This window comes from Spinacia oleracea, chromosome 3 (assembly GCF_020520425.1).
Source record: "Spinacia oleracea cultivar Varoflay chromosome 3, BTI_SOV_V1, whole genome shotgun sequence".
Classification (NCBI taxonomy): Eukaryota; Viridiplantae; Streptophyta; class Magnoliopsida; order Caryophyllales; family Amaranthaceae; genus Spinacia; species Spinacia oleracea.
Window position 1 is genome coordinate 89,752,688 of NC_079489.1, and position 72,089 is coordinate 89,824,776.

General features: G+C 38.5%; 4 protein-coding genes across 5 annotated transcripts; 3 read left to right on the top strand and 1 right to left on the bottom strand.

Annotated features, from left to right (window-relative positions):
- Nucleotides 1-17,868: 17,868 nt before the first annotated feature.
- LOC110789834 (uncharacterized) lies at nt 17,869-33,463 on the top strand. The gene is made up of 9 exons (XM_021994533.2): nt 17,869-18,332; nt 18,428-18,505; nt 21,068-21,745; nt 21,998-22,100; nt 25,880-25,980; nt 26,084-26,258; nt 26,975-27,145; nt 32,786-32,886; nt 32,984-33,463. Exons 1-9 carry the CDS (start codon nt 18,042-18,044, stop codon nt 33,035-33,037), a joined length of 1,752 nt encoding a protein of 583 aa, XP_021850225.1. The 5' UTR covers nt 17,869-18,041; the 3' UTR covers nt 33,038-33,463.
- An 806-nt stretch (nt 33,464-34,269) lies between these two features.
- Nucleotides 34,270-39,388, top strand: LOC110789822 (auxin-responsive protein IAA32-like). 2 transcript variants are annotated; one of them, XM_056840563.1, is made up of 5 exons: nt 34,270-35,211; nt 35,299-35,488; nt 35,858-36,124; nt 36,202-36,310; nt 36,447-39,388. In XM_056840563.1, the coding sequence occupies exons 2-5, from the start codon at nt 35,386-35,388 to the stop codon at nt 36,508-36,510; spliced, it is 543 nt and encodes a 180-aa protein (XP_056696541.1). In that variant the 5' UTR covers nt 34,270-35,211; nt 35,299-35,385; the 3' UTR covers nt 36,511-39,388. The 2 variants fall into 2 exon arrangements, with proteins under 2 accessions (XP_056696541.1, XP_021850215.1); XM_021994523.2 differs by having other exon boundaries at nt 34,276-35,211; nt 35,849-36,124.
- A 4,969-nt stretch (nt 39,389-44,357) lies between these two features.
- Nucleotides 44,358-45,326, bottom strand: LOC130469181 (uncharacterized). Its single transcript, XM_056838136.1, has 2 exons — nt 44,822-45,326; nt 44,358-44,732 (listed from the first exon to the last, which is right to left on the bottom strand). Exons 1-2 carry the CDS (start codon nt 45,234-45,236, stop codon nt 44,716-44,718), a joined length of 432 nt encoding a protein of 143 aa, XP_056694114.1. The 5' UTR covers nt 45,237-45,326; the 3' UTR covers nt 44,358-44,715.
- A 4,033-nt stretch (nt 45,327-49,359) lies between these two features.
- On the top strand, nt 49,360-49,983 carry LOC130469854 (uncharacterized). The gene has a single exon (XM_056839361.1). The coding sequence runs from the start codon at nt 49,360-49,362 to the stop codon at nt 49,981-49,983; it is 624 nt and encodes a 207-aa protein (XP_056695339.1).
- The last annotated feature ends 22,106 nt before the right edge of the window (nt 49,984-72,089 follow it).

The window sequence follows — 72,089 nt, forward strand, 5'->3', positions numbered from 1 at the left end:
TGAATTTTCGTACAACAACAGTTATCAGGCCACCATTGGTATGGCACCGTACGAAGCTCTTTATGGAAGGAAATTTCGAACACCGTTGTGTTGGAGTGATATTGATGAAGAACGTGTTATAGGACCTGAATTGATTCAAGAAACTACTGACAAGATTCGTTTAATCCAATCAAGAATGAAGGCAACACAAAGTAGGCAAAAGAGTTATGCAGACCAACGAAGAAGACCATTAGAATTTGAAGTTGGAGATCACGTGTTCTTGAAAATTTCACCAACAAAAGGAATAATGAGATTTGGTCAATCTAGGAAATTGAGCCCAAGATACATCGGGCCGTACGAGATATTGGAAAGAATAGGTGAAGTAGCGTATCGGCTTGCTTTACCGACCGACTTGGAAAAGGTGCATAGTGTGTTCCACGTGTCGATGTTAAGGAAATATGTTCCTGATCCTAGTCATGTGATTACGCACGAACCCTTGTTATTGCGTAACGATCTTACATATGAGGAAAAACCAATTGAAATTCTTGAACGAAGAGAAAAGAGACTTAGAAGCAAATTAATTCCAATGGTTAAAGTCTTGTGGGCCAATCACTTGACATCTGAAGCTACATGGGAAGTCGAAGCGCAAATGAGATCGAAATATCCCCAGTTATTCGTTTAGAAACGATAAGACGTATGAATCTTTATTATGTTATATGAATGATTATGTTATTCCGCCATGTTTGCATAACGAATAGGACGATTAAATATGACATGTATGATTTCTAAGAATGGCAAGTTCAACTGAGCTCCAGTTTCGAGGACGAAACGTTTTCTAAGGGGGTGAGGATGTAATACCCTGGAATTTAAAAAACTCAATTTATTAAGTTTAATTATTTTTATTACCTTAAAATTCGTTTTAAATCATAATTTCATATTTTATTAACGAAATTTCTATTTATATTTTTCAGATTATTAATTTCATATTTACGAGAATATTTACATTTTTAAATATTTTGGAATTTATAAAAGATTTTAAAATAAAATTTTTGTTAACAACGAATTTTGTTTGAAAACTAAATTTATTTAGTAACACTTTATAAATATATATATATATATATATATATATATATATATAATTGACTTATTCAAGATTAATATTTTATTATCGATTAATAGTAATTAAATTCTGAAAATTAACCTAATATTTACTAATCTTCCCTTATTTTCACTAAAGAAACCAAAATCAGTTTATTTTCTTCCTTCTTCTTCTTCACGTCACTTTGGCCATGGAAGTCAAAACCTTCACTTTCTACTTGTCACCACCACAAGGCAACTCAATCTACTTGTCACCACCATAATGCAACTCAAGCCTTACTCATCAAACCTATTTGAATATATCTGGAAATCTAAACTAGAATAGCTCATCTTAATCATCACTTTCATTGATTCAATTTCTTCCACTTGTCAATGCAATCGAGCTGAGTTGTTGCATTCATGAAGCCCCATGACAACTATAAATAGCTGCTCAATCATCCCAAATGAAACACAAATCAGATTAACCACTAATTCCTAATCCACCATTAAAATTCCTAAAATTTAATTAAAAAAAAAATTACCACCACCACCACCACTTATTGATGCCTCCACCCTCACCACTTCCTGCCACCATCACCCTGACCGCCCAACACCACCACGACCACCGCACACCCTTTCGCCGCTCTCCGTCCTCCACGCCCAGCCTCCCCTGCCTCCATCTCCTCTGCGCCCATCCCCCTCCGCCTCCCTCTCTTCCACGAAGCCACGCAGCTGCCACCACCCAGCACCGCATCTCCTAACAACCACCATCACCAGTGCACTATGCCGCTCAGACCCAACCACACCACCCTCCACCTTGCCCCGAGCAGCGACGCTTGCAACCCCTCCTCTCCCATTTTCGGCTTTGTTCTTGCTCTCCTCTCTGTTTCTTTCTTGCGTGGGGTTTAGGAACTTTGTTCCTATTTGGTTTTATTCTACAATTCAAGTAAGCCCAAACTCCTATTTTGGCCCAATTTTCTTTACTAAATTATTTTACTTATTCTTAATATGTTTTACTTATGTATTCTAAATTTGTTAATATGTTTTACTTAATATGTATTATTCAAGTAAAATTAATATGTTTTACTTATACAAATAAAATTTGTTTCTTTTATTTAAAATTATAAATATACGCACTCACGTAAAACTTAAATTTAATTATAAGTTTTATTTAATTATTTCATATTTACTTGATTTATGAATTTATCAACTAAATATATTATTTGGAAAATATTAATCGTTTCGATATTAATTTTACAATATTTATCATTTTATATATTAATTCAATAGTGTAATCTTTTCAAAGAATTCGGACTCGGAGCTCATAAAGAACGAACCAAGGACAAAGCTTAACGTAACGCGGAATTAAGGTAACTGCTATTGCTAGTACCCGCAATTCCCTTCTAAATGTGTTTATGAAATCAGGACAATATGATTAAATTTATGATCTGAATGCTTTGATATGTTTTGTTGAATTGCGGGAAATGAATTATGTTTTGATTGAATAATTTATGGTAATATGATTTGATGGAATTATTCCTTATTTTATGATTGATTGAATTTCTTATAAAATGATATTATGATTGATTGAATTTCTTATAAAATGCTGTTTATAAGAAACCATGAAAGAAAGGATGTTTGATCGTATGATCCAAAGGAAACATGTTACTTCAACTGAAGTAAAAAGGCTAAAATGTAAAATTAAACGAAACATGATAAATGAAAGTGAAAGACCTAGTCCGTTTGGTAGTATATGTTTACAGGATACGATTCTCGGTCATGCATGTACCCATGGGGCATCCGCCCATTGAGCCAAGGCTCTCATGTTTCCGGGCCAAGGCCCCATGTTTATGGACAGCGGTCCATCGTGGAAGACGTTCCACCATGTCATACTTGCCACGGCTAGCATGTGCACCCTAAAGTTATGAATGAATTAAATAAAGGACTTTATAAAATGTTTTACATTATTCTATTCTCCCTGTGTTATTAAATAAAATGAATTGAATTTACGTTGCTAGAATAGTTCGTTACTCAGTCTTCAGCTCACCGTTTTTGTTTTCTGTTTTAGGTACTGCGGGGAACGATGGAAACGAGTAGTGGCGAGGAATTTCACTTGAATAATATTCACTTAGTCTATGCTTAAAGTTTTAATAGTTTAATTAAAGACTCTTAGTCAGTTATGTACTTTTATTTTCGTAATATAAAATATTATTATATTAACCTTTGGGATTTAATAGCTTATGATTGATGGTTGCCTTGTAATTCCCAAGAGGGAGTTACGATAGGTAATGTCCCGACCAAATTAGGTTAATTCCGCTGATAATTATGCCTTAATAATTGGATTAGAGGTCGAGGCGTTACAGCTTTGAAGGCCTTATAGCCAAATAAAGAGTCATTGTGTTAAATTCTGCGTGAACATGCTTTGCTTTGAATTGGCACATTTGGAATAAAGACAACAACACTTGAGTTTTGAAATTTGATTTGATTTTTAGGATGCCCTTAATTGAGGAAATTTTTGAATTTTTTTGTATTAAAGTGGTCGGGCCTCGAAATGAGGTTGCCTACGTGTCCCGTTAGGGAATCAGGCCGGACGTAGTTCTGACTACCTTACAGGACTTTGAATTGGATTCTTGAATTTGAACATGGAACTTAGACATAGAACTTCTTGAGTTGATCGAGGTTGGTCAGAGATCTGAATTCTGTTCCATCGACATCTGTTAGTTCGACTGCTCCCCCGGAGAGGATCTTCTTGACAATGTATGGGTCTTCCCAGTTTGGTTTAAATTTTCCCCTTGGGTCCATGGTTCTTTTGCGAGGGGCTTTCAGGACAAGCTCACCTTCTTTGATGTTTCGGGTTCTGACCCTTTTGTTGAAATGTCTGGCCACTCGGCGCTGATAGACTTGTACATGGTGAGCGGCTTGAAGCCGACGCTCATCGAGCATGACTAGCTCATCATATCTTGCTTGTACCCATGCAGCTTCTGGGATTTTTCTTTCGAGGACTATCCTTAGAGAAGGTATCTCCAGCTCGATAGGTTGTACTACTTCCATTCCATAGACCAATGAAAATGGAGTTGCACCAGTTGAAGTGCGAATTGAAGTTCGATACCCCCACAATGCGAAATGCAGCTTCTGGGGCCAGTCCTTGTAATTGGTAGTCATTTTTATGATGATGGTCTTGACATTCTTGTTGGCTGCTTCGATTGCCCCATTGGTTTGTGGGCGATAAGGCGAGGAGCGATGATGTTGAATCTTGTACTCGGTGAATAGATCTTCACACTCTCCTTGAAAATGGGTTCCCTGGTCACTGATGAACTCGTGAGGAACGTCGTATCTGCATATGATGTTTTCTTGTATGAACTGGGCCACTTGCTTGGAACCCAACACTTTGAATGATCTGGCCTCGACCCATTTGGCGAAGTAGTCGATAGCAACCAGTATGAACTCATGACCCCCGGTGCCCGTTGGAGTGACTTTGCCGATGACGTCGATACCCCAGGTTGAGAATGGCCACGGTGATGATTGAGAGTATAGCAATGATGAAAGAATGTGCTTTAGATTCGCACACTTTTGGCAGGTAGGACATTTCTTGACAAAGAAGTAGCAATCCCGTTCGAGGGTAGTCCAGTAGTATCGATCCCTGATGATCTTGAGGGCTAGCATCTTCCCGTTCATGTGGGTGCCACAAACTCCAGCATGTATGTTGTCCATGACTCTTTGAGCTTCGTGCTTGTCAACACATCGGAGGTTAGGACCCCCAAGGGACCTTTTGTATAGAATGTCGCCTTCTATGACGAAATTGGCTGATTGTAGTCGTAGAGCCCTTTGATTCTTGCTTGAAAAGTGCGGGGGATACTCTGAATTTTGTAGATACCTTTGAATGTTTGTAAACCAAGGTTCATCTCCGTCTTGCTCGACGTCGTCAATAGCATGGACATATGCTGCTTCTTGACGTGTTTCAATTGTAAGTGGCATTTCGGCCATGCCATTTGGGATTTTGATCATTGAGGCCAGCTTTGCCAGTGCATCGGCGAATTGGTTTTCCTCTCTCGGGAGGTATGTATAGCGAAGCTCTTCTATTTGCTCAGACAGCTGCTCAAGGTAGGACTGGTATAGAGCCAAGCTCTCGCTCCTCACTTTCCATTTTCCGGAAATTTGATTGATGATTAGGGAAGAATCCCCGTACACTCAAAGTTTCTGGACACCCAATGCTAAGGCGGCTTCCAGGCCCATAATGCATGCTTCATATTCCGCCGCATTGTTTGTGACGTTGAATTGCAATTTTGCTTCTATAGGAATGTGAGTGCCGCCTGGGGCTACTAAAATTACTCCAACACCACACCCGTTCTGATTCGAAGCACCGTCGAAATGCATTGACCAACTGTCATCACTGGTCATTAAGATTTGCTCGTCGGGTAAGTTGTAATCCTCCTCTTCTGCCTCGACGGGACAATCGGCTAGGAAGTCTGAGACTGCTGAACCCTTGATAGACTTCATCGGGATGTATTTGAGATCGAATTCTGCTAACATGACCAACCACCTGGACAACCGTCCGTTGAGAGCTGGTTTTTCGAATAGATACTTGAGAGGATCCGCTTTGCTGATCACATGTACTGTATGGGAGAGCATGTAGTGCCGTAGTTTCTTTGTGGCCCAAACCAAGGCAATGCTGAGTTTCTCGAGCTGAGTGTACTTGGTCTCGTACTCGATTAGTTTTTTGCTTATGTAGTATACGGCGTTCTCCTTGCCTTCAACTTCCTGGGCGAGCATAGCCCCTACTGCTGAATCTGTTGTTGTGAGGTAGAGCCTGAGGGGAATCCCTGGCATGGCTGGCTTTAGTACTGGTGGGTTGGAAAGGTAATCCTTGATAGTGTCAAATGCATGCTGACAGTCGTCATCCCACACTTTGGGCTCACTTTTTTGGAGCTTTCGAAATACCGGTTCACATATCATCATGAGTCTTGAAATGAACCTACTGATATATTGTAGTCTTCCGAGAAAACCCCGAATTTCCTTTTCGTTCGTTGGTGGTTGCATCTCGAGAATTGCCTTGATTTTTGAAGGATCGGCCTCTATGCCCCGAGAGCTGATAACATATCCGAGTAACTTGCCTGACGTTACCCCGAATGCACACTTTTGCGGATTGAGCCTCATGTTGTATTGCCTGAGCCTGTTGAAAGACTTTCGAAGTACTGAGGTATGCTCGTGTCGCTCTTTGGATTTGACAATCATGTCGTCGACAATGTGGACCCCACCTTCAATTTCACCCCTTTTACGGACGAAGCGGCTCGTTCTCATCGTCTTAAAATGGATGAATATTGGAGGATTTATGATGCGAAGGGTAAAGGGCATGCCCCGAGCACTTCTTAGGGTTCACTCCATTTCTCCCCCATCTTCTTTTGTGATGGTATGCTTGTGATTAGCTTGGGGGAGAGGTGAGGAGTTGGGGTTTGCTTTGAGGACCTTTTGATGCTTGTTGGTGTTGTTGTTCTTCTTGCCACTTTGTGTGGTTGTATATATGATGAGCTTATGTTGGTTGTTAGTTTGTTTTGGCCATTTGGCCCTTGTCTACTAACATTTTTTCTTGGTTGTTTTTGAGTTGTTTTTGGTATGTTTCATTGCGGTGGGTTCACACTTTCCACCATTGCCTTGTCCGTCGATTTTTCGGTGAGTTTGGTTCGGTTTTTATCGGTTCTTTGCGGGACTTGCTCCCACGGCATATCCGGTAATATCCTTCTATCTCACATACATTCTTTGGGACGGGCATATTTCTTGTGGGGTATTTGGTTGGATGGGTAGTTGTGCCCCTCCATAGTTTTGTTTTAGGCCTTGGGGACATGGTCTAATTCAAGCTTGGGGGGAGTTTTGTTGTGTGGTTGCCTATTTGTGATGCTCATTTCTTTGAAATTATACCTTGTGTGCACTTGTATATATTAGTTTCTCTGTTTTTAGTTTGATTTTAGTTTGATTTTTATTTTCTTTTGTTTCCTTTTGTTTTCTTTTGTTTCTTTTGATTCTTTTTGTTTTCCTTTTGGTGTGATTTCTTCTTTTCTTCCTTTTTCATTCCTTTCCTTTTGTCAAGGCAAGTTTTTCTAGGTTTCTTAGGCAATATTCTTGATTTGGGCAAATAAAATTGGAACTTGTAGGTTATAATTCTTTTATTCCTAATTGGTAGATGTTTGCACGGTTTTCAATGTCTTGGGTCGAATCTAGGATTTAGGTGTTAAGAAAGTTGGTTGAACTTTGGGTAGCATGCGTCTTGAACCCTTGGCTTGTGGTAAGATGGTGTCGATCTCTCTAGTGACTTGAAACCGGAGAGAGTAGTATTTGCTCCCATGTGAGGATCATGTTCACATTAGCCCAAACACATTGTATACATATATTGAGTGGCATGGATCCTTGGCATTGGCTTTCTTATCTCCCGAATTTGACTTTTTCCTTCCCGAGACCGCGACCGAACTACTTTAGGGGACGATAGAGGCATTTCTTTCGGTGACTATTTTTTTTTAGATTAGGGCATCTTTATTTTTATTTTTCTCATATATTTTTGTTTGCATTTGCCCCCTTGCTAGCTATTTGAGCCTTTCCCCTTCATTTCTTATGAGCACATTACAAGCCTATTAGCCTTTGTTTTATTTTCACCCTTAGAAGTGATAGTGAAGCTTTGAGTTATAATGCTTGGTGGTTTTGAATGATTATGCAAAGTTGAGGAATGATTGATATTGGTATGAATGGAAAAGTTTAGGAATTATGTTGTATATAGTGATTAAATAAGCAAAAGAAAAAGAGAAAGGAAAGTTTTGAAAAAAGCCAAAAATAGAGAAAAACAAGGCAATGAGAAAAATTTCATTTGAAACACAAAAAAAGAGAAAATCAAATCAAGAAAAGTTCAAAAAAGAGTGTTAGTTTAGAATTGTTGTTGAATAAGCTTGGGGGTACCCCAAATAAGTGGTATGAGTTTGCTTTGGTTCGATTTGCTTGAGTTGAGTTCATTCATTGCGCTTCACTTTAGGTATGAGCACCAATTACCAAATTTGTTCCACACCTTACCCCTAGCCTACGTTACACCCTAAAAATTCCTCTTGACCCTTTTGAGTTGAGTCTTTGTCGATGGAGGGAGGATTTGGTCAAATTTATGGAATGAGATTGTCATGCTAAGATGTCGAGAAACCTTCTCTTATCCCTTGCAAATCTTGTTTTCCGGCGCCTTCGCGGCGTCATGAGACACTATTCTTAAGGGTGGATGAGAACTAGAGATTTGACGTGGTATGCTCGGTTGAAGGGGAATTGATAAGTGCTTACCCTTAGTTCTCTTTGCTTGGCATTTGAATCTTTCACTCGATTTAGGACATTGGTTAGCGTGCATATGTTTATTTGGTTAGTAATGTTAGCATTCTCTCATACTTGTTCCATAATAAAGGCCCTTATCTTGAATTTTGTAGTTTCATTTTTCTTTCTTTTCTATTTTCTTTTCCTTTCTTTATTTTTCTTTTCTTTCTTTTTCTTTTCTTCCTTTTTCTTGGTTTGTTTTTCATTTTAGGTCTTGCCTTGATTGTGTTTTTGGAAGAGTTATGGGTGTTTCTCTTTGGAAACCCTTGCGAGATCCCACTCGCCCTAATGAGCGATTGTGGGGTTTAAAGAGCTTGTTGCATGCGCTTAAATGCAACCGTGATTCCTACGAAAGTGAGTTAGGTTGTAAACTCTTTTAGCTCTTGTTTTTGCAGTTTTTAGATTCTCAATAATATGCTCATCCTTCCCTAGTTCGTGCCTAGTTTGCTAGAGACTAGCAAACGCCTAGCTTGGGGGAGTTTCATGAGCGGCATTTATGTCGCTCTAAGCTTAGGATTTTATAGAATTTTATTATTCTTTTTGATAGTTTTGTATAGTTTTGTTACATTTTTTATCCCCTTATTCCATCTTGCACTTTTTCAGGTAAAATGTTGGAGAATGATGGAAAATAGTGGAAATATGCTCGAATCAGGCCCGTGCGATCGCACGGGAATTCTGTGTGTTCGCACGGGTCAACAGAATTGGCCTTAAAGTCAACCAGGCTCGTGCGATCGTGTTCCAAGAGTGTGTGTTCGCACGAAATCGCAAAAACGATGCAGGAACTATTTGGAATACCGTGCGCTCGCACCAGAAATTAGCCCGCTCGCACGGACTTTTCGTGTGCTCGCACATAATTTTCGAGCAAGCACATGAAGAATTTGGAATATTTTGGCTAAGTTAAGACCGTGCGATCGCACGGATTATGAGCCCGTTCGCACAGTTCGAAGAAGAGAATCGTCGCTGAGAACGATCGCACGGATCAGGGCACGTTCGCACCGATGCGATCGCATCTGGGTCTCCGCGATCGCACGGCTGCGCGGGCTGACCTTTTCGAGTTTAAATTTCTATTCTTTTAGGGGTTTGTATAGATAGAATTTTCATTTTTTATTTTCAACAATTAATTTCAGAAATAGAATTTTAAGAAGTTTTAGAAAGTTTGCTCTTCAAGCTTAGTTTTCTAGAGAGAGAAACTCCATTGCTTTGGAGCTTCAAGTTGTAATTTCTTCAACTCTTCTCAATTCCTTGCAATTTTAATTCAAGTTCTTAGTTCTTTGTTCATGCTATTTTGTTATTGTTCTTTGATTGTTCTTCAACTTCTTGAATTCCTCTTTGCTTTGATTTTAGTTTCATTGATTCTCAATTCTTTAATTGATTTTGCAATTGAATGTTCAACTTCTTGATTCTTTCCTTCTACTCCTTCAGTTACATAATTGCTTGCCTAGAACTCATGAATTTCCTAGTTTCAAGTATGTGTAGTGAGTAGATTTAGGTTAGGGAAAGGGGAGAATCTAGGGGATTAATTAGGGGAAATTGATGGTTGAATGTTGATTGATTGATGTAATTAAATGTGATTTAGTGATAGGATATCCATGCCTAATTGAGTGGTAGTTGCAAATACCATTTGATTGGAATTGATTGGATTGCATAGCTTAGGTTTGGCAAGACATTGTGAGCCTATTTTATGCAAGTGAATGGTGGTTCCTATTATATGCAAGTTTATCTAGTCTAGGATTAGGCGAAAGCTCTTCCATAGATTAGATGCTTCGCGTGCTCCATCCGAGAGGTGGTTAGCACGTCATTCGATTTCATTCCCCTATGCACTAAGTCGTTGCATCATCATGATTGCTTGATTGTTTAGATCGTTTCCCCCAATTCCCTAGGCTATCCCCGACTCCCTAGCATTTCCCTATATTGATAATTTGTTTAATTGTTAGCTTTAGTTTTCTTAGAACATAATTCAAACCAACTTTTGTCCAAACTAGCTTAACGCCTTGACTCAATGCACACCGTTTCTATGGGACGATCCCTATACTTGCCGCTATAGCAATATAGCCGGTAGTTTAGTGGTTTATAAATTTTGTTTGGTCGGGTGGTTTTCTTTTCAACGACGGAAAAACACCCTATCAGGAGTCCTCGAACCAGTTCCTTTGATCTTAGTTTGTCGAGCAATGAGAAACTAGCATGTCTAAACCTCCTGTGCCATAGTAGGGGATCTTCTCCAATGGCACTAAGGCAGGTTAAGTTGTTCCTTGGAAACGTATTGAGATCCAAAGAATATGTGTTCCCTTTACGAGTTCCTTCCAAAATAACCTTCCCAGTGTTATTGTTAATAATTTGACAATTTTCAGAAGTGAAACTTACAGAGTTCCCTTTGTCACAAAATTGAGAAATGCTTAGTAGACTATGCATTAAGCCCTCGACTAAAAATACATTTTCAATGGCATGGGAACTTGACCTTCCAACTTTTCCAATTCCAACAATTTCTCCTTTCATGTTGTCTCCAAAGGTCACAGTTTCTCCATTGTAGGCTTCTAGTGAGAGGAATTTAGATTTGAATCATGTCATGTGTTTGGAACACCCGTTGTCGAGATACCACGAGCTGTTCCCCTTCACTAGAACTTGTAAAGAAATCAAAGGTTAGTTACAGGAACTCGGGATTCCTCGAGTTCCTTTTCCACTACAACATCTGACTTCTTAACCCATTTTTTCTTTACATAGTTTATGTTTCTTTGATCATGTTCCTTCATCTTGGAACATTCAGAACTTACATGACTTCCACTTCCACATGAGAAACAGACTTTCACACTTGGGAGTTCCACATACTGTTTCTTATGACTAGTTTTGTGGTTAAAACCTAAACCTTCTGTTCTCTTGGATTGAGCATTCTCAATCCATTTGGGAGGAACCTTTGGTGGTTGTTTCTGGGCTCTGGCCATGGCTAGTTCCCTTTCTAGTTTCACTTTTTGTTCCTTTGTGGTGATCAGGTCTTTGTTTAATCTTTCTAGGTCGACATTGAAAATACCCATGTTAATTTCCAAGGATTTTGTAGGATCTAGACTTAAATTAAACATCTTGTATTGACTGAGTTCCACTTGTAGAAGGATGTTTTCATTCCTAACTTTCTCGAATGATTCATTAATGGAGGTATTCCTATCTAGCAATTCAAAGAACCTACCTTGAACATCAGATCTAACATTGTTTAGATAATTCATATGGTCTTTACTAAGTTCCAGGGCTGTATCACTTTGAGCTTTTAGTATACTTAGCTTTTTATAATCATCTAGAGTTTCTAGCAACAGTTCAATTAGCTTTGACTTTGAAAGACACTGAAGAGTGGAGGAACTTACTTCTTCTGGTGGAACTCGTTCAGTTCCATCTGTTCTTGCCATGAGGCAAAGATTTGCAGTTTCTTCATTTGGTTGTCCCTCATCATCTTCTGAGTTTGTTGCTTCGCCCCATGCAACTATCATAGCCTTTTTGAAGTTTGGCTTGTTAAAGGTGGACTTATTGTAGCGCTCCTTGACCTGTTCCTTTCCCTTTCCTTTGACTTTGTCGTTTTCCCACAGAGGGAATTCACGAATTTGATGATCAGTTTCTCCACATTTGAATCAACCTTGCTCAGTTTTGGAACTGGCAGTTTTCCTTGCAAAGTTCCTTCCTTTCTGGTTGCCTGGTTTGAAGTTCCTGTAGAGCTTTCTCATCCTTCTGACCAGCATGGCAGCCTCTTCCTCATCTGGTTCAGATTCATCGAGTTCCTCAGCTTTCAGAGCAAGTCCTCGGTTTCTGGAGCTCTCAGGAACAACAGCTCCAAGATGTAGTTCATGTGTCATCAAGGAACCAGCAAGTTGTTAAATGTTGAACTTTGTAAAGTCCTTGGTCTCAAACAGTGTAGTGACCTTTGTTCTCCAACGATCATCTTGTGGCATGCTCCTTAGTATCTTTCTTACCTGTTCATCAGTGGGAATGATTGTACCAAGAGAAACTAATTCATTTGTTATGTTAGTAAATCGAGTGAACATCTCTTGAATAGTTTCTTTTGGAAGAATTTCAAATCTTTCATATTTAGACATCAAAAGATCAATTTTGGAACGCTTGACTTCATTAGTTCCTTCGTGGGTTACTTGTAGTAGTTTCCAAATCTGTTTTGCGTTCTTGCACCCCATGACCCTATTGTGTTCAGGGGGTCCAAGCCCACAGTGTAAGATTTTAACAGCCATAGCATTTATCTCATATTTTTCAAAGTCTTGAGACATTGGTTTAGGAACTACCTCGTTTTCTGCATTGGTTTTTGTTACCTCAAAATCTCCAACTTCTATCACACGCCACACTTGGTAGTTTTCATCTTTGGTGAATATCTCCATCATGTTCTTCCAGTATGAGTAAAACTTACCATTGAACATAGGTGGCCTTTGCGTGGAGTAGTCTTCTTCCGGTTTCTCTTGTGAGTTCATACTATCAGGAACTTGACTCAAACAGGGTTTCCTGTGGTTTTAGTGAGTACTAGCTCTGATACCAATTGATATTCCAGTAGGAACACACACAAGAGGGGGGGTGAATTGTAATTCGAACTTTGTGAGAGTTTCTTGCGGAACTTAGAAATAACAAAGGAACTGAGACTTAGAAAAGCAAAAGCAACAATTTAGAAAACTTCTTGACACTAATCAAGAAAAGAATACCTTTATAATATAGTAATACCTCGATTACAATAACTCTCTAACTCGAGTTCCTCTCAAACTCGAGTTCCTCACAGTAACCTACTTAGATTACAACTCACCTTTCTTCTCTTTCTCTCAGACTTAAACTCTAAGTCTTTACAGGATAACTCTATCATTTCTAATCTGAAATACAATTTTAGTTTTGAGAACACTAGATATTAATAAGCTTAAGTATATATAAAGACTTTTAGAAACTTGGATTAAACTAGGACACAAACTCGTTTTTAGAAAACTCTTTAAAACGTTATTTAGGAAATGCAAAGCTCTAGGAATGTTTGTGTATTTTTCCAGAAAACTTCGTGGCTTTATATAGACTTTTTTCCTTAGGGTTTGTTCCCTTCAAAAACTCAACTGCCAACTAACTGACACTTTGTTTGTCACGTCCCTAGACTTGAGGAACAAGGGAAGACCACTTCCCACTCAACTTCCTCAACTGCTGGACGTGTTTAAGATTAAGTCAATCACCTTTGTTTTCTTAAAAAATATTTATTTTATCAAAATATTTAGGAGAAGTTTTAGGGAGGTTAAAACTGTTTTTATTTTATTAAAAAGATAAAATAAGAACCTGATTTTTATTAAACGTAAAGAGATATTTTATTTAAAACTATTTCCTTAAAACTGTATTGCCAGATATTTCGATAAAAACAACCAAGTAATCCAAGTTCCTCCAGTTCCTTATATAACACCTAGCATATTAATAGTTTACATATAATCTAAGTAAAGTAGACTACCTAGACATATATGTCTTCCCTTTTGTGAGACATTCAACTCTGATGCTTCACTTGTTCCTGCTAAGAAACATTGATGAGTTCCTCGTATGTTCATGAAGGAACTCAGAACTATGTGTCTGTAGCTTTTCCTGTGTATGTGAAAAACACTCGATTTGTAATAGGTGTTGCTCTTGACTTTGGTGACTTCGAAACTTCAGCTTGTACTGCTTCCAACTCAGGAACTCCAGTAGCTGCTCCAAGTGCATATCAGGAACTTCAGTAGCTGATCCATGTTCCCATCCCAATAGGAACCCAGGCACTTACCTGTTTAAATTCATTAGCAACCACAATCAGGAAGTTTGCAATGCGTGTGTCATCAACCAAAACCTAGGAACAACAACATATATACCTTGAGTATGAATAATGGGGGGAGTCTTGCCGGAAAACTTGTAATCCTTGAATGATACAAGGCGTTGTTTCATTCTTTATTTTAATGCTTTTATGCACTGAAATTGCGTCGGTATGACCCGACTGTCGGTAGGAGTCCGACTCTTTATTATTTTGGTGTGTGGTTGGCTCCCATCACCCTTTTCTTTTCTTTTGAGGATACTTTCTTTTACCCGTTCGAAGCTACTTCTTAAACTAAACCGTGAGTCAAGAGTCCTGTCAAGTGTCGAGTCTTGTCTCCATGTTTACTTGTTACTAAATTGATTCTGCATGTGGATTACTATCTCGTTGAGTGAAGCATGTTAGGATAGAATGTTATTCTAGCTTGTCTGTACTCAGCTTTTGTTGACTTCCTGCTTTATGTCTTTTGGTCATGACCTTTGCCTTAATGACCCTGTGATGATCCACCATTGCATTTGCGTTGTTGGGGAGTAGATTTTTAATAAATAGGTTTGTAGAGATAACTTGCGGGAGAAGTTATCATGAGAACTATGTTGAGAGATTATGTTTTCTCTTCCGTATTTTATAAACTCTACATTTATTTTCTAGTCATGACTACAATATTTATTTACAGTTTAGTTAATGGGTTTCAAAACTGTTTAATGTTTGTTTTGGGCCTTAATGGTTTCAAGTTGTTTAATGACCATTAACTATTTATTGTATTTGAAAGTTAGTTAAATTCCACTGCGTAATTCTGGTAAATAACCTTCGTAGTTATCACGGTGGCGGTAATATCTTTGTAATTCCTTCGTTTTAAGTTGGAAAATGTTTTATAAAAGCAAGAAATTATTAGGGTGTTACAAAAATATCCACATTAGCAGTGTCTTTTGTATACGAACTTATGTAATTGTTGATGTATTCGTTAACAATATTTTGGTCATGAAAATCAGACATAGCTACCTATAGGCACGTGTAAGGGGGTGATAATTATTTAGTTAGAGTTGAAATTGAGAGAGTGTAGAATTTTAGGAAATTGAGGAATTATGAGTTGTAGTGATAAGAATGCAATTCTCCCGTTTAATTTAAACATTACCGTAACAACTTTGTAAATGCTCAAAAATTTCTAACGGCTACATTTTCAAATGACTAGATTACAAAGCTAACAAACTTGCATATACCCTATCTTTACGTTCCCCGTCAAAAATCCTATCTTACGTATATGCAAATTTGTTAGCTAAGATTTTGTATATATCCTATTTTTAAACTTGCATTTTGTGTATATCCTATTTTAAACTACTAGGTTAGCTAACAAACTAAGAGTATAAATAGGAAGATTAAAAAAAATAAAGATTAAGTAAAAGATATAACAATAAGCTACTTAAGAAAAAAAACTTATAACTAAAGACTTATAAGTAAAAGATACTACTAACAAGATGCTACGTAGAATAACTAAATACAAGGGAAATATTTCTCTAAACAATAAGATTGGTTTGACTTAGTGTACTTAGATATTTCTATCATGACCCCTAATTAAGACGGGCAACCAAACATAAAGTCTAATATTCGCTAGTAGCGTCTTTATACGACGAGGTACACAGTGGCTTGTTTAAGGTGTCAACCAATTGATCATCATTTGCCACGGTTTTACAAAGTGATAGAGTTATACTTTGTCAACTTTAAGAATCACGCGTGTCATGATGTATCGAAACTACATTGTTAGCTTGTTAGCTAAGAACTAGTCTACGCCTGTCATCTACGACATTATCTTCTATATGCAATACGAAAAGCATAAAATTAGATGAAACAGGAAATCAAAAAATGTAATTTAGCAACACTTGAAATAAAACAAACATAAAAAGAAAGAGAAAAAGAAAGAAAGAAAACATACTACGTGCATGCATTTGGACTAATTAAACTAAATCATCAATATCCCACCCATATTTTTCTGCTATTGATTGCAATTTCTTTTCATGCATCTTCCGTTGTAGCGGGTTTAGCTTGCTAACATCGACACAAATTAATTGTTGTTCAATCCCTTTTTCTTTAAGGGACATCTCTTTCTCTTTCATCTCTGCTATTCGTTGTAAATTATTTTACGTACACGTACCTCTTCAATGCTACTAATCTCAGAAATCGTGGAACTATAATCAGTTGTTGCTTGTATCATTTTTCCTTTTCTTTTGGCAGCCTCTTTAGCAACTTTTTGTCCAATGGGTCGACCCTCTTCTACTTCTTACGAACCACCAATATCCCCACCAGATAATGTATAATCTCCTGTCTCTGAGACCTTGCTCCTTTTGGAAGAGTCACTCATGATATCTTTTTGTCGTTTAGTATTTGCTCGTTTCCATTTATCTTGGTTGCGGACTATCATCCATACATGTTGGTATGAAAAAGTGCTTTCATACTTTTGCTCATATAAAGCATGTGCTTCTGATATTTTCATGGATTCATCAAACCCACTCCTATTTTCATATTGGCTATAGCACCCAACAAATTTCATAGTGTTACCATTTACTGTACACCAATATTGCTTGCATGGGTTCCATTCCCTTTCCGCTTGATCTTCCTTCGATCTTGTTCTCATTGAAAAATGTTGTGACATCTTTCCAATAACTATCTAATTTTTGTGCATTGCCTATGATTTTATGTTTAGTGAAATTGCCATGCTGTAGTAAGGAGACAATCATCTTTCATGGTCCAAACAACTGCTTTTCTTTTAGCATCACCGCGACCCTTTCGAGTTCGAGTAGTAGTCGGAGTTTCAACCACAATATTTTCCACCCCTTGTTGGGTAGAAAACTCTGGCACTTGTGGAAAAGAAATTGACCCTGTGATAAGTGGTGTTACTGAAAGGTTATTAATGGTAGAAGAAGTTTGATGTTGGAAAGATGGAGTTTGAATAAAGGTAGCAAAATTACAAGGTTATTACTTGTAATTTGAGAATTTTGAGGGTACTATGAGTTTTGGTTTTGTTGAGAAATTGAATGTTGAAATTGAGAATTATTTTGAAGCAAATGCAAAAGAGAATTTAAATCAATATTTTCAGCCATGATATTACTCAGCTTGGATGAACGTTGTTATGGATTTTGAGCTTTTGACATGAGAGAGATAAACTTGTGAAAATAATAAAATAAAAAATAAAAATTATAATTGAGATAAATTTACTATTTAAACGTATTAAGTGATGGGAGGTTTTAAGTTTGGATTATTCTTGCGTGGACCTGGTCCACAATAATATTAGTGTGAACCCAAAATTAATAGTTTTCCAGCACCCTTTTGACACCCATAGTGACCTTTATTGTTCATATAGTAACTATAATAAACTAAACACTAAAATTCTTAGACATAGTAACCATTTTTTGAAGCATAGTAACTCTATATTTTTAAAAGCGAGTTGTGACTTAAAATCACATTTTTCAAGCATAACATGTATCAACTATACTAATTTGACATTTTTATCATAAATAATCTTAATAAAATGGCAAAATAAATTGGGAATAAGTTCTTGACTTTATTTAAGACACGATTCACAATAAATTTAGTATAGACCAAGTCCATTTAAGAATTGGTGAATTTAATACTCAGTCAGACTATTGCTCAGACTAGCGCTAATCTTGCATTTCAAAAGTAAAAAGAAAAAAAAATTAAAACAGCTAGACAAGTGATTGGACAAGTCGAATTCAACACAGTAATCATTCATGCAATTGAAATGGAACCTCATCTGATAATCAAAATTCTTGCAATTAGCGCCACCGCAATTAAGCGGTAGCCGTAGCACCGCTTCATACGATGCAGATTAGTTTGAACAAATATAGCTAAGTAACATAAAACACAATTGACAATGGTGATTACAATTCAAATTCAATCAGACATGCGTCCTTCTCTCCAATTTGCATCAATCTTCCGCCGCCTTTCACCGGCTACATCTAATTATCGCCACCGTCTTGCGCCGTTAACCACCAATTATCGCCACCATCTTCCACTGCGATTGACGGTTAGAGCCTTCTCGAACAACGCCGTTGAGAAAGTCGTTAACAAACCATCCATTTGTACCGCCGATGAGCTCCATTATGTTCACGTGGCCAACTCTGATTGGCGACTTGCTCTTTGGCGTTATCACCCTAACCCTCAGGTTAATTAAATTAAGTCCTTCAATTAGGGTTTAAATTCCGATTTAAGTTAATTTTGTTGGTTGTTTAATTTTGATGATGTTTGATGATTGTTTAGGCTCGTGCGCGGAATCATCCTTTGCTCTTATTATCAGGTGTTGGAACTAATGCTATTGGTTATGATCTATCGCCTGAGGTACTTGGATTTTCACTTTTTCTGTTTTATTGGTTTCTTGTGAATATATGATTTGGTGTTTAATTTTGGTGATGTTTGATGAAAATATGACCCTATGAGTACTTATTCCTTAATCCTTATCAAGCGTTCTGTAAATCTTTCTGTTTTGGTCGTTTGATTATGTAATTGGTTATGGGAGCTGTTGGTATTGTTGATAACCATGAACCATGTTCAATGCTATTGTTTATGATCTCTTGCCTGAGGTAGTTAGACTTCACTCTCACATTATATTTTATTTCCGGGTTTATTGTGATTTTATGATTTGGTTAATGAAAATCATAGGAACTTGAGTGTTAGTTATATTGGTCATGTCATCCTGTGTTATATGCTTGCAATTGCTGTAGGAAACAGAAATTTGAGCGAACTATCACCAAACTTGCGGATAAACAGCTAACCAAACAATGTCGTTGAACCAGAATTTTCACCAAACAGATGTGTTTTAGAAGAACCGGTTAAACACAATGCTTAAAAAAATTGGAAAAATATTTCAGAACAGATTATTAAAATTATCACAAAGTTGACCACTAAAGGATCACATAACAGATCATAGATATTATTCTGGAAGATGAAAAAAAGCACAACCTCAAGCATAGAATAAGAAATTAAGAATAAGATAAAGAGAGACTGAGAGATAGAGCATAAGAAATATAAAGAGTTCAGGAACAGTTTAGCCACTAATTTGTAGAAAAATTGCAGAATCTAAGATATACCACAGTAGCAAATCACAGTTACAAGAGAAGAGATAGAGAATTAGGTCAAAATCAACATCATTTGTTGATTTAATCAGAATTTGAAGAAGAAATCTGAGAGATAAGGTAGAAATTAGGTATAAGTTTGTCGAAAGCAATGACAAAATCAGTAGAACAAGAACTGCAAATTTTCTGAAAGATCAGTGACGAGAGGTGATAGAGATTATAGAGAGAATTACACCTGAATCACCACAACTTTGTTGGAGAAGTTATGGTGAAAGTTGCAGAGATTACCGGCGGCGGAACTCACCGTCACGATGATTGAGAAATGAGAAGGAGTTGCCATTGTCCAGATCTTCAAACGAAATTTCAGAGAATTCTTGCAATTCTCCTAATTCGAAGTAATTTCTTTAGAAAAGTGAACAAATTTAGCCGATACAAAAAAAAATTCAGAAGAAATCAACCAAATTGTTGATTAGTAAGAGAGTATGTCAGTATGATGATTTGAGAGTAATTTCCTGCAAAATAAACTGGAAATAAGAGGAAATTTCAGGAAATCGTTGAATTTATCAAACAAATTCAACCGATTTCGACAAAACGAAACCCTAATAACTCAGCCCTTTAAGAATTCTTGTTGATCAAGATTTTGAAGAAAGAAGATCAGACGACGTATTTCAGCGCAAGAATCAGAAAATCACCTAGTGCTATGGTGCCATGATAAATCTTGAGTTTCTACTAGAAAGTAGAAGAAGTAGAGAGAATTTAATCATATTTCATTGAAGGACTACATTGTGCTAAACATGCATATCAAATAGAGTTAACTTAAAAATATTATTCTCAGTACTATTTCCTACAGTTGCTAAGCAATAGAGTACTAGGTTTATTTTTACTTAGTAGGAACAACCATGCGATGAGGTGCATGTCCTTTATGTAATACGGCAACAGTCGAGGTGTTGTAATGACTCTCCCTAATTGTTGCTACGTTGTTGCTAGTTGCTACATTATCTGGGTGCCAAATTATTCCTTTCATAATATGATTGTTTGTATAACTATGTTTGTGTTAGTTGTGTGACTTGTGTCCCTTTGATAACCATAAACAATAGTTGAATCTTAGTGCTTTTGTTGGTGGTGTTCTTTAAATTATATGATTGCTTAATTCGATTGTATTTCAGCGTGGACATGCTTGGCTGTTACGCTCTTCATTCGAACTGATTTTTCCATCAAGGAAATTGGACATTGGAAATTTCCTTTGAAAACACCCATAGGACCATAACCCAGAAGTGTTGTTTCCATCTCCGTGGCAACAACCTGGCCATTTTCCTGCCTGGTCCTGATTACATATGTCGTGAATATCCAGTATGATTATCATTTGTAACACCCCTATTTAGATAGGGTTCAGGTTAACCTGATCCCAAATTAAGAATTGGGGCATTTGGCGTTCAAGTTAATGTAATAGGGAGTGTCATATAAAGGAGTATATCATTTGGATTTGTGCTGCAAATATGATAGGGATAAAATAGACATTGGCGGTAGGTGCTGATGTGAAACTTGGAGAGGGAATAACTCTCAAGGCCTTAGGGGTACTTATTTGTATAATGATTTCCCATGGTTTTTCTTTTCTTTGGAAACGTCGTTATCGTAGAGTGTTCTATGCGTTTTTATGTAAAAAGGCCGGCATGGTTTTGAAAAATTCTGCTTTGATAAATATAGTTTGTTTTCTTGGGATCATGTCGAATAAAGACCTGTTGATTGCAAAGTAAATAAGATTGGACATTGGTTATGTGGCCTTAAAACCTTTATGTGGCTGAGTTGTAATTTATTGGGTTTCATTCAGTCTTCGTTTGCTCGCCACATGTCCGGACAAGGATTTGATACATGGATTCTGGAAGTTAGAGGAGCTGGATTGAGCATGCCTGCAACAAACTTGAAAGATGTTGAACAATCGGCCCATGAAATTTCTAGTAAGATAGAGTCTGCGGCTGAAAAGGCAAAAGAAACTGCGGTTAACAAAAGACAGTCCCTAGAAGTTGAGGATGAGGCATTAGTTGGTTCAGATGTCCCCCCTAATAAAGGAGCTCCATTGACAGTTTCAACAATTTGGGATGAATCAGAGCTAGTTACAAAATTGACAGAGACATTCATGCGCATATCTCAGAAGCTTTCTGGGTTCCTCAGTGAAGGTCAATCAAGAATTATGTCTGCAAGACTATTCGATCAACTTCAGATACTATTGGAAGATTCTCATCTACTAGACCGCTTCAATGAGACCAGGGAAAAACTTTCAAGCTTGTTAGAAACTAGTGACAAGTCTTCTGTAGCTAGTCAAATAACAGATCTTAGTGAAAAGCTAGTGAATATCTTTGAAGAAAGTCAAAACTCTGTTTCGCCTCAACTATTTGATTTGCAGACCCGTTTTTTCACAACCATAGAAGAATTTCAGAAACAACTTGACGTGATGGTGAAGTATGATTGGGATTTTGATCATTACTTGGAGGAGGATATTCCTGCTGTGGTAAGGTGACCTTTCTTCTTAGTAGATAGTTAAAAGCAGTTTCTACTTTTTAGTTTTGACTTTTGATACTCTTTCATCTGGCTTTTGATCTTTCTCCCTAATCCTTAACTTTATATTATGATAATAATCTTTTTATTTGTGAGGTAATATGCTTTCATGTGTGATCATTCTGTACAATTTCTATGTTCTCTAACTAGCTTCATTGGCCCTTATAATATTAAATTCTCGTACTTCGTGTCTTCGTGAATGCAGATGGAATATATAAGAGCTGAAAGCAAACCCAAAGATGGTAAATTGTTTGCCATTGGACACTCCATGGGGGGTATACTGTTGTATGGGATGCTGTCTAGATGTGGTAAGATATGACACTTTGATGTTCTTGTTCTAACACTTCTGTGAATACTGATTACTTGCTTTCACATCTCGAAGTTTGTTTTACTGCGTGAAAGCGTCAAAGAATGAGTTGAGTGCCTTGTTAAAATCTAAATAAGGGAAATAAGGAGAGGGAGAAATCTGGTGGCAAGCAGTAGAAACAGAGGAGAACAAAATGGGAGAATGGAAGTCTAAGAGAACTCATATCATGAAGAGAGAGGGGGTTGGTAATGCATTTTGTGTTATATATTGCTTTGGTTAGATTGTATCTCTGAAATATAACCAGAGTCAACATTTATAGACTTATGAAATCTTCAAACGTTGGTCAAGAACTCAAGTAGTTACTAGTCAATACAAGAGTATTTACCAAAATCAGGACTATGAGGCTTTTGCTCACCCAAAACAGCCAATCTTTCGTTGAACTCTCTGAAACCAAATTACGAAGTTGGCTTTGACTCAGGCATTGATACCAAAACTTTGATGTGTATTTAGCCCCTAGAGAATTTTCTTGTAAGTTGAATCAAACTTTCATTTATAAAGAATGTTCTTTCAGGGATTTGTGTTTGGGTTTAAAGGAAAAACTGAGTTATCAGTTAATTCTTTCAGGGATTTTATGTTTGGGTTTAAAGGAAAAACTGAGTTATCAGTTAAACACTAAGTAGCATAAATAATGGTGAGTGTCATGAAGTTCTAAACAGTCACAAAAACGAGAGCACTCAGAGCAGTCTCAACTTATCACTCATCAATCATCAGTTGAAGCTAAAGAGTCCCTTTTATCTTTACATTTTTCGTAGACTACATTAACTTTTAGTTTCAGTGAAGGGGCAGGACCTTATATGACCGCCTGGAAAGATTCTGTGCATGAAGACAGCTACTACAATGAGGGCATGGATGTATTTTACAATGCGTAACTGTGCTTGGTGCATCATTCAATTGTGCTGTGTAGCAAGGGGCCTGCGGGGATGCACAGCAGTACTTAATTAATCTGGGTGGACTGTGCATTCTTCTGGCCTCAATTGTACAGCTCTTCTTTGTTTCACACTTTCACTTCTGGTTCTTACACTCAGAATTCATCTCCAGACGCTCATGCACCCCATCCTTGGCATCTACTAGGTCCTACGAGTTCAAAGCGCCAAATACACTTAACTTTAACCCTTGGCTTTTTGAAACCCATGAAATCCATGAGAGCTTAGTTTAATTTTGTGAGACTTCCATATCCAATTTTGGATTGGTCAATTTCCAGTACATGCCTATTCAACAACTTACTAGTTCAAATTTCAAGGGGTCTATGAGATCCATTTCTAAGTGGATACATCCTTAAACTCTCCTAAAGGCTGATACTCTCCTATTCCTGTGAAGGGGAAATTCTATACGTGCACAGTTCCCATGTCATATTTCTTGGGTATTGTGGCTGGCATGGAATTAAAGATTGATATAGCTTTTAGGTTATTTGCTGATGAGTGACTTAATATTAGTGCATGATGATTGAACTTCTCATTAAACATCAACAATGCCAAAGCCTTAGTCCCAAAAGTATGGGGACGGTTGCATGAACCAATAATTCATCTCCTTCAATCATCCACCGACAGCTTTATTCATTCACTTCTATATTATGTTATGTGTTCTTCTATATCCTTTTTCTTATGTCATTTATAACTCCCAAAATCCAGGTCTTCTTTGATCTCCCTCTCTTCTAAAATCCCTCTTATCCAATCTCTCCATTTTCTTAGATGGAGCAACTTTTGGTTGACGTCTCACATGCAAAAAAACCAACGTAATTGATTCTCTCTTGTCTTATCCTCAATGTATGTAATTATAACCTTCTTGTGAATATCTTCCTTCCCAATTCTACACTTCAAGGTGATCCACCATTTCCATTTCAACATTCACATCTGTGCAACACCTATCTTCTTAATATGATTCTTCCTAAGAGCTCAACTCTGCGATTGCACAATATCCCCGTTGTTAATGCTCTTTAATTGAGCTAGCCTTATCTGATTCTGTTCTCTTCACCTGAAATAAGGTGTTCTGATTTCTGATTTGACTTTAAGCGTATTTGTACACTAATCTATAAGAAAAAAACATTCTGAAGTTTAGGTTCTTAGTAGTGTTGACTTTCCGAATATCTTATTTTCATAAAAAAATAAAGATATTTGAAAATAAGAAAACACAAATAAAAGGATATGGTCATCTGATCAGTATGATGTAATGGGATTCTAATAAGAATAAGCGATGAGTTTTTGGAAAAAAAGGAGAACAAATCCTTAATCATAAGAGTCTTATCTTGATCAATATCTCCATCACTTTGCAAAATTGAACCTAGGTACTTAAAGCACTTGCTTAGGAGTAACTCATTTACATTTACCGTCACTACATCCTTGTTTGACTTCCTCTTATCACTAAAATGATACACCATGTACTTAAACCCTCCATTGAGATTCTTAATTTTGTTTCCGTGGTTCTACCTTAGCACTAACCCCAACTCTAGTCTCATCAACAAATGCAATTCCGTTAGCAAACAAAATGCATCATCATACTCATTTTGGATAGACCATGTTTCTTCATCTATTACTACTGCGAATAGGAAAAGGGATTAGTGGAAATCCTTGTTTTAGTTCAATTGTAATAGAGAAACCATATGTTAATCCTTGACATGTTCGGACATTTGTTCTCAGGTCTCAATGCATATCCTTAACTGGGTCAACAAATTCACGTGGTACACCCTTCTTTGTCATAGTCCACCAAAGCACTTCTCTTGGTATCTTGTCATAAACCTTCTTGAGGTCAATGAAAATCATATGCAAATCCTTCTTCCTTGACCTTCTACTCCATTATTTTTCTCATAAGATAAATGGCTTCTGTTGTAGATTATCCTGGCATCCAAAGTGGTTCTTTGAAATACTTGTACCTTTTCTTAATCTATGTTGTATCACTCTCTACCACTTCTTCATGGTAACAAGTTTTACCCCCTTATAATTTGAGGAGTCTTGTGCATCTCCTTTGTTCTGATAAATGTATTTTTCTCTCTAATCAAGCGGAGGTATTCTGTTTTCTTTCAAATCCTGTTGCATGAATCTGTTGACCAATCAGCACCAACTTTCTCCACGCATCTCTAACTGCTTTCCTTAGTTTCATCTCCAACGCCTTCTTAACTCGATCTTCAACGAAGGCGTCTTGTATAGCACCCAGTTGACTTCAAGTAACTTATTAACGTATTCCATCTATTTCTCTTTAATTTCTTCATCTTGGAAAAGTGTCCTTTGATTTTATCCCCAAGACATTTCACCATACAAAGATCATTTGTCAACATTTGTCTCCTTTTAGCTATCCAAAAAGTATCTTCTTCACCCTTCCTGGAGTCTAGTTTGTCGTATACATCCTGTTAGACCTTTGACTTTGCCTCTTGAACAACTTATTTTTCAACTTTAGTGTCTTCATCTTTCACTTTTTTTTTTCTTTCATGTATTTCCCCAAGGCCAAGTAACATTCTGTTTTCCACTTCACTGCTGTTTTTACACGGAGTGATTTTTTACACCGAGTGATTTTCAGTAATTGACTTGTGAATATCTAGAAGTTTAAAACTTTAAATATTAACACTTCTTTTTCTAACTCATCCTTATACATGATGTTCAACGATGTACTGCCATACGTCTGTGTCTTGTGTGTGTGTGTTGGTGGGGGGGGGGGGGGGGGGGGACACATTGTTGGTGCACCTGTGACTGACTTTTCATCTTTTGGGTAATCACTAATTTTTCTAATCAGGATACGAAGGTAAAGATCCTGGATTAGCAGCTGTTGTAACACTGGCATCTTCACTGGATTACACAACTTCCAAATCATCGCTTAAGATGCTCTTACCTCTTGTAAGTGGAATACCAGTCAATTCTTTTTTATGGTTCTTTACTCCCTGTGAATGGTTTACGAGTGCTATGAACATTTTGTTTATTCGCATTTATTGTATATCAGGCTAATCCTGCGCAAATCCTCAATGTTCCTGTTGTTCCACTAGGAGCCATGCTATCAGCTGCTTATCCTTTCTCATCAAGTCCTCCATATGTTTTGTCTTGGCTGAACAATTTAATATCAGCAGAGGACATGATGGACCCAGAGTTGTTAAAAAAGCTCGTTCTGAACAATTTCTGTAAGCCAAAACACCTTTTCTCCTTGTGATTTTTTTTTGTGCAGTTTGTGACGAGGGAGTAAAGCACATATGACACTCATATCACAACACAAAAGTTCCTGGAAATGTTGTGGATTGACAAATATTTACGTAGTCTAATACACGCTATTTTTCTGTTTTTGTGCATGTATCAAGTGTTAGTTAATGTATGTCTTTGTTTACACTCTGCACTAGTTGGATTGCTCCTAATAATAATTTGATTAGCTGCATATAAATGGTTAGTTCATTTTTTATGAGTGTTTTTTCTGGTAGCTCCCATTTATGTGGTTTCTTAAGTCTTACATAACTGCTTTTTTTTACTGGAAATGCAGTGGATTGACAAACATTTATATATAATACTAGCTATTTTATTGTTCTGTGCTTGTACGAGTGTTAAATAATCAACTTCTTTGTGTCCACTCTGAAGTCTGAACTAGTTGGATTGCTCCTACTATTCTCTTGTTTCTTGTTGATGGCTCTTTGTCCATTTATGTTGTTCCTGTGTCTTTTAGAACTGCTTTGCTCAACTCTTGTAATCAAAACATGTCTTTTTGAGGCTGTATACTTGCTAATGTTCATTATTATGTCTTTATCTGTAAATTTTATGGTGATTTATCTATGAAAATTTCCTTTAACTGTCCACTCTTCGCCACAAATTTCTGCTAAATACATGCTCCATTCTCTGATATTACTTCCAGGTACTATATCAGCTAAGCTTCTATTACAACTAACAACAGCTCTTCAAGAAGGTGGACTGCGTGACCGTAGTGGAACCTTCTTCTACAAGGATCATTTGCAAAAAAATAGTACCCCAGTGTTAGCTCTAGCTGGAGATCAGGATCTCATTTGCCCACCTGAAGCTGTTTATGGTATGTATACCTACCTAAGTTATTTTATTTCTTAGGCCCTTTTCAGTTCACCTGATTTTCACTGAACTCCAATATTTTTACTGCTTTTTAAAGATTTTCAAGGTGAACTAGACAGCCATTAGTCCCTTAGACCATTCTTAATGTTTGACTTTTTAACTTTTGGGATATAATTATGTTGATCGGGAGTTTGAGATATTGACTTTTAAAACCTTGCTAGTTTACACTTTCATATGAAGTAGGGATGTTATCCTCAAATCCCTAAGTGGAAATAATTTAATTAGATATCCTTAAGTATTGTTTTGTCTTCTCATGAACACCCGATTTTTTTCATGTTAATTAAGAGATGGTCATTTCCGATGGAGCCAAAGATTCATTTGTTCTTTTGACTGTGGGATGTAATGGACTAAATCAAAATGACTCTTAAAACTTATTCGCTTCCTTTCCATCGCTTTTGGGTTAATTGGAAACCACCTCTCTCAGGGGTAAGGTTGCGTACACCCGACCCCCCCTTTATCCCGCAAGATGCGGGAGCTTCTTTGAGGCAATGGGGTAATGAAATGATGAATTAAGAGGTGGTCAATGACAAGTCAGAGGTGGTCAATGTCAATTAGTAGGTAAGTAAACATTAACTAAAAAAAACCTCCAAGTATTCAGCGCTTATTTTGTTTCAAAAAGTTCTTACGATATTAAGAAAAGAACGTAGACGAAGGAGAATTCTTTGATTATTTAGAGGGTAAAAGGTAGATACAACATTAAATATAAACGAGCCTTAGTCCCAAAATGATTGGGGTTGGCTAACAGGAACCATGAACGGTCATAAGGAACCGTCTACGGACGTGAAGTAAGAGAAATAAAAGGTTATGTTAAAGATAGTAAACAGGAGGCACGAAAAAGACGTAACACAAATAAGATACGCCGGTTTAAAGAAGAGACAAAAAAGTTTAAAAAATATGATAAAATGAAAATAGGAAAAAGAGAGAAGTTTGCAAAAAATAAAATAGAAAAAAGGAGAAAGAGATAGAAAAGAAATCATGTGAGTCGTCAACATGTATTATCTCCTCCAACTCCGCCCTGTCTAACGCCATATTTCCCTCCATCCCTAATAAACTTATATCACTCTCAATCACCTTCTTCCATGCTTGCTTTGGTCTTCCTCACAATTCCATTTGTTTGCCACTCTCCAACGACGCATCATTTGACATCCGTCTTATATCGGCAAACCACCTTAGTTGATTCTTCCTCGTCTTATTCTCAATCGTTGTATCTCCCACTTTCTTCCTAATCACTTCATTCTTCAATCGATCATTTCTTGTGGCAATGCATCCTACGCAACTTAAGCATATCTGCCACATTCATCTTATGAACTTGACATTGTTTCACAACCACATTTCGTACCATATAATAGTGTAGTTCTAATTGTCGTAAGATCTATGGGGCATGCCTGGATTTGAATCCCGTAGAAACCCTGAAGCACTCTTCTACTTCAACCAACCTGATTTGATTCTATGGGCGACATCTCCATCCAACTCCCATCCTTTTGGATAAGAGATCCTAGGTAGTGTAAGAAATCTGAACCTTCTACACTTCTTTCATCCAAGGTGATCGTCCATGCATATCTGCTTCTTCTATTGCCGCTAAACTTATACTACAAATATTCGGTCTTACTTTTGCTCAACTTAATGCCACAAGACTTCAAAGTATGTCTCCACAATTACAACTACTTTCTACATCTTCTTTCGTTTCGTCGACCATCACAATATCATGTGCAAACAACATGCGCCATGGTATACTTTCTTGAACCGAATTCATTAATTCATCCATTACTATGGCAAAGAGAAAAGTGCGGAATCTTGATATACTCCAATCGTGATAGGGAACTCCTCTGTCTTTCGCCACTGGCGTACACTCGTGCTAGCGCCCTTATACATGTCCTTGATGATGTCAATATATTTTTGCGAAATTCCTTTCCTTGTTAAAGCCCACCAAAGTACTTCCTTCAGTACCTTATCATATGCCTTCTCCAAATCAGTGGAAGCCATATGCAAATCTTTATCCCGCTAGAACTATCAGTTGTCTCATAAGATGAATGGCCTTCATAGTTGATCTTCTTAGGCATGAAGCCAAATTGGTTTTCTGAAATCTTCACACTTCTTCTTAACCTTTGTTAAACCACTTGCTCCCAAAGTTTCATAGTTTGATTCATCAGTTTGATCCCCCGATAGTTGGCACAATCTTGGACGTCTCCTTTATCCTTGTACAAAGGATTAGTGTACTTTTCCTCCACTCCATTGGCATCTGGCATCTTTTTGCTTCTCCAAATCTTGTTGAAGAAAGTTGTCAACCAATCAATTTCTCTCTCCTAAACATCTCCAGATTTCCATGGGGATGCCGTCAGTCCCATCTTTTTCAATGCAATATTGACTTCTCCCTTTTGAATTCCCCGCATAAAGTCATGATTGACCATATCGTGAGAGATACTTATATCTCCAAAGTCTTGTCCTCAATCACCATTAAACAGGTTGATGAATCTTGCTCTCGATCACCAAATCTTGTTGACGAAAGTAATAAAAGTTAGATAACCTTGATTAATTTCATGACCTCTTAATTGACCTGGAATTACGTCGATGTGAAATCTTGGGGAAGATCAGTGTACTTCACCTAGAGTTACTTCTATCCATTGAGTGATGACCTTTCACTTGATAGTTGATACCATCGGATCGCTAATGCCATTTTTTATTTCTCCTCTACTGGTGGGTTTCGATGTGAACTCTTTTGGAAGATCAGCCTATTCTTCCTAGAGTCACTTTTATATAGAGCGATGAGTCGACTCTTACTCTTCGCACTATTTTATCTGGCCATGGAAAGCGTTGTCCCTCTGTTGTCTTTTGGAGGCTTACGTAATCACGTGGTTGGGAGGAGGGAGGTGTCAGCATCCATTTAAGGATGGTGTTAATGAGGATAGGACCTCCACTTGAGGTATTTTTCTTGAACTCTCCATTTCAAATTGGGTACAAATTTGCAACCAAAAAAAGGGGGTACCAATGGTTTTCTATCTTGGTGGTTAGGGAATTCATCTCAGTGAACTCATGATTTTCTGCAATGGGCTTTTGTAAAGGAGTGGAGATACAGTGGTTTTTCTTGAATCGGGATGGGAAGAAGAATGAGGGAAATCTAATTTTCTTCGCCCAAGATATAAATAGTTTCCTATTCAAGAATAGATCCATGTTTACTGGTTTGGTGTATTGAACTCTTTAACAGGATTAATACTTTAGAACTATGTTCTTGGACTTGATAACTCATTTCAAATATAGTGTGTCCAATCGTCGAACTTGGCTATTTTTTGCAACTTTTTTAAGAATTTGATCTTAAATGAAGAGTCAAGTGTCCATATGCATGTTCAAGTCTTAAGAATCTGATACAGGTGCTTAAGGGTAAATGGAGATTCCGAGCAGTATAAGTCTATAACTGTAACATTTTCTTGTGGGTAGCTAGGATAGGTACAGTAAAAAGATATTTCTGAAACCAATGAATCCACTAGCTCAAAGTATTTGTTTTTCTTTTTAAAAAGTTTTACAAGGTTTCTGTGTAAGCAGTTTCATACTTACATACCCCCCCCCCCCCCCCCCCCCCCTTTTCTTTCATATTGAAGAGATGGGTTCACTTCTATTACTCATCCAGTGAAGGATTTTATTTATTTATTAAATAGCTTCAAAGACGAACCATCCCAGACTAAATTTAAAAGAAGAGAAAAATTAATAAAAAGCAGTATTTAAGTCCTCATCTTGCTGTAAAGTATAGCAAAAACCAGAAAGGTAAAGTCAAAAATCTTCTTAATAGATCTGTTTTTATTATGAACTAAGTCTCTTTCTTTAGCATGTATACAGAACCTCCCACGAGTTTCATCTACACACTGAAGAGTTCATCATCTTGCTTTCATATCTGGCAAATATGAAATATTTGGCCACACTCAACAGGGAGCACTTCACTTGAAGAAGAGATGCCTTGTATCAGCGCAAAGAACCTTTCTTTGGCTAAGCACAAAGTATCCTACCATCACGAATACATTCTTTGGAAGACTGGCAAAGTAGAGATTGTGTTTATAATCTATTTTAGCCTGAAAACTGTTAATTACCCATATTTTACAGGTTGGGTCACTGCCTCCAAGCCACAAGTGCTATCTTCCTTACTTGCCTTTCATCCCACAGAAAACCTCCTACTAGTGTGGTGTTAGGGTGATACAAACTTAGGAAGACTAAATACAGTGCCCCAAAAATGTAGAAAGGTTGAAAAACCAAGTCAATTAGTTGTTTTGGAGTACCATCAACTAAATAAGAAACTTGGCAGACCAATGATTAATTCTTTTTCGAACACTACCCACCAGTGGTTTGTAAGTGGCCGTAGGAAAGAGAGGAGTAGGGAGAGGAATTCCTGAGTATTTGAAGACACATCCCCCTCTCCCGAAGCCAGTAAAATATACACCTTCAAGGCTCCATAGTCCAAATTATTTTTCAAATTAGTCGCTATTGTTGTAATGATGCCCCACTTCACTCCTTGACACCTTGGATGGAATCTGAATCCTTGAAATTTTACCATATTCTTCAAAACAAAAGGTCTTGAAAAAGAGGGTCTCCTTAACGCAAACCTCTAGTTCCTTGAAAACCTACCCAATTTACCATTTACCCTGAATGAAAAATATGGTAAGTGAGATGTACAACAATTTCATCAAATGTTAATTTTTTTTTAAAAAAAAGATCGTTGGGCTCCTGCTCTTTGCTTCCTTTTCGTGAAGTAGAAGATTGTTGTCCCATTATCGCTTATGGGTCAATTGGAAACAACCTCTTTGCAATTGCAGGGCTGCGTACGTCCGTCGTCTGAACCACCCCACCCCCCCTTACCCCGCTTGTTGCGGGAGCCTTTTTGAAGGCAATGAGGTAATGACAATGATAATGAGTGAAACGTTGGGAAACTGCTTATGTTATGGCCTTACGGAGAAATAAGGAACGCATTGTTGTAGGTGTTCTGGGTATTGGATTAGAAGTGCTGATAGGTGACTGGTGTTGATGGTGATACTGTCACTGCTGTTTTAGGCTAGACAGTGGATCATTGGTGGTACTTGGGTTGGCTGAATGTGGTAGTGGGTGTTGTTTGACTTGTGATTTGGAGTTCTTGTGGACATAGTTAAGGGGTGGCTTTGATTAAAAGGAATAATAGTTTAAGGGTGGTGTATTACTGTATTTTAATTTATTAGTTAGGACTTGGGAGTTTACCTAGGGGTGGTTTTGGACAAATTTCCTGTTTTCTTGTTCAGATAAGTTATATTATATGTTACTGATGATGCTCAAAACTCGAGTATGTTGGTCCTTGAATTTGGCTTTATTGTGTATGTTTTATTTATTTTTTATTTTTTAAAATCTCGTTAAAATTTTTAAGTTCACTCTGTTGCTTTTTTATTTGGCTTGTTGTAGCCCCTTTTGAAAAGAAGTAAAAACATATTATCTGCAACCTCCTTATTTGCTTCTATCATAGCACATATAGGAATATGTTTTTTTTATCCAATCAGATGGAACCCAAGATACAAAGTGGAGTGAAGTAATTTTAATGTGTCTGTTTGAGATCTAATTTGACACTTTTCATGAACAGATACTGTGAAGGCCATTCCTGAAAACATGGTTACTTATAAAGTTTTTGGACAACCTGGAGGTCCACATTATGCGCACTATGATTTGGTTGGAGGAAGACTGGTTAGTTTATATCTGACCTTTTTTTTTGGGTGACTATTGACTATACCATAGAAAGCCACGCTTATTCAGAACGTAACACTTATTCTTAATGTTGCAGGCTGTAGAAGAAATATATCCTTGTATAGTTGACTTCCTGAGCTGTAATGACTAGAAACCTGGATAAAAATGACATGATCCCCTTTCAAAATGGTGACTTGCATTTTCCAAATTGATATTTATGCTGTATAGAGCCAAGGGAGCTGCATTTCACTTCGCCAACTCAAGCAATTCCGAAACTGGTACTCAATTCTTTCATGATTTAGAACATAACGAAAAGGAAGTTTCTGCTAAAGGCAAGCTACTCTCCTTTTTCTGACGAGGATGTTAAAAGATGCTATCAGGCTGGGTCGGGTCTGCTAACCAAGGTTTCGGTTGCCATACTCTGGTCAGAATTGTACATTTTTTCTGATTCTTTACTCTAAAGAATTCATTGTTCATATATAGAAGAGAAAATGCTGGTTAAATGTGTATTGTTGCAGGATTTGTATCATTTTTCAAGCTGAATGGACTTTGTTGTAGAATGTCCTATCGTTTTCGACTTTTTGTTGTAAAATATCCCAATCTCCAACCACAAATTAAAGAAATTAACGACACGAAAGTGAAAAGAAAATCTTGGCTATATAAAATATGGAGTCTTTTCATGGCCTCATACTTTTATTTGGATGAGATAAAACGGTTTTTTGTGAAATGGGTGTGTGTTATCTTGTCTTTTTATTGCGTATCGCTTCACATGTATATTTAGTGATTGTACAGATGTTCAGTGTGACTTTGTTGTTGGAGGGGAGGGGGGAAGAACTCAAGTCTCCGACATACTCTAGGTGATTAGTTCTTTTTTCTTTTGAAGAAAAAATATTTAAATAAGCTATGCTTTATGATTTACGGCGTGTTACTGTAATTCAGCCAAATTTATTTAAAGTTATTTGTAGTTGTAAATAAGCTTGTTTGAACTTATTGGAACATATGTGAACACCCTTTTACGGAGTAATTAATCAACCTGTCATGCCATAATCTCTTTTTTTTTAGTTAAGGGAAATGTTAAAATTTATGTTACTAAATTTAGAAAATGACTTGTTTTGGGGAAGTCTGAACTTTGAGGTTTGCTAAACAATGTAGTATTAAACATTACCTCCCTGGAAAGGGTTTCATCTTTTTCTGCTTCATGTATGGCGGTCGTACGAAGACTTAATTTATCTTCTTTGCTCATATATATATATATATATATATATATATATATATGGCTAGTACCAATTTGTTGTTTTAATAGACTATAATGCTGTTTATTACAATAAAAAATAAAAATTACTCATTTCAATCAAAAAAATGTGCTGTAAATGTTAAAGCGATAATTATTATATACAAAGGGATTATGTGGGAACTCGATATTAAAATTTTAATCTCCTAAGACTCCTGACTACGGTCTACGACTCTATTAGGTTAAGAACTCTGGGGAGTTGAGAGATTATTTTTCATTGTGTCTATTATACTCCCTTCGTTCCATAATGTTCCTCAATTTTCCATTATAAGCGGTCTCCAATGCACTACTTTGACCGTTAATAATTCTAATTTCGTATTAGTACATATTATAAAAAATTGATATTTAGAAAATTTATATTGAAAAGAATCCAATGATATCCCACAAGTTAACATTTATAATCTTAATCATACTATTAATTACGTTCATAGTTTTTAAACTTTGACCATATGAATAGTAAGCATGAGGAACATTATGGAACAGAGGGAGTATATGCTAATATTGCTGTAGTTTGCTTTACTTTCGACATCTAAATAACATATTTTTCTGCACACTATCCCTAAGAGGTTAAACTATATGATTTTTCAGCAATAAACTTGTAAGAAATTTAAATTGTAATATTTAATAATTGTGATCGAGTGCTAAGTAGAACTCCTGAAATGGAAGGACAAGTGGTAAACTCTAGCACCAACAAAAAATGTCTCCTTGCAGTTAAGCAAATTCAATTGAGAATATTATGGGCATAGCAGTCCCCTTATCAAGTCATAAATAATGCAAGTAGTTCACCAACAGCAGAAAACCAACAACTGTGTTTATCTCAGAGGTTGTTTCGTCGCCATACGAAATTAACCTTCAGAAGGGTAAATTCTATTGTACCATTTCTGGGATGCAGAATCTAAGCTATTTCTGTCAAGATCATTTCTTCCCATCCTTTGTTTTCTTTTTCTATAAAAAAAAAACAAGTTTGTTTATGTTGTTCTGCATTCTTGTTTCAGAAGATGATGAATAAACAAAAGGGCAACAATTACAATGTGGTAGGTTCCCACGTTTACTAGCTCCTATCCTATTTTATTCTTCAATTACAATATTCTGTTTCCGTATATAATGTTTTTGACTTCTAGGTATTTGTAGTAGACATAATACTCGTAAAACTCATCGCTACATCAGCTGCTCGCTAAGTGTTAGTAGAGCTTCAGAAGACAGTTAACATGGAATCAAACATGGCCAGTTTTCTTTTGAACACTTCAGCTCTCGATCTTGGGCTCAGCTTGAATACAATTCACACCCAAGCTTGTGATCCCGTTGATCAAAGTAAGCCGACTGTGATCACTTTTTTTTTTTACCAGTTACGTATGTATATACTACTTCCATCTTTATAGTTGCGTTCAAATTTAATCACGTGGCGTTGTTTTCCCTTTCCCTACTAAATTATACTGCTTTTCCATAAGAAATTTCATATTATAGCCTGGAATTTTTTTAGAATTTGAGTTAAAATCATGTCTACATCATTTGCCCTCCGTGGCTTAACAAAAACATGCAAACTGAAATGAAATGTGTAATAACATAAATATCATATAAAGTGTTTTATACTTTGATTTTCTTCCATCGATCTCTTGTAGATAATATTTTGTTTTTACTAAAACAAGTGATGAATATATTCTTAATGTGAAGTGAATGTAGGAAGGCAGGGCATGCAATTGCATTCCACAATAATCCCAGGAGGTTACAATAATAACCATAACGAGATGGAGTGGCCATACCTCAAAAGTCCAAAATGCTCGAAATCCAACCCAGATGATTGTGGTGAGGACTTAGAGGGAGTTGAGAGCAAAGAACGATGGCCTTATGTTAAGGTCAATATGGATGGGGTCATTGTTGGCAGGAAGATTTGCCTCGTCGATCATCTTGGATACCCTAGCCTTGCTCTTCAACTAGAAGATATGTTTGGTAGGCTCACAATTATTATGGTTACTTCCTAAATAGCTAGTGTGATTATGAACTTCTAATTTATCAAATTATTTCAGGTGGATTTACACCATATGGTGTACGTTTGTTTCAACGTGGATCGGAGTTTATGCTGTTTTACAAGGACCGAGAGGAAAACTGGAGGTCTGCTGGTGATGTTCCATGGAAGTAGGTTTACATTACAAGGATCAATATTCTATCATTTATCCATGAATTATTATGTTTTTCTCATGAAATTTGTACAACAACATAAAGAGTTTTAACCATCATTTTCTTACGTTGTGGTCGTACATTGTGGTTGCAGGGATTTTGTAGATTGTGCAAAGAGGTTAAGGGTTGTGCGAAAGAACAGAGTTTTGCTCTCCTAACAACTTTGCCTTTGTAGCGTACGTAACTTCCTTGAGCCTGCCTGCAGCATCAAGACTTGGATATGAGTTGGATTTAGATTCATTACCTTTTCGATTGTAATGATCTAAAGTAAAACAACTAATTAATTACTTCTTCCGTTGCATAAAGGTGTTCCAGTTTTCTTATACCTAGTTTTATGTATACGAAATTTTGACCATTAATAATATCAGTCTTTGTTATGATATGTGAATGGTAATAATTCATATTAGAAGTGAATTTTGATCTACTAAAAAAAAAAGTGAAATTTGATCTAATTATGTGAATCACATATGTGATAATTTGATTGAAGTTAACGTTGGTTCTTCGAGTTTTGAATACTTCTAGCAAAAAAAAAACCTCTTTCTAACTTTCCAAGAAAACACTCCCATCAAAACCCTAATCCGCCGACAACAAAAGCAGCTCTCTGGTGGCTTGAGCTCGTTGCTCGCTCACGGTTGTCGGTGAGCCTTCTCCTTGCGTCATCCTTTTGTGCATGGGTGTGTATTAGATCGGTAGTTCTCGATTCAGGAAGAAGGATCCAAGTTTCACTTGAAGGGAAGCTTCTCCCTCCTCTAAGTTACCTCTTTTCTCGCTAGGCTTTGTAGTCATCAGATTCCATGGTTTCTTAGGGTTCACCTTTCTAGTTAGTTCAACCAAATAAGCAAAGTTTAGCCACACGTTCGGGGTGGAGGATTGTTGGCTCGAATTTTCAACCATCGGCACCTATAGATGTATCCTAAACGTCGCCGTCGATAATCTCGTCGGTAAAAGGTAAAATTAAGGGTAGGGTTTATATTTGAATTAGGAATTTCTAGTTGTAAGAATGTGATTCGATTTGTAGGGTATTTTGGTTTAATTTCGAAGTTTTCTTAGTCGATGCCGTCTTGTAGTGTCGGAAAACGTCAATCTTGACGATAACGGTAAATACTTGGAGCCGGGTTGGCCGATTTTGTGTCCCTTAGGTTCTTACCAGTGACTTGTTTCCTATGTTTACCTCCCTGCTTTTTTGGTTTAGTGGTATCTTTTTTTGGTTTGTTAGGTTTTGCTATGTTTTGGTTTGATTTGCTGATTTGGTACTAGGTTTAGTGGTATCTTGTTTGGTTTGTTAGGATTTGCTTTGTTTTAGACCTGTTCAACGGGCTGGAGGTCCATTAAAAGCCCGGATCCAGCCCGTTTGATAACGGGCTCAACCCTTTAATTTTATAAAAGGGCTGGGCTCTTAGAGGGCTGAACTATTAATGGATTATTAAAGGGTTCAGTTGGGCCCTAAAAGGATTTAAATAGGGTTATGTTTTATAAAGGGTTTGTGTTAAAAAAAAGCATTCCTATCACCGTCACTTTCTCATCTCTCTCTCTCTCCCCTCCTCAACTGCCTTCTGCCTCACTCGCCGGCTCATCATTTTCATCAAAGCCGTCACCTTTTACGGTGGCGCAGGGTTACGGTGACGCAGTGTATTAGAGAGCCTAGCATCAACAGCAGAAATCAATAGATACATCGTATCATTCAGAAAACTCTAAAGCCCTTAAATCAACAGCAGAAATCAATGGATTCATAGTATCAAAGAAGTCGACGAACTCAACCCCTTAAAACGACGACCATCCCCAAGCTCAACAAACGACGGAAACTCCCTATCCATAGTCGATCGAAGTACCAACAGTAATCAACCGAGGAGATTTTTTGGGAAATGGATTTGATGAGATTTTTTTATTTTTATTTTTGTTTAAATGAGAAGAGTTTATTTGAATCAATTAGATAATTGAGCCAAATTGGCGTTCACAATATTTTTGGATCTTTTTAAAACGGGCTGGCCCGACCCGACCCGTTTAACATCTTTGTACAGTCCGGCCCGGCCCATTAACTTTCAGCCCGGCCCGGCCCTACCCGGCCCGTTGAACATGTCTACTTGATTTTGGTTTGATGTGCTGATTTGGGTAGTACCAGTTTGGTCCCTTTTTAGTTTGGATGGAGTCACCTTTGATGTGGTTGTGGTGTGCAATTGTTGTTTTTGTTTGTATGGAATGTTATTAGACATACTATGTATGTGTGTCTATATTGGAGGATTAAGGCAATGACGGAGTTGGATTTTGTTTATAGGTTTAACAAGGCTTTGAATGGTGAAGTCCCCTCCCCCCTCTAAAGGTTGGATATCGAGTATTGAAGGAAGTGTAATAAGAAGTGTGTAATAAGAAGTGTTTTGGAGGATTTACCTTAATTGAATGTGGTATTGGGGTGTCTGTGCTAGGTTCTTTGATGAGAGAGGGAGTAGTGTGTTTTAGGAAGGGCTTGTGTTATCCAGTTTTGGTTGTTATTTGGTGTAGGATTAAGGATTAACTTTGGTTAATTCACAATTTAGGTTAGTGTTGAGATTTATTCTCAACAATTTCATAATCTTATATTGAATGATGCTCCTCATTTTTGGGAGTTTCATAGCAAGCTAATTGAGTCAGATTTACGGACTCAAGAGAGTTGTGTGGAATTCACAATGTCTCTTCATCTATCTCGTGGAATCTGTACTCTTCTGCTTCTTTTCTTGTCTCCCAAATATCACAGGTTAATCATGGATTTTCTTAGTATTTACCGGATTCCGTCTCCTATGAAGAAATCAAGCCACCAGTGACTTTTGCACGATAAATCCTAGTTGGTGGTGCAAACAAGACCCTGCCAACAAGGGGCATCGCAAGGGGATCGTACTACCTTTCAATTTTTCTGTATTATGTTTTTTGTTTACTTAGTAGTTTGTGTAATGGGCCATAAAGGCCTTAGTTTATTTAGTTTATTTAGTTTGTATCATGTAAACAATTTCAATTTATGTAAATTTTCCTATGTAAAAAAAAGAGAGGAAAAATTAACTCCAATAACCCAACCTTTGGGAGGTCTTCGGAAAACAGTCCCACTAATACGATAACTAAAGATAATTCAACCTTTAGTACCTATTATCTTTTTATAGACCTCATGACTGGTTACCGAAAAGAAAAAGTCAATAATTTACAAATTGACTTGATTTTGCAGATATAGAGCTTTTTAACAAGTTTTTTTAATTTTTTTTGCTGATTGTGACAAGTAGCCATTCATTTCCCTCCATTTCCTTCTAAAAAAGCTATGGAATTCTTGGCAAGGTTGTCATTTGCCAAAGCTCACAACCCATTGTAAGTTATGAATATGTACTATCACCGTCCAATATAACTTTCTTTTACTGGTGTTGCAAAATACTCCGATGAATATCGCGAGACTACCATGGTGTCGATTCTCTTCGCTCTTCCACCGTAACCCGCTTCTCTATCTCATCTCTCGCCTTCCATTCCTACACTCGATCCCTTTTCTCTCTCTCCTCTTCCTCACTTCCTCGCCATTTCAATTTTGCGGCAAGTTTTCTCCATAGCTTTCCCGATCAACCATCCATGCTTTCTTGCTTCGAATCATCATCGTCAAACTCCTAGCTACATGTCTGATTATAGTTGTATGAAAAGGTAATCTAACTATACCTCATGAATATCACCGTTTGCGTGTTTCTATAAAGGTCACATGTACACTTTTTTTTTTTTTATTTCTTATTGAGGAAGAGAGACATAGGAAAATTATAATTAATTATAAAAAAACAAAAATAAATCACCTCCGTTCCATAATTTTTTTTAAAAGCCAATTACCCAATGATGAAGGAGGATTATTGATTGCGATTCACGGCCCCTATCGGCTGTAGGAACATATAGATGCATAAAGCGGAATTTCAGGAAATAATTTCCTAACATCTATCACAGGATCTCATGCATAACAATAGTATAGATCAGATTAAGTCGAAAGAATAATCACCTTTGAAGTGTGTTCTCCCGTTCGTATGCAAGCTTCGAAGATCTTAGAGCCCCACTTGTTGCTCCTCTACTCAGTCCACAAGCACGAATTGAATCCCACGTATGCTAGTACGGAAGAGAACGATCACAATCTGTCTCTTGCTTTGTTTGGGATGTACGGCGTTTAGAGAATGACAGTTAGGGTTTTTGTGTTTTCTTTTTTGTGTCAGATATTCAATCACGTAGTTTCTAAATCCCTGACATTATAAGTATTATAATGTGAGAGTTTTAGGTTAACACAAAACTAAAGCCCAACATTCTTCCCTTAACAGACCGGTTGCCATCGGGCCTTTTGGGCCCATTCCAATTAATGCTTATATGTGTGACCTTATAGGATTAATATATTTTAGTTGTAGGTCCAATCAATATTGTCCTACTAATCACATTTATTCTCTAGCAAGCAAATAGGATTACTAAAATAATTAACTTATTATCTTCATAATTAATTCCTATTTATATTTAGTAATTGCCGGAAATATCTAAGGACATAATTCCTTCAATCTCCCACTTGTCCGAAGACAAGAACGCAATGCTAAATTCCTTAAGTCTCTTAATGCCAAAATTTGATAACACACTGTTATTCTCAAATTCTAGTTTCTTGATCTCCGAGTTCGAACTGTTCAAATAAAGATTAACATTTTAATCCCATTCCGCATGGCCATGCAATTTTTCAGTTCTCGCTCATCAAGAGGCCCAGACACCATTCCTATCAAATAGGAGGACTTATTCACTCTTGTATGACCATAACTCCCACTCAATTCTTAGCCCACCTGATCACTGCTTTTATAACCTCCTTTTACGGCGCGGCGTTTAACAGAGTCAAGGTTAAACTAATTGTCTCATGGTTATTAAGACATACTCATGTCTAAGGAATCCACTAAATATAGAATTTTGATTCTACTTTTAGAATCTAGTTAGGTCAAGTCTCAATGCATCAAGTATACATCCATATAATCAATTAGACATCCCTATGTCTCCATAGCCCATGGAACTGCACTATCAATTAATTACATGCTAGTCTTCACATAAATCACTTATGTCCAATTTAGTGATTTAGACTAGGGACTTAATAAGTTGTGATTTCAGTTCACTTTATAGGGTTCCATTATCAAAACGTTTTCGATAATCCTATTTGAAAACACAAGTTATTTGGACATTTTATTTAATACTAAACCAAATAATTAAATAAGAATGAACTTTTATTGATAAACATTCAAAGCATAATAAATGTCTTTACAATTGTAAACATAAAGTAAACAAACTAAAGCCATTCTCCTATATGCCTAAGCCCCATAGACCTAGTATGACTCTCATGCTTAGGTTGACCAAGCGGTTTAGTCAGAGGATCAGCCACGTTATCCTCAGTATGAACCTTGCTTACTTTCACATCCCCTCTTTCAACGATCTCTCGAATAAGATGGAATCTCCTGAGCACATGTTTGGATTTTTGGTGCGATCTGGGTTCCTTGGACTGGGAAATGGCACCATTGTTGTCACAATACAACTCAATGCCATTTTCAATGCTAGGAACTACACCAAGTTCACTAATGAACTTTTTGATCCAAACAACTTCTTTTGCTGCATCACTTGCTGCAATATACTCAGCCTCTGTTGTAGAATCTGCGATGGTACTCTGCATAGAACTCTTCCAGCTCACAGCCCCTCCATTGAGACAAAATATGAAACCAGATTGTGATCGGAAATCATCTTTGTCACTTTGGAAGCTTGCATCGGTGTATCCAGTGGCAACCAACTCATTATCTCCACCATAGACCAAGAAATCATCCTTAGTCCTTCTTAAGTACTTAAGGATATTCTTTGCTGCCATCCAGTGCGCCTCTCCTGGGTTTGACTGGTATCTGCTGCACATACTCAAAGCATATGCAACATCCGGTCGAGTGCATACCATGGCATACATAATGGACCCTACTGCAGAGGCATAAGGAACATTACTCATGCGCTTGACCTCATCAGGTGTCGAAGGACACTGAGTCTTGCCAAGTAAAATGCCATGTTGCATGGGAATGAAACCTCTTTTGGAGTTTTCCAGCTTGAACCTTGCAAGAACCTTATCAATATAAGTCTCTTGGCTAAGTCCAATCAGCCTTTTGGATCTATCTCTATGGATCCTTATTCCCAAGATGTATTCAGCTTCTCCTAGGTCTTTCATGGAAAAACAACTTTTAAGCCATTCCTTGACTGACTCAAGCATGATCTTGTCGTTTCCTATGAGAAGTATGTCATCCACATACAAGACTAGGAAAGCAATACTACTCCCACTCAACTTCTTGTATATACAAGATTCCTCTTCATTTCTGAGGAAGCCAAAAGATTTGACTGCCTCATCAAATATGAGGTTCCAACTCCGGGATGCTTGCTTAAGCCCATATATGGACTTCTTAAGCTTGCAAACTTTTCTTGGACTGTTTGGATCTTCAAAACCTTGTGGTTGTGTCATGTACACATCCTTTTTCAAGAACCCATTCAAGAAAGAGGTTTTGACGTCCATCTGCCAGATCTCATAGTCATGAAAGGCAGCGATCGCAAGAATTATCCTAATGGATTTCAGCATGGCTACTGGTGAGAAGGTTTCATCATAGTCGATACCATGAATTTGTCTAAAACCTTTTGCCACTAGTCTTGCCTTAAAGACATCAATGTTTCCATCTTTGTCCTTTTTCAGTTTGAAAATCCATTTGCAACCTATGGGTTTAACCCCATCAGGCAAAGCAACCAAGTCCCATACTTGATTTTCAAACATCGAATCCATTTCGGATCTCATGGCTTCAAGCCATTTCTCGGAGTCTTGACTCGTCAAAGCATTTGTGTAGCTAGTAGGTTCCTCATGTTCTAAAATCTCTATTTCAGAACTTTCAGTCAAAAGGAAATCAATATATCTCTTTGACGGAATGACGGTCCTACTAGACCTACGTTGGGGAACAAGAGGAGAAGTTTCCACCTCATTAGGTTGAGGGACTTCGCATGGATTATCTCCAAGTGGGACGGTAGAAGGCGCGTGAATGGAATGCACCGCCTCCTGAGCATTTTCATGCTGGGTCGTCTCTGACGAGGTGTGAGCCTCATCCATTTGTTGCTCATCTCGAATTTCTTCGAGATATACATTACTCCCACTTGTTTTTCTGGAAATAAACTCCTTTCCCAGAAAGACACCATCGCGAGCAACAAACACTTTGTTTTCGCTTTGGTTGTAGAAGTAGTATCCCTTAGTCTGTTTTGGGTAACCCACAAAAAGACACTTATCGGACTTGGGTGAAAGCTTATCAGAAAGTAAACGTTTTACATAAACTTCACAACCCCATGTCCTTAGAAAAGACAATTTTGGAACTTTTCCAGTCCACATCTCATATGGCGTCTTTTCTACTGCTTTGGACGGAGCTCTGTTGAGTGTGAATGCCGCTGTTTCAAGCGCAAATCCCCAAAATGAGGCAGGAAGGTTAGCAAGACTCATCATGGACCGAACCATATCTAATAAAGTTCGATTCCTTCTTTCGGAAACCCCATTCAACTGTGGTGTCCCTGGTGGAGTCAATTGCGAAAGTATTCCACAATCTTTCAAATGATCACCAAACTCTTGAGATAAATATTCACCACCACGATCGGATCGCAATGCTTTAATTTTCTTTCCAAGTTGGGTTTGTACTTCATTTTGGAATTCCTTGAACTTTTCAAAGGATTCCGACTTATGTCGCATGAGGTAAACATATCCAAATCTGCTCACATCATCAGTAAAAGTAATGAAATACCCGTACCCTCCCCTAGCCAAAGTACTCATAGGTCCGCAAACATCAGTATGTATGAGGGCTAAAAGATCATTGGCCCTTTCACTTGAGCCTGTGAAAGGAGACTTTGTCATTTTCCCCATTAAGCAAAACTCACATACTTCAAATGATTCAAAATCAAATGATTTGAGAATTCCATCCTTATGAAGTTTCTCTATGCGCTTTGAGCTTATGTGGCCTAATCGACAATGCCATAGGTAAGTAGGGTTCAAATCATTTGGTTTGTGTTTCTTGTTTTCTATGTGATAGATATGGTTTTGTAAGTCTAGTACATACAAACCATTTGATAATTTAGCAGAGACATAGAACATACCATTCAAATATGCTGAACAACAATTATTCATAATTTGAAATGAAAAACCTTCCGAATCCAAAATCGGAATAGAAATTATGTTCTTGGTAATAACTGGAACGTAATAACAATTATAAAGTTCTAATATTAAACCAGAAGGCAAGCGTAAACTATAATCTCCTACAGCTAAAGCAGCAACTCTTGCTCCATTGCCTACTCGGAGATCCACTTCGCCTTTGCTCAAGCTCCTACTTCTTTTTAGTCCCTGCACATTACCAATAATGTGAGATCCACAAGCGGTATCAAATACCCAAGAAGAAGTTGTAGCTAAATTAACTTCTATGACATAGATACCTGAAATTGAAGCACCAGTCTTCTTTTCCTCCAGATACTTGGGGCAGTTCCTCTTCCAATGACCAATCTTGTGGCAGTGGTAGCACTCATGTTGAGCAGCTACCTTAGCCTTTGGAGTGGCCTTTGGCTTGGTTGAAGAGTTCTTATTGGCAACTACCTTGCCCTTGTTCTTCTTCATGGGAGCCCCTTTCTTCTTGAACTGCTTACCTTTACTAACCATTAGAACATCCTTATGTTTAGGTTTACTTGGTAAGTTTCTCTCAGCCTGAATTAGTGAACCATGCAACTCTTGCAGGGTAGCCTCCCCTCCTTGCATGTAGAAGTTCAACTTAAAGTTATGAAAATCTTCAGGCAAGGATCTGATGACTATGTCAGTTGCCAGGTCCTTAGGATAAGGGAAGCCCAATTTCTCCATGGTCTGAAAATGTCCAATCAAATCGAACACATGCGGACCAACGGGCTTCCCTTCTTCCAACTTGGAATCCAGAAGTTTGCAGTTTGCTTCAAATCTTTCCAATCTAGCATTTTTCTGAAATAAAGTTTCCAGTTGCTGGATTATGCTGTAGGCATCCAGACCATCAAAACGTTTTTGATACTCTGGTTCCATGCAAGCAAGCATCAAGCATGTTACTTGCAAGGAGTTATCCTCTAGAGTTTGTCTAGCTCGCCTTTGAGCTGCAGTAGCATTTTCTGGCAGGGGTTCAGGGAGAGGATTGTCAAGAACACTTTCTTTTCCTTCCGCTCTGAGAACAATTCTCACAGCCATTTGCCATTGTAGGAAGTTGGTAGCATTCAGTTTGTCTTTTTCAATTAGAGGGCGCAAGTTAAAAGTAGAGTTGTTTGCACCAGACATGATAACTACAATAAAAAGTAAAGCAAGATTCAATATAATGTTTATCAAAAGTAGCAATAAAACAAATTCAATTCAGTACTACCCTTTATTCAAAATTAGAAGTCCCCATTGAATAAAGAATTAACCAAGATCCCCTCCCACTACAATCAAACGGACTTTGGCCCTGCTACTTTAATTTATAGTATTCGAGTTAAGTAAACATTTACTAATTATAACTAATTATAACTCTTGGTAGACAGGTTAACAACTCTTTGTATTTTCCTATCTCTTAGCTTCAAAACCCAAAACTTTGTCTTTTGATAGTTTTGTTGAGTTAAACCAAACATTAACATGTAAGTTTCAAAAACCTACCCTACTATCCCCGGAATTATAAGCAACACCCTGCTTTGGCAGAACCTATTACTCATGATCTAAGGCTTTATAGGTGTTGTATGGAAAAGCACATAAACTCAATATTATTTGGGACCTAAGTTTACTATGTTGGTTAATTAAAAGTGAACACATTGCTTTAAATAACCACATACATAAACTCAATAAGCATTTTAAGGCAATATAAAATGCATAAAAATAATTGTGATCCTAGTATGGCCCCTAAAAAATAAGCTCAAATCTTTTTGGGTTCCTGTTCATCTTTCTTGGATCTCCATCCTTGAATTTCTGATTGAACCTTCTTACTCCATCGAGCTCATAATACGAACTTTATAATCTAATTTAAGTTTTAAATTAAATTACAACAATACAGAACGATGCGCAGATCGTATTTCAAAATTTACAAGAATACAAAACGATACGCAGATCGTATTTTCTATCCTATTTTGGGCCATACTAGTCACTCGTCTGTAACAAAATATCATATATATTCCATACACGCATATAATATCAAACTATATTAAACACAAATTATTTACTTATTAACTGTTAATAAGCAAATAACTTTTCCAAAATAATTATAAAAACTTAAACAATTTAAGTTTAACATTACTTAGGAAACTTTATTATTTTAATTCAATTACTTATTTAAATATGGCTAGAATAATCTCATTAATCTTTAATTTGCATTAAAAGGAAATTTATTAATTTATGCTCAACTTAGAAAATATAATTTTCCAAAAAAAAAAATATTACCAAATCTGATTTTTGGGAAATTTATTCAATTTATAACGGTTATTTAGGGAACTTTTCAAAATTGGACCTTGATTAGGAAAATCAGATTTTCCTTAATGCATTGTGAACCTGATTTACAAAATTCCATATTATTTTTTTTTTTAATTTTTTTTTTTAAATGAACTGCAGTAGAAATCGCAGGCCACCCCAAAAGTCCAAACCCCTTAAACATGATGCATTTGCCAGCCAGCACCACCAGGGCCGCCGGCCAGCATCTGCGGCCGAGAAACCGTCACCTCGCCGGTCGACGCAGTTAACCAGACCACGCCGGTCGACGCAGTTAACCAGACCACGCCGGTCGACGCCATTAACCAGACCATGCGATAAACGCTGGCAGCAGAAGGCCAACAGCGATGGCCCGGAAGTCCGGATTCTGGACAGCAACCACCGCACGTCGAACGTGCGTGGTGTTGCTCTGCAACAGGTCGCCGCTGCCCGACCATCGCCTTTAGCAACCCTCCACCGTGGCTCCACCGTCGCAGGTGGGGCCACCCAGCCATGATGGGTTGTTCTATTTAAATTTTGGTAACAATTACCTAAATTAAATTAATCTTTATTCAACTTTTGTTAAAGATTAACAAATTTAATTAGGGTTTAATTATCCGAAAATAATGGCAAAAAATTTGAATAAATTAAAAATCCTTAAACTGAATTTTAGGGTTGTTAGAAGTTAGATTTCAATTTAAACTCTTTATTAAAATTAAATCTAACAAGAATTCAAAATTTAAGGCATAATTATCTCATTTTATTCAAATAATTCAAGAAAATAACAATTATAATCCGAAAAATTCGAATTAAATTACCAGGCAGATCTATTGAATTTTCTTAACAAATAGAATCAAAAATTTTAATTGTTATCCTTAAATTTTATGATTAATCGAATTAAACATAAAAATTAACTAAATTCAATAATTAATATACAAAAATTCCGAAAATTAGTTAAAAAATTACCAAAAAATTTCGGCTATTGTATAAAAATTAGGGGATAATCAGTAAATTTATTTAACAGATTAAAAATCAAATATTTAATTGTTAACAAATTATTTCCATGATTAATCTTATTAACCATTAAATAATTTAAAATCTGACGAATTTAATTTTAAAAAATCCGAAATTTTTTATGTAATATTAACTGTTAATTTCGACCCTGTGATAAAAATTTTGGAATTTTATAAATTTATTTTGAGCAAAAATTAATTAAATCACGATTTAATGATTCCAATCAATTAATATCATATATTAATTATGCAAATTCAAGCCATAAATAAATCTTCCCTTAATTGAATCAAATTAATAATGTTGCATACAATCATGATCATAAAATATTATGCAAGAGGCTAAAACTGATACCACTGTAGGAACATATAGATGCATAAAGCGGAATTCCAGGAAACAATTTCCTAACATCTATCACAGGATCTCATGCATAACAATAGTATAGATCAGATTTAGTCGAAAGAATAATCACCTTTGAAGCGTGTTCTCCCGTTCGTATGCAAGCTTCGAAGATCTTAGAGCCCCACTTGTTGCTCCTCTACTCAGTCCACAAGCACGAATTGAATCCCACGTATGCTAGTACGGAAGAGAACGATCACAATCTGTCTCTTGCTTTGTTTGGGATGTACGGCGTTTAGAGAATGACAGTTAGGGTTTTTTTGTTTTCTTTTTTGTGTCAGATATTCAATCACGTAGTTTCTAAATCCCTGACATTATAACTATTATAATGTGAGAGTTTTAGGTTAACACAAAACTAAAGCCCAACATTCTTCCCTTAACAGACCGGTTGCCATCGGGCCTTTTGGGCCCATTCCAATTAATGCTTATATGTGTGACCTTATAGGATTAATATATTTTAGTTGTAGGTCCAATCAATATTGTCCTACTAATCACATTTATTCTCTAGCAAGCAAATAGGATTACTAAAATAATTAACTTATTATCTTCATAATTAATTCCTATTTATATTTAGTAATTGCCGGAAATATCTAAGGACATAATTCCATCATCGGCGGCAGTTAGAACCGACGAACAAAGGAGGAGAGAGGGACAAGAATCAGGGGCGTGAAAACTTTTCAAACAACCAACAAGCAACCATAGTAACATCGAACAACCATCACAACACTAGCAACACTATAGGAAATATATAATTTATATTATTATTTTATCTATTTTTCTATAACTGATTTCTGTTATTAGTTGGTTAGGGTCTTTGTATATATTCCCTAGTCTACTTGCTTCTCAAGTGATGAATTCTGTTTTCATTCACAATATTCTGAATACAATTCTCTTCTTCTCTCTCTAATATTTTGCTCCAATTCTTCATGGTATCAGAGCAATAATCTCTGATAAAGAGATTGAGGTTTCTCAATTTGAGATTTATTCTTCGATCTTCTCAGAATTAATAGTGTTTGATCACTTAAGTTCTTGCTGGAATTTTTTGCTGCGAAATTTCTTGCGATTGTTGCGAAATTTCTTGCACAAAATCTGAAGAAATTGATTCTTACTAAAACTATCTTCTGCAATGGCGATTGGAAACACTGAAAGTGAAGGTTCTCAATCAAATTCTGAAGGTAACAACAATAATTTTGATCCTTATTTCATAGAAAATTCAGACAATCCTACTTCTAGTTTAGTTGCTGTTCCTTTTACTGGTGCGAATTTTGTTCGACGGAGTAGGAATGTTAAAAGAGCTCTAATAGCTAAGAATAAGGAAGGTTTCATTAATGGTGAATTGCTTAAACCTACTGTTAATCATAAGGATTACTTGAAGTGGAAACGAGCTGATTTTATGGTAGTAAGCTGGATTTTCAGCTCTATGAATCATGATTTAGCTGATGATTTTGGCTATATTGATAATGCTGCTGACCTATGGCTTGAATTGGCTGAAAGATTTGGACAGTCTAATGGTCCATTGATTTATCAATTAAAGAAGGAAATAGAGAATTTGACTCAAGAAAATATGACTATAGTGTCATATTACAGTAAACTGAAGAAGTTGTGGGATGAGATGCAGACTCTAAGAGCCTTTCCTACTTGTACTTGTGGTGTTATGTTGACATGTAGTTGTCAATTTTTAAAGAAAGTGGCTGTTCGAAGAAGAGGACAAAATGATGAAGTTCTTGCTTGGTTTGAATGGAGGTTTTGACAGTACCATCACTAATGTGTTAGCTATGGATCCTATGCCTAATTTGAATAGAGTGTTTTCAATTACTCAGCAGATTGAAAAACAGAAGGAAGTGAGTAATGCTGTTGTTGAGCATAACATTCTAAATAGCAGTGCCATGGCTGCACAGTTTTACAAAGGCAATCAGGTCCAGAAGAATGATGGAAATCATGGAAAGAAAGATTGGAAAGAGCTTAAGAAAGAGAAGTTGAATAGGTTTTGTACTCATTGCAAAGGGAAAGGTCATACTGCAGAACAATGTTTCAAGATAATTGGTTATCCTGATTGGTACAATTCTATCAAGGCTTCTAAAGGAAGTAACTCAAGTAACACTAGATTTGCTGCTAATGTAAATTCTGCAACTGATGCTGGTGATGATCCTCTTGATAATATAGCTGCAGACAATGGTTTGGTTAACAGTGCAATGCTTAATGCCATTTGTCAAGAAGTCATGAAGGTGATGAAAGGACAACAATCTCAGAATGCAAATACTTCTGCAGCAAGTTGCTCTTATGCTAACTATGGAGGTACTATTTCTCATTCTTTTAACTGCACTACAACTGAATTAAGTCATGATCATTTATGGATTGTTGATTCTGGTGCTTGTGATCATATGACCTTTGATGAAAATATTTTGACCAACATAAGAGTTCTTATTCAGCCTATCAAAGTTGGTTTGCCTGATGGAACTCAGATGACAGTTGAGAAAATTGGTGATACTGTCCTCAGTGATGATTTGGTCTTACATAATGTGCTACTAGTGAAAGGTTTTAGGCATAATTTACTGTCTGTTGGGAGATTGATTGAACATACTGGAATCCTAGTGACATTTACCAAAACTGGATACATTTTCCAGGACCCCTCTAATTCCAAGATACTTGGTACTGGAAAAAGGACAAATGGACTCTACTATTTTGTCAAAACTCCAGTTGATATCTGTCAAGGTAATAGTTCTCAGTTACCTAGCTGCAATACAGTTGATAGTATGGTTGATGTACATATGATGAGATTGCCAAATAAAACTTCCACTAGTATTTCGAAGACTAAGGATGATGCTAGAAATACTCTGGATTTGTTACATGCTAGATTGGGTCACCCTTCTCTGTCAAAAATGAAATTTGTGAATGCTGAATGTTGCAAAGGAATCAATGAATACAACTGTGATATCTGTTATAGTGCCAAACAGCATAAATTTCCTTTTTCTGCGAGTCACAGTAGAGCTGCTGCATGTTTTGATCTGATTCACATTGATCTTTGGGGTTCATACAGAGTCAGGAATTTAGATGGAGCTTCTTATTTCTTAACTATAGTTGATGACCATAGCAGAATAACTTGGACTTATCTGATTCATAATAAGTTGCAAGTTCAGAAAATCATCTCTGAATTCCTCTCTATGGTTCAAACTCAGTTTAATCAACTAGTGAAGAAAATTAGAACTGATAATGGCACTGAAATAATCAAAGAATCTTGTAGAAACATGTTTGCCAGCAAGGGCATTTTACATGAAAGAAGTGTGCCTTATGTTCCTCAACAGAATGGTAGAGTTGAGAGAAAACATAGAAGCTTGCTGGAAATTGCTAGAGCCCTAAGATTTCATGCAGGTCTCCCTAAGAAATTCTGGGGAGAGTGTGTTCTCACTGCTACTCATTTGATCAACAAAATCCCTTCCAAAGTCTTAAATGGGAAAACTCCTTTTGAGATCATGTTTAATACTCCTCCTGCTTATGAAAATCTCAGAGTTTTTGGCTCTCTGTGTTTTGTTCACAATTCTCACATTCAGAGAGACAAATTTGACTCAAGAACTAAAAGGTGTTTGTTCATTGGGTATCCTGCTGGATGTAAAGCTTTTAAATTATATGATCTTGACACACACAAAGTGTTTGTTTCAAGGGATGTAATATTCTTTGAGACTGTTTTTCCTTACAAACTAGCATCTGTATCTGATATTCCAATGATTACTTCTCTTCCTATGATTGATCTAAGCACTAATTCTTGTCAAACACCAATCTTAAACACTTCTTCTTCCACTGTATCCACTCCTACTCTAAATTCTTCACCCCATATTTCCCTAACTTCACCAAATGACATTGATCATCTTTCTCCTCCTACTTCTCATACTCCTTACATACAGACCACTTCTCCTAATTCTTCACAATCTATGCCTACTTCTATTACTTCTGACTCCTCTACTCATTCTCACCTTCCTCTTGTTCCTAATCAGAGTGCCATTCCTGTTCAAAGGAAATCTACAAGACCTATCAAACCTCCTGTTGTCTTAAAAATTTTTGTTGGAAGCTATGTTCCACACAGAGATGAACCAGAACCACAGACTAGTGATTCTCTTTCTTTTTCTGTTGATTCTTCTATTCCTACAGAAACAGATAATTTTGATGATGATAGTTGGTTATTAAATCTGGCTTTGGACAGTTATGATATTTGGGATTCTCTTGCCTTTTCTGTAAGTATTTCTTCCAATGATCCCAAAACCTATCATCAAGCTAAAGATGATACTAATTGGATACAAGCCATGGAGAAAGAAATCATTGCTCTTGAGAGCAATGATACTTGGGATTTAACCTTGTTACCCAAGGACAAAAAGGCAATAGGCTCCAAGTGGGTGTACAGAACAAAACTGAATCCAGATTACTCCATAGAAAAGTACAAAGCCAGATTGGTAGCTATTGGTTATCAACAAATTGAGGGCAAGGATTTCACACAAACTTTCTCTCCTGTTGCTAAACTGGCTACAGTAAGAATTGTTATTGCCTTAGCAGCTGTTAAGGGTTGGAATTTGTGTCAATTGGATGTGAATAATGCTTTTTTGCATGGATTTCTGGATGAAGAGGTGTACATGAAACCACCTGCTGGTTACACCAAAGCAAAACCAGGTGAGGTTTGCAGACTTAAAAGATCTCTTTATGGCTTGAAACAAGCTTCCAGACAATGGAACAAGGAGCTTAGCAAGTTTCTGAAAGTGTTGAAATTTCAGCAATCAACACAGGATTACTCTCTATTCACAAGAAATCTAGATGGAGAATTTCTGGTTCTCTTAGTCTATGTTGATGATATTCTGTTGACTGGAACATCATTAACTCAAATGCAAGAAGTCAAGACTGCTTTGGATAAGGCATTCACAATCAAAGATCTAGGTCAGTTGGCCTATTTCTTGGGGATTGAAATTCACAGAACTGACAAAGGTATTTTTCTTTCTCAAAGAAAATATGTCACTGATATACTTGCTGATGCTGGTATGCTTGACTGTGAAACTGCTCCTGCTCCTTTGTCCTGTGGATTGAAATTATCCACTGAAGCTGGTGATCTACTAGAAGAACCAGATGTTTACAAAAGGCTTGTTGGAAGATTGTTGTACTTGGGCATCACAAGACCAGACTTGTCTTACTGTGTTCAACATTTAAGTCAGTTTGTACACTCTCCAAGAATACCTCACTTGCGTGCTGCTCTTCATGTTCTTAAATATCTCAAAGGAACTTTGGACAATGGCTTATGGTACTCTTCCAGTTCTGACTTGCAAATCTCAGCTTACAGTGATGCTGACTGGAGTTCTTGTCAATACAGCAGCAGATCACTTAGTGCCTATGCTGTTTTCCTTGGTTCTAATCTGATATCTTGGAAAACTAAAAAGCAAAAGAGTGTGAGCAAATCTTCTGCTGAAGCAGAATACAGAAGCATGTCTGCAACTGCTAGTGAACTGGTTTGGATACAAGGCTTATTGGAAGATCTTCAAGTTCATATTCAGCTGCCTGTTACTCTTTACTGTGATAATACATCAGCTGAACATCTTGCACATAATCCAGTTTATCATGACAAAACTCAACATCTCAAACGAGAAATGCATTACATCAGAGAACAGGTGGAAGCTGGCTTCATCAACACTTCTCATGTTCCTAGTTCTCAGCAGTTAGCAGATTTGCTTACCAAACCTCTCCCTTCTTCTCAACACCACTCATTATCTGCCAAGCTTGGTCTCTTATCCAAGGTCCAGCTTGAGGGGGGAGTATAGGAAATATATAATTTATATTATTATTTTATCTATTTTTCTATAACTGATTTCTGTTATTAGTTGGTTAGGGTCTTTGTATATATTCCCTAGTCTACTTGCTTCTCAAGTGATGAATTCTGTTTTCATTCACAATATTCTGAATACAATTCTTCTTCTCTCTCTGATATTTTGCTCAAATTCTTCAAACACCGACAGTGAAGAAGAAGATCACCGGCGGCGCAAAGGAGAGAGGAAAATCCGAGGAGGGGGGAGAAGGTTTTGGCTTCCCAATCGAATAGTAGACGATGAAAATCGGTGTTTCTCGGTGAGTAAGGCAGCGAAGGATGACGTCTTGGGCTCTTGGTGGTGTTTTCTAGCGGAAGGAGATATTAGGTGGTGGTGCCCTTGGTAACCCGAACAACAAACAAGTTGGGAGTGTGTAGACACCTAAATCGTGTCTCCCTTAATGGGATGATGACGATACTATTATCCTTGCTAGGTGGTTGGTGCAACTCCGTGCGGAAGTCCCAATTGCTAAAATGTATTTCAAAATCCAAAATCCAAAGTCCCATTCCCGAGCCCGTTCCCATTACGGAACTCGGTACAAAATTCAATTTCCAAAAATCAATTTCAAAATACAAACACAATCTCACCCAATAGACCTCTCCATTGTTCTTACAATGCCTTTTCCAGTCAAAATGACATTTAGCAATCCAAAATCGGGCGCCGACCCACAAAACCGAGCATGTCGGGCCCCGTCCCGTAAAACCGAGTTCAAACACGAAATCAAAATTCAAAAACGGCTTGTTTTTAGACGCAAATCAAGACATAATCACCAAGAAAACACTACATGCCAAAGTCGTACAAACTGTACCAAGGTACAACAATACAAGACAAGGGCAAGGACGGCGTCATCGTCCTTGCTTTGGCGGATTCTAGGCCACGTCACGCGCAATTGTATTTTGGATTTTAGCCGCTTAATCCCCTATTTAAACCCTCATTTCTCAAGCATTTGGGGAGGCAGATTATCAACATATCGTCGTAATCTCGAAATTCTCTCTCAAAATCAAAATACAAAATCAAGTTCTAATTTACAGTTTCCTTCACAATTCCAAACATTTAAGGAATTGGGAGCACTAATCGGAAAGCTAACCTAGTCCTAAATAGGTAATTCCGAATCCCTAATCAAATCTACAAGGCTTTTTACTCTTCTACCTTTCTAAATACAATTCCAAGGATGTTATCATTTGGGCTCATGCTCATGATTAACTAGGAAAAACATGTCAAAGGTGCCATCTTTAGGTTTCACTCTTGAAATCCTTCCCAAATGATTGTCCAAGCACCATTTCAATAATGCCATACAAGATTCAATCTTTGATTTCAAAAAATGATTAGTAAGTTGATGCTTTTAATCTTAAAAGTGTTACTTACAACAATCACACACTTTTACAAAATCCAAACCTTTTCAAAAGTTCAATGATGTTTATGAAAAATGCAACTCCTTTGCTAAACTAGAACCTATGAACATTCATCTTTTATGTTCAAATACAAGTCCCACTTTCAAGATTCTATGATGTTTAAGGTTGTTTGTAATCACTTCCTCTAGAATCAATTTCAAAGTTATGGAGCACATTAAAGTTGAGATCTTTTTAACATTAAAAGGTTTGAACTTTAAGAATTAAGCCTCCTAAGTTCAATATTCAAGTTCAATTTCAATAACCAAAATCTAATATACTCTATGATGAGAAACTCATCCTAAAGTGGAGATTTTTAGAATTGAATCCGTGTCGGAGGCACTTATTATTAAGTAGTCGTTTGGCGTTCGGATCTCAAATACAATAATACAATTTCAATACCGCAATTTCAATATCGCACATTTCAATACCGCATTTCAATATCGCAAATTTCAATAACGCACATTTCAATATCGCAACTTTATTCTTGCAATTTCAATTCCGCAATCTTTACTCACCTTATTTTTGAGGTGATGTGGTTTTGTACGCACTTTCAATAATTCCTTTACTTATTGTGATGATGCTTTACTTGTTTATTGTTTTCATCACCTCACATGCTAAAATCAACAAAATACAAAAGGTTACATCACGCTTAACAAAGATAATTCTTGGACAAACCAGCCTTAGGTCCCCTTAATTAACTTTAAAGCAAAGTGACCACATACAAGTAGCAATTTCTATGTTCTAAAATGCGTGCTCCAACCAACCTAGCTTCATGATTAGGATCCGAAAACAATCCTTGTCATGTACTCGAATATATTTTCAAAAGCTCGCAAAATAAGCATTTCATTCCCTTGCCCGGATCTCACCCATCCGTTTCTAAGATTCAATGCCTTATCCACGAGAGTCAACATTGGTCTTTCCAAACCGGACCCTAAAATATTGTTTGGTGGCGACTCATTCGAAATTCAAAAACCTACAAAACATGTAGCGGAATTAAAAATCAAAATACTCGCCGGAAACCCCCCCTACAATTCTGGCGACTACGCTGAGGAATACTAAATTTCAATTCGATTATACGAGCAGTCCTTGAGCAACTTGCCACTGCCACGCTCAAGTTCTGGATGCCAGCAGTGGCGCTGGGCGCAGGCCCCTGCGCCAGGCGCTGCATGCTGCTTGCATTCAGCACAGTGGCTTCCAGTGGCTGGCTGCCCATTCTGCCCAAGTATTCGAGTGGGAGTTTAATTCAGATTTTGAATTTCGAAGAACGCTCCCAAACCTTGAGAAAGAATGCCGAAAAACGAGCTTTTCAAATACAATATTCGAGTACAATTTTCAATTTCTAAGCATGGCATGCATGTTTTCGAAAACCATATTTGTGCAAAAAGAATTTCTACCTTTCCGAACATGAATGTGTTCTACATTCGGGTTAGCCCCGGGGGCAACGAAATGGTGATTCCCCATACGGTTCCTGACCAAAGTGTATGACCATTTCCGCGCCTACCGAAACTTGAAATTTTCTTGACGTTCCCGATGTCAAGTATGGAGGTCGTCCGCCAACCAACACCTCCCCCTTGAGGAGGTGAAACAGTTGTTTCCGGATCCGCCTCTTAGTCAAGCACCCTTTCGACACCTAAAGACGACCACTTGCATCATACAAAACTTAGACCGACCTTAGGTTGAGAACTTTGCATGTCTCATTCATATACATGTTAGTGTGCCAACGTGCTATTTGTGCATTGTGTGTGCGTCTTTGCACACGTGAATGACTAACCTCGAGTTCTAGCTTTGCCAAAACCATAAGACTCCAACTAGGGAACCTAACCCCCAGGAGCATCATTCAAACCTCATGCATCTAAAATCGCGGATTTAGGGTCTTTTAGGAGTGCCACTTCATTTGATTCAAAACCCATAAACACGCCTCACGCACAAATGCCAAATTCAAAATTCAAATTCCAATCCAACGACGTCATAATGCCGGATTTTCAAGTCCAAATTCAAATCAAAATTCAAATTCAAATCCAACGGCGTCATAATGCCGGATTTTCAAGTCCAAATTCCAATTCAAAATTCAAATTCCAATCCACCGGCGTCATAATGCCGGATTTTCAAGTCCTAATTCCAAATCAAAATTCAAATTCCAATCCAAGGGCGTCATAATGCCGGATTTTCCGATCCCAAATTCCAATTCCAAATTCAAGAATCCAATTCAACGGCGTCATAATGCCGGATTTCAATTCCTACTTCCAATTTCAAGTTCCAATCCAAAGACGTCATAATGCCGGATTTTCAACTCAGACTTCCAATTCCAAGTCCTATGTTCAAAACCTCAAGTTCAAATTTCCAAACTCATAATGACGTAATGCCGAATTTTCCATTCAATCATTCAAAACCTCAAGTTCTAATTTTCAAGCTCATGATGGCGCAATGCCGAGTGCATCAATTCAATCTTCCAACTCTAAAAATTCTATGTTCCAAACCTCAAATTTCAAATCCATGACGGCGTAATGCCGGATTTTCAAGTCTCAAATCTCTATTCAAAACCATTTCAAAAATCAAAGTTCCAAATCCAACTTCAAATGCCTAAAGCCTATGACGGTGCAATGCCGGATTTTCAAGTCCAAAAATTCCAAAATTCAAATTCAAAGCCTCATCTTTTATAGAATATTTTTTTTTCTTTTTTCAAATTCCTAGTTCAAACTCCAAATCAAGCTCAAGTTTCAAATTCACTTTCAAGTTACAAAAATTCTTGCTTTCCATTGCGCCCCCAAATACAAAATTCAAAAACATTTCCAATGGGTTGAAAATCCCCGAAATAATACAAATTCAATTTTCACATTCTATCCCATGGGTTGAAAATCCCTAGAAATAATACAAATTCGATTTCCAAAAACATTTCAAACGGGTTAAAAATCCCTAGAAATAATACAAAATCGATTTCCAAAAACATTACCAACGGGTTGAAAATCCCTAGAAATAATACAAAATTCGATTTCCGAAAACATTTCCAATGGCGTGAAAATCCCTAGAAATAATACAAGTTCGATCTCCAAAATATTCCCATCGGGTTGAAAATCCCTAGAAATAATACAAAATTCGATTTCCGTACACATTTCCCATGGGTTGAAATCCCCCTTGAAATATTCCAAATTCAATTTCAGGTTGAAATCCCCCTAAAATACTCCAAGTCCTATCATGGGTTGAAATCCCCCTAAAATATTTCCAAATCCCATGTTGGGTTGAAACTTCCCAGAAACAATACAAATCCGATTTCCCAAACTCTATCGGGTTGAAATCCTCTTGAAATATTCCTAATTCAATTTTGGGTTGAAATTCCCCTTGAAATATTCCAAATTCAATCCAACCGGGTTGAAATTCCCTTTAAATATTCCAAGTTCTATTGTCGGGTTAAAACTCCCCTAAAAATATTTCCAACGGGTTGCGAATCCCGATACGAGTGCAAAATCCAATTGGGTCAAAATCCCTTTTCGATATCCAAGTTCAAAACCTCTAGAAAATGTACAAGGAGGAAGCCTCCACAAAAGAATGAAGCTCCTTTCAAAAAAGTACTTCAAACGGGTTGTAAGTCCCGATACAAGTACAAATGCCTATACAAATCCTAAAAGGTTGTAATTCCTCTAAAATATTTCCAACGGGTTTCGAACCCCGAATACAAATACAAAATCCAAAATCTCGAATCCTCAGAGTGGCACTTAGAGTCAAGTCTAGGTCTCATTCATTGCATGCATGTCATACCATGTGCCGGGAAGTCCAAGTTCTAAGTTCAAGTCATGTGTTAATAGGTGCTCGGACTCACTCTCTCAAAATACAATTCAAGATGACTTCATTGGCAGCGTCTGTAGATGAGCTTTATGACCGTGTTGAAGAAGCTGAGGCTCGTATAAGGGCTCTCGAAGACAATAAAGAAACTATTTTCAATGCTGTGGGTCCTTTCGAAGTAGAGGGAATCTTTCATAACCAGAGGCCTGCGCTCGACCTTGTGCAACCTGATGAGAATTCAGAGTCCGGATTTGTTAATGGATTACCTCAATTAGACATTTGTGGGATATGGGCAAGTGATCATGAAGAAGTATACCATGATCCTCCTATTGAGAACATCTCTGATGATGAATGTCAAGAATGTGAACGCCAATTGGTCCTTGGACACTAAGGCAGAAAACAGTGTTCAGGTCATGACTCGATCTGGTCGAATTCAAGAGCCAGTCAACAGGATAACACCAACAACTAATGTACCTCTCCTCAATGAGGAAAATCCCTTGATCAAACAATTGAAACGTACAAAAGCAGAGGTCAATACCTGGCAACTCATGGCTTCCTCTGTGGAGAATCGCACTGCTCTGATCAATGCTCTAGTAAAGCTGAATGTCACCCCGGAGGTTACTCTTGACGAATTGGTTTGGTTACTGACAAATCTGGAAGAAGGGATTACCTTTACCAATGAAGACCTCCAACCTAAGGAGGCAAGCAATCACATGACGCTCTATCTGACTGTCGAATACAAATACAAAATCATCCCCGTGACTCTAGTGGATAATGGATCGGCCATCAATGTGTGTCCTCTCCGCACTGCTGAAAATTTGGGCTTCACTCCTAGTAAGTTTTCTAGCTCCTCCCAGGGTGTTCGCGCCTATGACAACACTCGTCGGGAAGCAATGGGGACTTTCACACTTCTACTCCGAACATGCCCAATTGAGCGCAAAGTGAGCTTTCAAGTGCTCGACATCAAAGCAAGCTTCAATCTCCTTTTGGGGAGACCATGGATCCATGACCTCAAGGCTGTACCATCTTCACTCCATCAGAAAGTTCGAATGGAGGTCCAAAGAAATATCATTACTCTAAATGCATCCCACCTAAGAACCAAGATAGCTGACAAAGCTCTGATATTAATAGAACATGATGAAAATAACGAAGACCTTTGGGGGTTCAATGCTGAAGTAGGAGCCATCGAGTCCAAAATGAATCCTATGGCAAGACATATAATGATCAAGCGTGGGAACTTCTTGGGCACTACTCTGCCACCGTCTATCGAATCTCTTTTCAAGACTCATGGTCAGACCAATACCTTTGTTCTGGGATACAAGCCAACTAAGCACGAAAACAAGCAACAAGAGGCCAAGCTAAGGGCCCGTCGAGCCGATAATGACCATTTCAAAATACTTCCCCATCAGCGCACACTCAACGGGCAATTCATGAAAGAAGGAAAGGATGACCTGTACTTTGACTTTCCAGAGCCTTTCTATGATACTTCAAAAGGGATCCTCTACCCCGGATTCGAAATCTTTTAAGACTTCCACTTCCTCGAAGATGCCCCACCAATACAAAACAAGGTTGCCTCTTATTGCCTTGATTCATCAGCTTTTGGTCTCTTGTTCGGCCAAGAAGTCGCACCAATCATCTATAAAGATTCTATGGTCCAAATGTCACTCAAATAGAAGATTTTGACCCTTCTAATGGCTGGAGGAAATCCCTCAAGATTACTGCTCCAAATGGAAAAATGTTCAAGATTACTGTGGGCGAAGGATCTATGATGAGCGAGTCCGAGACAGAGAATGATTCTGGATCCGAGTCTAGTGATGAGTCTAAGAGTCTAGGGCTAGAGTCTTGCATCAATCAAGATCCTCTAAAGGCCGAACTTCAAGTTAAAGCTGACGATGTAATGATTGCTAATTTCAATAACACTTCAATTTCCTCCTACTCTTCAAGTCCGAATTCAAAACACATTCCTAATCCAAACAACTTTTTTCTCAAGAAACTGACCTTGAAATCTTAAAAGCTATAAAAAGTCATGAAAACAGGACGCCCATAATTGAGGAAACAGAAAAAGTTAACCTTTCTAACAGCAGTGATCCAAAACTAGTTCAGATTGGTTTGACTCTATCTTAAGCAGAGCGGGATGATCTTATCAAGCTACTTTCAGAGTACATAGACGTCTTCGCATGGTCCTATCATGATATGCCAGGGGTTGATCTAAGCATCGGTCAGCATACAATTCCCCTCATCCCAGGTTCAAAGCCCATCAAGCAGAAACTCCGTCGTATCAAATTGGATGTTTCCCTCAAAATTCAAGAAGAGGTCTCCAAGCAGCTAGAGGTGGGGTTTATTCGAGAATCCAAATATCCAGAATGGATTGCAAATATCGTCCCAGTTCCGAAGAGGGATGGCAAAGTTTGAATGTGCATTGATTACAAAGATCTTAACAGGGCCAGCCCTAAAGACGGTTTTCCACTGCCACACATCGACATTCTGTTCGACAACACAGCCAATCATGCCTTACTCTCTTTTATGGACGGGTACGCAGGCTACAATCAAATTCCCTTGGCATTGGACGACATGGAGAAGACAACCTTCATCACTCAGTAGGGTACATATTTCTACACAATTATGTCGTTCGGACTGAAGAACGCGGGGGTTACGTATCAAAGAACAACCACAACCATCAACGGCGACATGATTCACAAACAAATCGAGGTATATGTCGACGACATGATAGTGTAGACACCTACTTTTGTCTCCATTCCCGAAAGGGAAGGTTCGATGATGAGAACATAAATCTCCACTTGGCAACGCATCTCCTATAAAATAACGAATCTCAATCACCTTTTCATTCCAGCCAAAACTGCTATTTATGGGAACCTGCTAAGAATGGTAACTGCCGTAAAAGGTAGTTGTTAAAAGTGGAAAAGTCATAAAAGATAGAAACCTGTCAGAATTAGGTGTTTCGCTCAAACATAAATCCTAAAAGAGATAGAATTTGCAAAAGGAATTCTATTCCTGGTATAATTCGAAAGTAAGAGTTACGTATTAATTAAAATCCTAACGAACCTAGAGTTCGTAACGGGCCCAGACGCATTCCGTCATAAAGTTAATACGCACTAAAATACTCGGATAAGTCTCAAAAGCTCCGCGTTCTAAGAGTCTAAATCTGACAAAGAACTCGGCCCAGATCCCATTTTCAACGCCTGGATCTGGGCGCCGAAATCTTCGGCGCCCAGCCCTGGGTGCTGAAAATGCTTGGGCCGTGTCGTCTCCGAATTCTTTTTGGATTTGTATTCTAAAAATCTATCTTTTCACAAACTCTTTCCCTATAAATACAGCCTCAAAACCGACGTGAAGAGGACACACAATTCCATAACCTGAGTATTGACTCTAGCCTTAAGCCTAGCCTCACGCTGCGAAATTGATCCGGCGTTCTGTCGCAATCGACCCAAAAGTCGAACAGAACGCATCCTGCCCCTTGTAGCTGATGAATTAAGCCTAAATACTGGAACATTGCTTGGAAACCCGAGATTCGTTAAATAAAAGGAGAAATAGCAAAGCCAAGTGGTTAGTTTTCTGAGAACCGTAACGCACCTCTCAAGGGTGTGTTGCAATGTGTCCCTCATATGATTTAATCGCTTTCATCACCCTTTTATAAAATTGTCAAACTATTAACTTGATTGATCTATCACGCCTAATAAGATAATACCTTGGACAATTGAATTATCATGCTAGGTACCTTATATGAATCTAAATAAGATAATCACGATCGATTTAGCGTTAAGTGTTGCATATTGCTAAAATCAATTCAGAATAGTTTAATAGTTTAACGCATGTCCCTTCAATTATTTATGCTGAGCTAGTAAGGATAACCTGCCTCTGGAGTTATTGATGAGCACTCCTCTCGGTAGTTACAGTCCCCCGAACTCTCAATCTCTGCCTTGCGGGTGTACGTTGAGCGATCCCCACACCAGGGATCACAAGGGAACCTATGGCCATCGTGGTCGAACATAATTGCACTCCCTTTATGTCACGATAACCGGGTTTTGTCAGTTTTTCTCATTGTCGTTAAAAACTGAATGGCGACTCCTATATTACTAGTCGATTGGGTGTAAACTCACAGGAAATCCAATTACACTTGATCTGACAACGTCACGCCCACGAGGGACGAGGTCACACATTAGCCTCGTGCTTTTTCGACCCCCTCACAGCGGCGACTCCGCTGGGGAACGTTAATGAAATACTGGTGCTCGTAGGTAATCAAAATAGCCGAAGGGTGAAACGATCTTACTCCGCGTTTATTTCCTTATCAAGTTGGGACGACCCAAAAATCAGCATATTAATGTGAACGGACAGAACCGCATAACGAATCTTGGCTCCCTCGGTGTGTTTCATCTCGGAGTTGGGACTAAGGATGCCCATCGCCACTCGGGGGGTGCATACGCTTCGAATGTTGTCCACTCGGCACTTTCTCTAGTAGTACACCTGTCCCAAACCCAATCGCTCGCCCACTAGGTCCCTCTCATTGGTGCATGCCCCCTTGGCTTACATCGTGATTGGCCTCTTGGGACGAAATTCGTCTGTTGAATGCACTACCTCGACCGGGGCACGTGTTGGATCTACGATAGAAGCGGTACCAAGCCGACGCAAATATTACCCATAGAAGCCTATCATAAACTACGTGACATATTATTCTTGCTTCATGTTGTAATGCTAGTTATGTATAGCGAATTATGTGATTGTGTTGAGATTGTGTGTGACAAATAATACCGGAAAACCAACGACCCTAAAAATTGCCCAAACATTCATAAACACCGATTGACCAAAGAGTTATACCAAAATACGTGTTCCGCAACCCCGGGCGATCGCCACAAAAATAAGCGACGTCGAGGACGGCCTGTAACGGATCCCACAACGCTGCACAACGCGTAAAGGACGTTATTAGGCAAGCACGCAAAATTAAGTCGTACGAAAAAAGGATAGACGAACAGAATACGAGTACCAGTCAGGGACGCATTTTCAATGCCCCTGGCTGGGCGCCAATTATTTTCAACGCCCCTGCCGGGCGCTGAAGTTACTGCCTGGCCTTTTGGTCAGGCACAGTAGCCTCGGTACCCGCGCACAAATATACGTAGCAAGGAAAAATTTTGTAACAAAGTTGCTACGAGGACGTATGGGAAAAGGCACTCGATTTTAAGAACGACTTATAAAATAAATAACTCCTTGTGTCGTCATGATGACAATGTTCGGCACCCAAAACCGAGCATGCTAATTAAAATAACTTTGAATGTCACACGGGCAAAGATTTTCGAAAATATAAAAGAGTTCAGAGTGCACACACAATAGTCCAAATGTACTAGTCTGACTTAAGGGTAGTCATAAAGTGTCTAAAAGGCCAACTCATAAAATAAACTAATGTGTCTCCTACTCCATAATGTTAATACAGGGTCCCTGAATACCTACCCGTGATAGCCATCAAGGATCGCAATGGAAGTGACATATCCTGAACATCCACTCCTAGAGGTCGCACAAACCCAAGAGATACATGCTCTGGGACACGACCCTCTACGCTCTAAAAGGCCACTCGCCTCAAAGAGCTACACAATGCCAAAAGCCTCCCCCAACACACATGCTTTCGGGCTATTGTTTGGGTTAGAAAAGATCAGGGAGCAAAACAGAAATCATGGCATTGGCCCTTCAAGATGAATTATTTGATCCCACTAAACTGATCGCTCCATCACCCCTAAAGGTCGACCAAACCCAATAAGGGTGGCGCAAGACCTTCAAATGGACTAATGCTCGTGGAATGAAGTTCAAGATATCTGCGGGAGAAGGCCCAATGTGTGAAGAATCCGAGTCTGAATCCGAGTCTGAACCTAATAAAATTGTAATCCCTCCCAAAACTAGTTTAGACCCGGAAATATCCACTCCGGGAGATCTTTTTGATGTAATGCTTCACGACTTTAATAAGATGAACAAAACTTTCGAGTATATGCCGCTTAAAAATCCGAGTAGTAATGCAGAATGCCTCGCCACTAATGAGCACGAAAAAGAGCCAGAAGAAGAATATACCGACTTAATAAAAGCTGTAAATGAACAAGAACTCAAAACCCCTATAATTGAGGACACAGAATCGGTAAATATTGTAACAGAAGAAAATCCTAAATCCATTAAGATTGGCCTCACCTTAACTCCCACTGAAAAAATCGATCTAATCTCCACTTTGTGGGAATTCGAGGGTGTCTTTTCTTGGTCCTACAAAGACATGCCCGGAATAGATCGAGAAATCGTTGAGCATAGGATTCCGTTGGATCCCAAAATGACGCCAGTAAAACAAAAGCTATGACGGCTTAAGCCGGAAATAGCCTTGAAAATAAAAGAAGAAGTCACTAAACAATTAGACGCGGGCTTCATAAAGGTCTCCAACTACCCAGAATGGGTGGCCAATATTGTCCCCGTAGCTAAAAAACATGGACGAGTGCGAATGTGCGTAGATTTTCGAGATCTCAACAAAGCCAGTCCCAAAGATGACTTCCCCCTACCTCACATTGACATATTGGTAGACAACACAGCGGAACATGCGCTTCTCTCCTTTATGGATGGGTACGCAGGATATAACCAAATACTTATGGCAGAAGAAGATATGGAAAAAACAACCTTCATTACCCCTTGGGGTACATATTGCTACACGGTAATGCCTTTTGGTTTGAAAAACGTGGGGGCCACCTATCAAAGAACAGCCACCACGTTACTTCATGACATGATACACAAAGAAATTGAGGTCTATGTAAACGACATGATCGTCAAATCTAAAGACCGACGCGGTCACCTCCCGGCACTTAGGAAATTCTTCACCCGAATCCTTAAATATAACATGAGACTAAATCCACAAAAATGTGTGTTCTGGGTAACCTCCGGAAAATTACTAGGATATGTGGTTAGTACACGGGGAATCGAGATTGACCCATCCAAGATTAAGGCCATTACCGAAATGCCCCCACCAAAAACTGAAAAACAGATAAGGGGTTTCCTAGGAAAGCTGCAATACATTAGTAGGTTCATTTCTAAGCTTACCATGACTTGCGAGCCAATATTTAAAAAATTAAGAAAAGAAGAAAAAGCCGAATGGGATGAACAATGCCAAACTGCCTTCGATAAAATCAAAGAATACCTAAGAAAACCACCCGTCCTTTCCCCTCCTTTGCCCGGAATTCCTTTACGTCTATACCTCACCGTCACGGATACTGCAGCGGGAGCTATGCTCTCACAGTGTGTACATGGATCCGAGCGAGCCATCTACTACTTCAGCAAGAAGTTCATACAGTACGAGACAAGATATACAGAACTTGAGAAAACCTACCTCGCCCTCGTTTAGGCGTCCAAAAAACTCAGACATTACCTATTAGCCCACACCGTTCATATAGTGTCACAACTAGACCCCTTAAAATACATGTTCGAAAAGCCCGCACTAAACGGTCGCTTATCCAGATGGTTGGTCATGCTCTCAAAATTCGATCTAAAATTCATGCCAGAAAAAACAATCAAAGGAAGAGCGGTAGCCGAATTTCTGGCCGAACATGTTACGAATGAGGAAACCACGGAAGCTTACCTCCTCCCTGACGAGGAACTTCTGATGGTACGAGACGACTATTGGACACTATACTTCGACGGAGCATCCAATCAAAAGGGATGCGGTGTCGAAGTTCTCCTAGTCAGTCCCGAAGGGGCCCATATACCAATTTCCGTCAAACTTGACTTCGAGGCCACAAACAACGCCGCCGAGTATGAAGCCTGCATAGTCGGGCTAGAGGCCGCGGTTAGCCTCGGAGTCAAACATTTACAAGTCTTCGGGGATTCTTCCCTAATAATCAACCACATATCCAAAAGATGGAAAGTCCGAAGCACTAGTCTCTCAAAATATCAGGCTCACTTAGACCAAATAGTTGAGCAATTTGAAAAAATCGAGTATACATACTTACCAAGAGACGACAACCAATTCGCGGATGCACTAGCAAAGTTAGCTTCGATGCTCAACATCCCGAGTGAGTGGGACGGAATGACCCTTCGGGTCGAACGAAGAAAAGAGCCGGCTTATCGCTGTGCCATAGACTCCGAACTAGAAAATACCGAAGAAGAACCATGGTATACGGACATCCTTCGTTATAAAACAAGTGGGGAATTCCCCCCAAACACCTCCCCGCGAGCACAAAAGGCCCTACGCCTCCTCGCGTCACAATATAGCATAATCTTGGGAGAATTGTACAAATACACGCCAAATAAAATAAAGTTACTTTGTGTTCACCAAAACCAAGCCCAAAGACTAATGGAAGAATACCATAACGGCGTCTGTGGACCTCATATGAACAGCAAAATGCTATCCCGGAAAATATCCCGCTTAGGATATTATTGGACCACCATGGAAACCGATTGCCATCACTTTGTGAAAACCTGCCCAAAATGCCAAATTTTCAGTAACCTTAACCATTTACCTCCCTCAGAACTATACACATTCACTTCCCCATGGCCCTTTTCTACCTGGGGTATAGACATAATTGGCAAAGTAACACCCACAGGTGTAGGGGGACACGAGTACGTTTTAGTCGCAATTGATTACTTCACTAAATGGGTAGAGGCAGTCTCCTACGCGAAATTAACGGCCAAGCATGTAGCTCGCTTTCTCGAAAAGAACATATTCTGTCGGTACGGGGTTCCACACGAAATCATAAGCGACCAAGGTTCCCACTTTAGGGCCGAAGTCCAAGACCTACTCGAAAAATATCATGTGAAACATCATAAATCCTCTCCCTACAGGCCACAAATGAACGGCGCGGTAGAGGCGGCCAACAAAAACATTAAAGTCATAATTGAAAAAATGGCCGAAAACTATAGAGACTGGCCCAACAAATTACACTTTGCATTATGGGGTTATCGAACCTCAATCCGCACCTCCATTGGGGTAACACCTTACTCCTTGGTATACGAAATGGAAGCAGTCCAACCAATCGAGTTGGAAATTCCCTCCCTCCGGATCGTCCTAGAAAGCAAGCTACCCGAGGCCGATTGGGTCTAAGCTAGGTACGACGAGCTCGTCCTTTTAGACGAACGGAGGTTGAGAGCTTTACATCACAGCAAGTGTATCAAAAGCGTATCGCAAGGCAATTCAATAAAAGAGTCAAACCTCGAAATATCAAAGAAGCTGATTTCGTGTTAAAAGAGGTCCGTGCACCTACCACGGACCCCCGAGGAAAATTCCGGCCTAATTGGACCGAACCATACTTTGTAAAAACCATCCTACCAGGCGGTGCAGCCCAACTGGCTGACATAGATGGAGCGGAATTCGCTAACCTCACGAATTTAGACCAATTGAAAAAGTATTATATTTAATAAAGTTCAATCCGGAGTTAAGGCATTTAATAATACATATTAAACTCATAAGCAAGCATTCTGCACACTAATCTAACAAAACGGCATAAGACTCACTAAAATAAAAAAACGAAAAAGCTCGCAAGAACTTAGTTTCAACGCCCAGGGCTGGGCGCCATTATTTTTCACGCCTAGACCTGGGCGCCGATCTTTTCCAACGCCCATACCTTGGCGTCATTCTCTTCTGCCACCAGTCCTCCCGCTTCTGCAAGTGTTCGTACTTCTTTCTCGAATTATCAAAAGAATCACGAACACTTAGGGGGGTAGCAGACGTGTAATAAATACCCTTTTCAAAAAATATATAATTAGAACTATGCACGACCTGATTCTGACAAAGATACGTAGGCAATCCTTTATCAAGGATTCGGTCCGATAAAAAAAAGGGAATAATAAAGTCATGGAACACATCAAGAAGAAAAGATACTACGAGGGCACTATACCCCGACCCATGCACGATTAAGGCTAAAAGTCCAAATAAAACAAAAAAGGGGTAGCCACAGGAGTCTATGAAGGTACAAGCCCAACAAAGGAGTATGGCACGAGTTGACAAGGACGAAAATCCCAAATGTAGACATGAGAAAAATATACATATGTAATACCCCCCAAGTAGTCGGCTAGTCTAGTACATGTGCACTCTTGTAAGAACTCACTCTTTTTTGGTACAATATATGGAATCCTTTCTTTTTTCAAAAATTGTCGTTGGTTTGAAAGTTTAGTACCGTCATAATGCTACGTGTTGAGACCTCATGTGATAAAGGCAACCTAGCAAGCCCAATGAAGGCTCAAACATTCTTGCACCAAAGATTCGCAAAAATAATAATAAATCATATGTACATGCGAAATACAAGAACGAATAAAATACAAAAGTGGAAGCAAGCCTAAGACTCGTCCTCGGCTTCACCCCTCCAAGCCTCACTGGTCGATCCCGTCCACCCCCCATGGTGCGAGGACCCCCAGGCTGAACCTCCCCAATGCTGAGGCTGCGGCTGCAACTCGGGGCTAGACTCACGAGCCACTGACATGGAACGCCGCCCACGCTCCCGCTCAGGTCGTTCCCCAGAAGTACTCGTCCCCACGTTAGAACGACGATGCCGTAAGGGCGACTGCCGTTCCCGTTCTCTCTCCTCGAGGCCACGTCCCCCGAACCCCGACGGCCCCATGTCATCGGCCCCGGCTCGCCCTGTCTCCGTCTGTAGAAACAAAAAGAAAACGTAAGTGACAAGAATGAGACAACCAAAGAAATGTACAAAAAGCAGGGACATCACCTGAGTAGAGCGGGGGCTCCTAGAAGAAAGTGCGGATCGGGCCCGAACCACACGGACTTCAACCGGTTGATTACCCCCACCATCGCATTGGCCGTACGGGCCTGGACCTGAAATGGGAATGTTAGTAACAAAAGAAAACAAAAAAATAAGAAAGATGCATAAATGAAAGGTGCATACCGCCTGTACTCCCTCAGGGAGCGGAGCATGGAAAACCCGGCCCTCCGGGATAATCTCCACAAGCTCGGATCCACCCTCCCCAATATATGAGATCCGAGCATCGGGAGGCACCCACCCCCCTAAAGCAGGATCAGGACGCTCCTGCACGAAATACGATAACATGAATATATGGGTACGAGCATGGGAATGCAGCAAGAAATAAAAATAAAAAAGAGCGACTTACAACGCCAGGCTCCGGGAGACGAAGAGAATCCAGGAGGAACTGATGATAGCTAGCTCCCGCTATCACCAACTCAGTCGCCGGAACGCTCGCCCTCGAATGAACCTTCCAGGCCTCGCCTATCGAACGGGTGGCCAACATGGTCGCAGGTGGAAGATGAGGCACCGAGAAGACTCCAATGGTCTGCATACATACCCGCTCCCCCAAATACCAGACGGGGTCACGGCGACCAATGAATAAAACCCGCATCTGGCTCAGGGCATAACTATCCCTGACCGAAGCGTAGGCACCCCTAAAAGAGATCCATGGGGTCCAGACCACCTATTTGTGAATACAGACACAATCAGATCTCGCACACAAAAAAGAATAAATAAATAATAAGAAACGAGATAAGGAAAAGGTGCTTTACATGCTCGAGGTTCCCGTCCCGAATGAGATCCCACACGGTATCAGGCGGCGGATGCGCCCATCCGCCGTCAGCTTCTTCTTCCAGCCCCAACGACGACCAGCAGGGTACTCCAAAGGCCTTTGCCCCTTTCGGGGAGCCAGCCAAGGTAAATGCTCAAAGGCCCAAAGCTATAAAAGAAAGAAAATGGGCAGTAAAACAAAATGTATATCAAAATCCCAATAAGGCATGAAAGCGAAAAAAAAAGAGCGAGGCACATACCTCAATCAAGCGCGGAACCCCCGCCAATGCGAAGACGAAATGACGTCTACGGGGGTCCGATTCTCGCACCGCCAGACTCATCTGGCTTACGAGCGTCGCATAGCCCAAATCGCCCCAGCAGTAGGCGCCTAGCGAAGACACGTGCTCCACCAAGTCTATCCACCTCGGGTCAAAGGTGTCAGTAGGACCCGATAGAAAAGTAGAAGTGATGAAGTGGAGGTAAAACAGCCGGGCCTGTCTCAAAGGCGACTCCTCCACCCCATGCTCCAGGCCCCACATCAAATCCGCATAGGGTATCCCACGGGCCTGGTACGAGGGCAATCTCCGACCCAGCCACGAGCCCATGAGCCTGGTACCCTCAACAACGGTCGGCAACGGGCCATCAGACCTCAGTCGAACGAGAATCCCCGTGAAGGTCAAGCCCGTCAAAGCGGTGTAGTACTCGGGGGTAATCGTCATCTCGCCCCAAGGAAAATGGAAGGTGTTGGTAGTGTCCCACCACCACCTCATAAATGACCGCAAGAAAGATAGGGAGATGTTGAGTCACAGTATCTCCCAGAAAGTCTCCACTACCGGGAACAACGAACTCTCCCTCACCAAAACCTGGGCGTCCAGACTCAGGTAGCCAAAAACGGTCTCGCTCGTCGCCGCACCGTAACCACGGACTGTAGTATCCCTCCTCGCGTGAAGACGGTTAGTCACGTGGTGCTCCAGGTCGTAATGCAAGTCCCGACCGTCGTAATACACAAGACCCACCCACAGGGGTCCCGCACTGGTAGACTGACGTGTCATGCCGCGCTCCGCGTGGTCGCCAGAGGACGGCGACGACTCGCAAGACATGCTGGTCAACGACACAACAATAATGCATTATACCTTTAACAAGATGGCACTTACCATCTCTAAAAAAGTGCATTCCGCTCATAAAATGGAGTCATACAACTTTGTTCCCTAAAAAAATATGGTACTAAGTTCAAATCGAGCAAATACCTCCCTAAACAAAATTAACTCCAACAAAATCAAAATTCTTTCATAATTTGTCACTCATGAATTATGAAGAACGCAAGCAGTATACCAAGAACACCTACATTGCAAAAAAATACTAGAA

Coding starts and splice junctions, on each gene's coding strand:
- LOC110789834 (XM_021994533.2), top strand. CDS start 18,042: ATGGTGATTACAATTCAAATTCAATCAGACATGCGTCCTTCTCTCCAA. Junction 18,333..18,427: donor GTTATCACCCTAACCCTCAG/GTTAATTAAATT, acceptor ATGATTGTTTAG/GCTCGTGCGCGGAATCATCC. Junction 25,981..26,083: donor TTAAGATGCTCTTACCTCTT/GTAAGTGGAATA, acceptor ATTGTATATCAG/GCTAATCCTGCGCAAATCCT.
- LOC130469181 (XM_056838136.1), bottom strand. CDS start 45,236: ATGGAGAAATTGGGCTTCCCTTATCCTAAGGACCTGGCAACTGACATA.
- LOC110789822 (XM_021994523.2), top strand. CDS start 35,386: ATGGAATCAAACATGGCCAGTTTTCTTTTGAACACTTCAGCTCTCGAT. Junction 35,489..35,848: donor TTGTGATCCCGTTGATCAAA/GTAAGCCGACTG, acceptor CTTAATGTGAAG/TGAATGTAGGAAGGCAGGGC. Junction 36,311..36,446: donor GCTGGTGATGTTCCATGGAA/GTAGGTTTACAT, acceptor TTGTGGTTGCAG/GGATTTTGTAGATTGTGCAA.
- LOC130469854 (XM_056839361.1), top strand. CDS start 49,360: ATGGCGATTGGAAACACTGAAAGTGAAGGTTCTCAATCAAATTCTGAA.